Here is a 70,540-nt window from a genome sequence, read left to right on the forward strand (position 1 = left end):
ACAATATGTATGGAATTCTTTCCAAATTAGAGCTTAATTAAACTTAATGGTGTGCGTCAGGTTACACACCTGTTATTAGGTCTTGAATAAATTTTTCAAGTGAGTGTTGAAAGTACAATACAATGCAACTTTAATGGGCAAGTCCCCAAGAGGGCTTTTTAGTGTCAATTACAAAATTACAAATTATGTGGGATGCAAAATATATCAGTTTAAGCTTGAAAAATTAATTAATTAATTAAGTTAGCCTTGGTAATGCCGAAACGTCAGCTTTTTACTATAATTTTTGCTTGTTTATGCGTAAGCAATTTGCTTCTGTTAAAAAATTACAAAATTAATGATTATTTACACAAACGGAGTAGGGCATGTAGTCCCCAGTGTGGTGGTCAATCTCTATCTCTGATTTCAGGAGAATTGCATCAATTACATGTATTGGGCCGGGATAGTGGCTTCCACTGGTGCCTTTACATGCTGACATCTGATCTCACCTCACACTGAAGAATAACATTGTAAATCACCATGAGACTATGTGATATGTGTGGTATATACCTTACTGGAACTTAATTTCACGGGTCCTTAATTTCACGTTTTCCGTGATTGTAAAAAAGTCGTGAATTTAAAGACCCGCAAATGAAACTTAATACCCATAGAGAAAATTCAAATCACAGAAAAAAATGATTACCGTAACATGTAATAATGTAATAACAACAACGTATTACAGGATATGTATCGACAAATACACAAATTATTAACTGGTTTTACTGGTAAGTTCCATTTTGTATCTTTTGTTGTGAAATGACATTAATTTAATAAGTTAATTTTCAAATATGTGTTTTGCTTGTTCCAGTTTATCTAGAAATTTTAAAAAGTTGAGTGTTTTTGAAAAATAAAATGAAGTTGAGAATGCTTGAATCGTGAAATTTAATGCCCTCGCCAACATTGTGAAATTAAGTACCAATAAGGTAGATACATTACCAGTGCCTGTAACCAAAAACACATAGGTTAACAGTGGCAGATTTAGGGGAGAATCCCAAAGGGATGAAAGACCTGTTTCTTGAAAGCCATGATAGCATACCAGACCCAATAAGTTTCTTAATTAATCCAATTATTTTTTTAATTGATTGGTGCCAATTTTCAATGAAAACTACAATGTGTAGTCCCAGAAAATATCCATACTCCCCCCACAGAAAGTTTTTGGCTTTGTACCCCCCCCCCCCCCAAATCCCCCCAGGTAGCTTCATACTTGGCTTCTAACATTTTGACTTTTAAGACCCCCTTCCCCCATAGGAATTTCTGATGACCTTCCATGGGGTGGGTATGGATTTTTTTCTGGAACTGCAGAATTTAAAATGATGTATAATATTTTTTATTATTAAATTATGTAAACACTTTAAATAAAATCTTGCTTTCAAAATCAATGCAAATTGGATCCATACTAACATGTAGGAACTTCGTGCTAACAAATGGTCTAGGGCTCGGTTTGATTTTGTGACTTTCGAGAAACAGGCTAGAGGACCATTGACATAATCTCAGAGAAATAATTTATTAATAATTGTAGCTGAGCAAAGGATCTTCAATTAAAAACCTCTTTGACTGAACTGAGAAGTACAAACTAACCCAGCTTACTTTTACTGTTTTAATTAACAGCACCCTGACAGAGGTGCGAACATGGCAGCAGGAGTCACAGATTGGCCGTCAGTATACTCTGGAGCCAAATCTTACCACCCAGCAGTCATCCCTATTTTCTTTAGAATGGGGCGCATCAAGCACAACAAGCCTGGATTTGGTCTGCCAATGAGAGCCATGGGCAATTTAGAGCTTATGAAGGTATGTTATATTGTATGTGGTGAAGTTCCAGCTTTGAAGTTTCCTCGTTTCTTATAAGCAACAGATATACAGTAATGATGTTAAGTAAGCTGGAATGACCACTCTTTATTACATGCATAAGAAGGAAAATGGGGTTCTTACTTCTTAGTTTATATTTCTCCCTAATAGTTTACTAATAGTATGACTGGTGAGTTACCATGTGTAATAATTACACATGGGAACTTACTCCAATAATTTTTGTGCCTATTGGCTATAATCTCCAGGGCAAAAAACTTTCACTCGTCCGCTCGTCCGAGACGAGTAGTTTTTGATTCGGACAACTAAAACTCATGAAGCACTTGTCCGACAGGACGAGTAAAACAATTTTTTACCATGGTAATATTTTTTCATTCAGCTTTCTAATGAATAAAATGCTGAGAAGTGACATCTTGTTAAAGTGTTTGTTTCTCTGTGAAATACTTGCTGTGTACGTGCACGCTTGTTTCGGCTCAAAAGAGCGTGAAATCTGTGTCAGTCTTTAAAGGCTGGTTTCCATATGATCGCGGATCGCAGATCGCAATAAGGTCTGCGATCGTCTGCGATCATATGGAAACACTTCTGCGATCGTCTGCGATCCTGCGATCGTGATCGCAGACGATCGCAGAAGATAGAACCATGTTCTATCTAAAGGCTGGTTTCCATATAATCGCAGTCGATCGCAGACGATCGCAGATCGCAAACAATCGCAGACGATCGCAAAAAAGGCTGTTTCCATATAATTGCAACGATCGTAGAGCCGACCGTAGCCATACGTTTTGGTGAGCGGAAATGTCAAATATACACGCGCGTGTAGGCTGAAAAGCAAACAACATCGCGAACGTGGAAGAGCAGAAATTTTGCCGCAAGCAAATATACTTCTTCTTTTTGTCATGAAGCGAGTCGTCGTCAGCTCTAAAACCGTCGAAAACATCGGTTTTGGATTCGATAACGACCGTACGCAGTTCTTATGTTGCGAAATCTGGCCTCCGCTTCCCCGGCCGATAAATAAAACTTCTGCCCGATTTGGTCCCAACAGTTGGCCTTTTGTTCTTGTCTTTAAAATCTTTTCTGCCGCGATTGTAAACACATTCATAACGAGCAACTTCCTCCATAAATTCCTCCAAATGACAACGAAATGATTGTTGCTACTTAGACCGTTCCTACCATCAAACACACGAGCGTTGAATCGTGGGAGAGAACCCGAAATATTATGGGATGCGTTTCGATCGCAGATCGCAAAACTTTGATTTCCATATGATCGCACAATGGCAATTGATCGCAGGGGATCGCAGACGATCGCAGGAGATAGAACATGGTTCTATCTTCTGCGATCGTCTGCGATCACGATCGCAGGATCGCAGACGATCGCAGAAGTATGTTTCCATATGATCGCAGACGATCGCAGACCTTATTGCGATCTGCGATCTGCGATCCGCGATCATATGGAGACCAGCCTTTATGTTCTATCTTCTGCGATCGTCTGCGATCATGATCGCAGGATCGCAGACGATCGCAGAAGTATGTTTCCATATGATCGCAGACGGTCGCAGACGATCGCAGACCTTATTGCGATCTGCGATCTGCGATCCGCGATCATATGGAAACCAGCCTTAAGTAGATCACAATGACTCTGCTCGACCTTTGGAAAATTGAGCGCAAGGAAAACAATAAGAGACCATCTCCATCAAATGAGGAAAACATCTCCACAACAATGAAGAAAAAGAAGTACAAAGAATCTCATGTTCGTAAATTCAAGCAAGCCTGGAAGAAAGAATTTCCATGGGTTGAATTTGACGAAGCCAAAAATGAAATGTTTTGTAAAGTTTGCCGTAAATATTCCTCCGTTTGTCACAAAAGTAGGCGCCTTTTTCTGGGTATTGACGGTTCATCGTGGACTGGTTTTCGTCGTGAAAGCCAGATTAGACACAATATCCCGATACCACTACTTTTGTTTTGAAAGAGCGAAAAACGAGACTAGACCAGAGCAGGCACCATTGGTAAGAATGAACAGGAAGATCAACAAAGAATCTCAGGAGAGACTTGAAAAACTGTTTAACACAGTGCATTTCATAGCGAAGGAAAAACTCGCCATAACAAAATTTTCAAATTTGTGCATTCTTCAGGAGAAAAATGGCTTAAACATTGGCCAACACTACAGAAATCCTACGGCATGCAAGGCTTTCATTTCCGCGATTGCAAATCATGAGAGAAACAAATTTCTAAACGACGTGCGTGATTCCAGCTACTCTTTGTAAGAAGTAGGAAACTGATCACAAGTTGTTAGGTCTATTTCGTTGTTACGTTTATAGCTTTGATTAGTTTGATATTTCTTCTTGGTCCGTAAAACCACATACAAACGTTTACCGGTTAGGCAAGCTTAGTACATATCCTAAATTCCCAACCCATGATGTACGGAGTTATTTATCACGGTAAACTAAACACATGTCTAAGGGATAGCAATCTTAATCAGTAATCATAGTACTAACACTTTTATTGAACTTGTAAATAAAGTGACAGAATTCTAAGTACGTGTAACTATACTGGTTATTGTTTTGGTAGTAAATTTACTAATAAAACATTTGGATCATTTTTTGGACAAGTGGATTTTGTGTTTGGACAACCAAAATCTGGAAAGCAGTTGTCCGATGGACGAGTGAAATGACAGAAAAGTTTTTTGCCCTGAATCTCTTAAAATAGGTGAGACACTTCACAGATCTGATAGTCTGTACGACTGCTAATTTGAAAATAATGAGGGACCTTTCTTCACCACCTCCCCCAAACCAGGTCCAATGAGAAAAGTTCAAACACAAGATTAACTTTGTACATCAAGCATGTAATTCTGTTTACATTTCCCAACTTACATGTATCTGTCTGGTAGTGCTGCATTACCAAATTTGTCTGAAGGTCGCAGTCTTCATATTTATTCCTTGTTTGTTGTTCATTATGGCTGTCAGGACAGCTGTAAGCTACACTTGTGGTTAAACTCATCGTTAGTGGATGAGCTTGGGGGTTGGTGCCTGAAAGACCGGTGGTGCCACAGAAGAAGTGAGCTAAGCGAGGTGCAAAACCATGGCAACCCTGTGAGCGGCAACCACCCGGCACCGTCACACTGATAAGATCAGTGGAGATAAAACAGAGTATGCAAATAAAAATACTTACCACATGCACCACAAACCATACTTACCAAAGGGTGGGAGGGACTGGGAGCAACAAACTTCGACAGCACAAGCTCCGGCAAGTGAACAGATGCGAAATGAATTGGCACAAACATGTGAGCTGTAAGAACCCAGGGGCCCCTGCAAAGTAGGGTGGCCGCTCCACATGTCCCAGCCATGCGGGCACCGCTGACCAGCACTTGCCTCGATTTTAACTTTGCCTAAATTACATTTAGCCACATTTAAACTCATCCTTAGTGGATGAGCTTGGGGGTTGGTGCCTGAAAGACCGGTGGTGCCACAGGTGAAGTGAGCTAAGCGGGGTGCGAAACCATGGCAACCCTGTGAGCGGCAACGACCCAGACCTCGCACTCCAAGTGCTTGGAAGGCGAAGGACCCGCGAACAGGGAGAGGGGGGACCTGAACCCACCAATTCTTCCAAGCACCTGACCCCCCAAGCCATACAAGCGTAACGGGCAGAGACAGTAAGCCATACGTACCACTCCAGGAAAGCGGAAACGCAACTGTTGACTACGGACAGTACCCGCCAGGACAACTATGACAAGCACCATTAGGCGTCACTCAAGACTGGAAACGGTAGAGGAAAGGGATTTTGAAAAAACGACAACTTGCCGCCAGTAGGCCATGTGTCACAGCTCCAGTTGATGGCAGCACTGAACCACGGACCCCCCAAAGCAGGACTGCTGAGAGCAGAGGCGGCAGCTACAAGGAACGAAGGGTAAGCGCAAGCAGGCCCGTCGAACCCCCACCACACGCCCTTGCCGGCAGAAGGGGGTGGGGGCGTGGGGCGTAAAGAACCTGACCCGATGGCCAGGGGAACGACGCAGGCGAAGCTTAACTTGCGAGCTGCTTAGATAGCGTAGCTAACGACTCTGTTGGAGTTCTGATGTACAATTGATAGGAGTTGCTTGACCAGCGGCCCAGAGCCTGAATGAGATGTTCTGGGACCTCATTTCGAGCTGCGACCGTGGCCGCGCCGATGCGGGAACTGTGGCTGGAAAAATTGCCTTGGACTCCCGAGGATGACAATATGCGGCTATGCCAGTCGGTCAAAAGTGCCTGTGACAAGGGACGACCATCGCAAAGTAAAAATAGAGGGCCCTGTGCACTTCCCCGGATAGCTAGATACGCCGCCAATGCTTGGATCGCACACAGAGGATAGGAGCCTTGACCAATGTGTAGAAAGCACCCCTTGCGGAATGGGTCCGTCTTGGACGCATTAATCCTAACCCTCAGGCAGGTGGGAGCAACCACCGAGTCAAACGCGATATCGGGCATCCCCAGATGGGTGTCGAGAGAAAAACTGGAAAGGTTCGGAACCGTGAACTCTGCAGAACGGAGAAAGCCAAAATAGGCCAAATTGCATGCGGTGGTCTGGGATGTTCAAGTCCAATGACTTAAAGATGACCAGCATGATGCTATCTGTTATCTGTAACATCGAAGTGGAGGGGCCACCTTGGGAGCGTTTGATCCCCCGCAAAACCCGTTGGAGTCGCAGGCAGTTGAGGAGAGGATCTGCGAAGCCGTGTTCGATGTGTAAGGACCGCACTGCGGATAGGTAAAGCTTAATGGTGGTGTGCTGCACTGACCTGGCCAGGAATGTGGCAAACAAGCACAGGGTCCACTCGTCAGCTGGGCATGGAGAGCCAGATGAGTGAATCTTGCCCAACTGATGGCAGAAGTCGTGAAACTTTCTCTGTCTTGAAGCTTAGGAGTTTCAGGTAGATGAAGCCAGGCCCTTAATCAGGAACTCACGGCACTGGTCTTCTAGGCTGGAAGGGTCAATTCGTCCAGTAGGCTTTGGGGAATTGGAACTGGAGATGGCAAGGCCTGTGGAGCTAACCGTCTGAACTCCTGCCAACGAAAGCGAGAAAGGGCGTCAGTAATGTGGTTATGAATGCCGGGGACATGTTGCGAGGTAAAGGTAAAATTGAAACTGGCTGCTGATGAAAGCAGCTTACGCAAAAGCCTCATTAGCGAGGGGACCTTAGAGGTCCTGGACTGAAGGACGAAAACCACTGCCTCATTGTCAGACCGAAAGAGAACATGTTTCCTGAACCATTGGTGGCCCCAGACGCATGATGAGACAACTACAGGTAACAGCTCTTTGTACGCAATGGACTCTGGGACCTGGGATGGGCCCCAAGCACCACTGAACCACTCATTCCCAAGGTAAGCCCCATAACCGAGGGATCCAGCAGCGTCTGAGGTGACTTCCACGTTCCTAGCGGCTGAAAGCCCGGGGAAAAGCCAGAAGCTGACTCCATGCCAAGCGGAAAGGAATTCGTGCCACCAAAGGAGATCTAGATGGAATTCCGTGTTTAGCCTGATTGAGTGGTCACGTTTGCGGAAGCAGCAAAGAAGGTCAATCATGTGCCTCAAGAAGGTGCGGCCTGGCCAAACAACTTTTGCGGCATGGTGTAGATGGCCTATGAGGGACTCTAACTGCCGCCTGGTACACCATCTGCGGGACCGCCATGAATGGATCAGCTCACTTGGGGCCTCCAGCTTCTCGGCTGGTAGCCGAGTGGCCTGCTGTTCTGAGTCGAGCTCAATACCCAACACCACCATACGAGTAGTGGGACCCTCACATTTGCCTGGGTGAAGCGGCAAGCCAAGCGATCCACTGACGGATAAGGCCGTATGAAGTTAAGGGCACACTGCTGTGTCCCTGGGGGGCCGGCGGTAATAAAGTCATCCAGGTAGTGCATTAGATCTGAAACACCATGTAAATTCAGTAGGATCCATTCCACCATGTCCGCGACTGCGCTAAAGATAGACGGAGCCGAGTGAAGGCCGAAAGGTAGGGTTAAGTCCACATAATATTGCCCTCGCCACTTCAGGCCTAGTAGGTAACGATCAGCAGGGTGGATAGCAATGTTGCGATAAGCGGCCTCGACGTCAAATTTTGCCATCATGGCCCCAGGGCCATACTTAGCCACCATTTGAATTATTTGATCCACTTTAACGTAATGCATAGCAAATTTCTCCGGGTCAATGCCATCGTTAACACTACTGCCGCTCGGAGACGATAGGTCCACAATTAAGCGCCATTTCTCAGGTTGGCCCTTCTTGGGGATAACTCCAAAACTGCTTACATGCAAATTAGGGAAGGGGGGATGTGAAAAGGGGCCCGCTACCCTATGAAAGGCAACCTCATTGGCCAAGTAGTCATCTATAATTTTTGGGTGCTGGAACGCTGAAAGTTTGTTCTTTCGGGCAGAGGACAGCTTCCGAAGGGGCTGGAACCCGAGTCTAAAGCCGTTCCAGAGGCCATTGAGGACATAAGACACCTGCTGTGGCTGGGGGTGAGCTGTCAACTCCCGAGCAAACCCTGAGGCGTTCAAAGGACTTATAACCGTGATAGGCGGGAAGCACGAAGGCACTAGAAGGAAAAAATGCACATGCTTAGGAGACGCAAACCCCAACGAGAAAAACATATGTATATCCAGATAAATAACCGAGAATAAAAACTTTTATTGGCAATCACCCTATACAATGAGGTAGAGATGCCCAACAAAGGCCCTAAACGCCACAAGCACAGTTGCGAGTGTTGGCTCTATCGAAATACAAGTCGGAGACACACGTAGCTAGCGAGATGGTGAAAAATCAAGCAATAGGAAGCAAGTAACCTAAAATCAAGGTAAACTGCCATGATGGCAAACTAAAGTCCCCTGCCATCGGAGAAACGATAATAAAGCACAGCTGCGTGGAAAAAACTGGGGCAAGAAAAAAAATTGCAAAGCTAGAAGAGTACATTAGGCACGCCGGGCCTTGCTTGAGGCATGGCTAAGGGTGGGCGAGCTGCCGCGACGCTTGGCATCCCCTCGATCAGCTTTCTCGGCGCTATCATGGCATGCGTTAGCGCGATGAGAACCCGAGCACAGACTGCAGCTATGCGCGTAGCGACAGGGGTTGACTGGGGCCGTGCACCGCCCCCTGTTCCATGACTTGCACAGCTTACTGGAGAATGAGGAACCGGATGGCTCAGAAGCCTCAGCTGGTTGGGCATATGACGGTCCACGGGTCAAAGAGCCAGCTGCGTGGAAGTTAAACAGCTGCACATTCATGCACGACCAATCGGTCAACTTTGTCGTGGCCGCATGTTCACGGAACGCTCGGTCATAGTTCAGCCACGCCTTACCGCTAAAATGGTGATGAGTGCGCAAAATGAGGAGCTTGTATTGTGTAAATCTTTCCAACGGTGGGCAAAGTGGGAAGATAGCATGAGGGAAAAGATGGAAAACGCTTCCATCCAGCTGGCAATGTCCTCGATGCGAGGGTGCTGCCTTTTCGGTTGCGAGGTCAAAAGGAGTCGGCCATCAAACATAAGTTGAGGTTCGGGCTCTCGTTGTTGAAGGTTGGAAGCCAGGAGATCACTTAAATCCACGTATTTGCCGCCCACGATCTGAGCAACTAGCTTCGCTGGAACAGGAGAAAAACCTGGCCCGACCACAAACGACTGATCCAGGAGCGAAGCAGGTTGAGTGGCGAGCGCCGAAGCCTGGTGAATCACATTGCTTGGCGGAGTAAACGAGGGCGCAAGCGACATGACGGGCGCAGCGAACATTTGCACGAACGAAGGGGCAACAACACAAGAAGATGGCCTGCCTTGTAACAGCTGTCTAAGAGGAATTGCATTGCCAGATGCCAAGAAACTTGCAGCCGAAGTATCCAAGGAATTTGAGGCAGGAACGCCCCCAGCACTCGCGGTTGACACAGCACTTGGTACTGCTTGAACTTGTTCGGATGCAGGTTTTTCGGCCACCATGGCCGCTCGAACCGTTTGGGTAATCAGGGAAATCATCTCGGGCGATAAAGTGGGCGCCGCTGAAGCCGCCAAAGTCGCACTAGCTGGCGTGGAAGGCAGAGACGTTTCACATTGACTACTCGACGAGCCATCCGCCATATATGACACGTCGCCAGGGAAAAGCCGAGCCTGTAAACTATTGTGAGTGTTTCGGGACATAACGAAGACGTAAAACGAGAAAAACTGGACAAAAAAGAAGCAACAAACCTCGACAGCACAAGCTCCGGCAAGTGAACAGATGCGAAATGAATTGGCACAAACATGTGAGCTGTAAGAACCCAGGGGCCCCTGCAAAGTAGGTTGGCCGCCCCGCATGTCCCAGCCATGCGGGCACCGCTGACCAGCACTTGCCTCGATTTTAACTTTGCCTAAATTACATTTAGCCACATCTAAAACAATAACCCTTATTTGCATAATCTGTAATTGGCCTGTGGGAAGTACAGGTGAATAATGCCCTGCTCTGATCTTGCTCGTAGCCAATCAGAGCACTTCTTATGTCAGCCACTTGCCTTAGCCATACAAAAAAAAAAAAGAAAGGGATGCCCAAGATGCATTTCTTTAAGAGTCACTTTAAAAAAAATATACGGTTAGGATGTTTTTTTGTTGTTGTTGTTGTTGTTTTTTGTTCAAACCTTAAACACATCACCAATAGATGAGTGTGGAGAAGGTGCCTGTAAGGTCTGTGGGGGAGCCGCAAGCATGGGCAAAGGGTAACCATGACAACCCTGTGAGCGGCAACCACCCAGGCACCGTCACACTGAATACTCAGTGGAATATTGAATACTTACCAATACTTACCCAGAGGAAGGGGAGGGACGGGGGAAAGCTTTTTTTTGCGACTGTACACGCGGCACAACACGAGCAGAAATGGTTGTCATCAACTGGGGAGCTGTAAATTTAATGGGGCTCTGCAAAACCCTTGGGTCGCCCTGCCTAAATTAAGGGAGTAGACAGCTGGCCAGCATTGTCTTGAGTTTAACCTCGCCTAAATTACATATACCCCATTTAATTTCTCAAGTTATTATTTGAGCAGCTTATGTTCTATTGTCTTTTCTTGTTAGAACTTTAGAATACAGTTTTTGTATCAGGATTTTTTTTTCTTTCTAGATACCAAACTTTTTTCATCTCAGTCCTCCTGCTATTGAAAGGCATTGTGAAGCATTGAAGTGTGAGTACCATGTATAATGAACCTGAAACCCCATCTGAAAGGCAACACCACCACTACAACTGCTGCTTCTACTGCTGCTGCTTCTACTACTTCTATTACTATCACCACCACTACTGCTACTGCTACTGCTACTGCTACTGCTACTACTACTGCTACTGTTACTTCTACTACTACTACTACTGCTACTGCTACTACTACTACTACTACTACTGCCACTACTACTGCTACTGCTACTACTACTGCTACTGCTACTGCTACTGCTACTGCTACCGCTACTGCTACCGCTACTACTACTACTACTACTACTACTACTACTACTACTACTACTACTACTACTGCTGCTGCTACTACTGCTACTGCTACTGCTACTGCTACTGCTACTACTACTGCTACTGCTACTGCTACTGCTACTGCTACTGCTACCGCTACCGCTACTACTACTACTACTACTACTACTACTACTACTACTACTACTGCTGCTGCTGCTGCTACTACTACTGCTAAGTTTCTACTGCTACTGCCACTACTATTACTACTGCTGCTGCTTCTACTACTTCTATTACTATCACCACCACTACTGCTATTGCTACTGCTACTACTACTGCTACTGTTACTTCTACTACTACTACTACTGCTACTGCTACTACTACTACTACTACTACTGCCACTACTACTGCTACTGCTACTGCTACTACTGACATGCAAAGTCCATATGCACTTGGTATGTTTTAATTGGTTGTGTTTGTTTCTCTTACATTTTCTTTTCCTTGTTATTTTAGCTCTTTGTAATGAGTGGCCACCCTCACTTGACCTTTCATCCGTTCCACTACGAATCACAACTAGAAATTACCTGTTTGCTGGACCCTCACTATACCATCCAGGATCAAGGAAAGTAAAACTTCAGGTACTGTATTGCCAAGTAAACCACACGAAAAAAAATAGAAAGTTCATTTTCTACAGCCTTGAGGGTCAGTTGGCAGGCTTAATCTACATCTTTACTTTTTCCTTAACATAATTTAGGTTTACGTAAAGGATCTGGTTTTGGATGATCATGCCAGGAAGAAGTTGATTACCCTTGTGGGGCCTCGCTACAATGCAGACACTGATGAGCTCACCATTATAACAGACCGGTAAAGTTAGCATCATAAATTGTTTGACAGTCACAGATCTCCCTTCTTATGGGTTTTGTTCTGGTAGGGGATTGAAAGAGGGTATCCTCACTAGAAATGTGTTGTATGAAAGAAATGTGATGGTATATTTCCAGCCTGGTGAATGAATGAGAATGATGTATTATTCTAGAAAGTGACATTCAAATCCTAGCAGTATGCAGGATGTTTGTCCCATGAACTTAGTTTAATGGCCTTAGCTCCCACAAGTCCCCTGTAGCTCACTGGCAGAGCATCCAAACTAGTAATCGGAAGGTCTTAGGTTCAACTCCTGATAGGAGCACTCGGATTTCGTTTATCTGAGTATGGCTGCATCACTTTCTAGAATAATACATAATTCTCATTCATTCACCAGGCTGGAAATATACCATCACATTTCTTTCATATACCACACGTTCGACATTCAAATCCTAGCAGTATGCAGGATGTTTGTCCCATGAACCTAGTTTAATGGCCTTAGCTCCCACGAGTCTCCTGTAGCTCAGTGGTAGAGCATCCGAACTAGTAATCGGAAGGTCTTAGGTTCGACCCCTGATAGGAGCACTCGGATTTCTTTTTTCCGAGTATGCCTGCGTCACTTTCTAGAATAATACATCATTCTCATAGAAATGTGTTATAGGAGAGAAAGATTTTGAATTTGCTCTTCAGGCCTTGTTTCGTTCAAGTGAACAAAACCTCTGAAAAGGATGGTTAATGTCACTGGTTTAGAGTACCCAGACACATAAGTTTTAATGAAATTTGCTAGTTAAAAGTTAGGACCACTAGATGCCTTTAGCATTAACTTGGGGGACACGGCTCGGCGATTGGCGTGACTGGTGACTCCCATTATGTGACCATATTAAGGCCTCGCTTCTCTGAAACTATGAGGTGCAACCTAGTCCAACAACAACAAAACACAACAACGCCCTGCAGTGGCAGCACACTTAGGCCAGCAACACCCCACTTCCGAGAAGAGTATTGACAGGTCTTATGTCTTTAATTTATTCTTACCCTTAAGGGGAACACATTTTGACAACTAGCTATTTCCCCTGTGATTTTTTTTTTTTTAATTTTTTGTGCTGGAAAAGACATTCCAGTGTAATTCAAACTATGGTCTATTTAGATTTTAACTCACTAAGCTGTACCAAACTATCAGTGAATTTTGACCCTTGTGAGGTATGAAAAAACTGCTTTCACTATTGTAAAACGGTTCCACCCCTGCAAGCTGACTCACACATTCTGTGACTTTTGTTTTGGTGTTATCAAGAGACATTTAGAAGTCTAATAAATGTTACTAGTGATATCAAGATCTTGTACTGTGAATACCGTAACTGAAATAAAAGGCTCTGTCTTGAGGGAATTTGGTTTATAGGAAGGAACAGGAAGATTTCACGCAAAGGACCCCATAGAAAATATAATATTGTAACATTGTTTGTTCAGAAAGTATCTGTGGTGATTTTTTAGTAATGAATGCATGTTTTTAAACAGGGTTTCCAAACCCAAGACGACTTGTGAAAGTACAAGGCCATTGGCTGAATGCTTTTACTGTTTACGTGTGTTTTGAGATCCTGACAAAACAGAAAGCAGTGATTTTTAAAATGGCTGCTTGATCAGGGATAATTCATGTAATAAATAAGAGAAACCCTTAAGTCAGGTTTTCCACTCTGTCTGTTTGTTTCTTTGTTGTTAGTTTTTTTCGTATAATTGGTGCGTTTTTTTGTTAATCAGAATATTGCCAAATATGTTCTGTTGTTGTTGGGTTGTTTAGATGTCCCACAAGGAAACAGAACAGAGATCACGCCATGTATTTGCTTACAGTGCTTTATCACGAAGCATGGGTGAGTTATAAGTGTTTGCTTTGTGAGTTAAAAATCCACATGTGAAGTGGTCCAATTTATTATTCTTGAACAGTATAACACTTCAAAATATTATTCATTCTATTTAAATGCTGCCAACTGGGTGAAAAATGGCAATTTATTTTCAATATCCTGCATCATCCAGAGGCGGTATAGCAGTGCTACTGGTTGTCCCTTGCTACAGGGACCAGTGCTGCGTACTCACTGTCTACACAGTTGGTAGTTGGTGCCCTCTACCAAAGCTGTATGCTGAGTCTTTTTAGAAATCAGACATTTTGCCCGACCACCACTGACTGCGAAAAACGTCGTCTGTTTTCTCAGTCTAAGTATAGGATTCAATTTTACTTTTGATGTAGCCAAGAAATTAGCCATTTTGTCGTGATATGGGTGTCAAAAGTAATTTCCCATTTGCTTAAGTTCCAGTTTACAATCGTGACTTGCTCGCACGTGTTTCCAATGCTTGATGCCATGTACTTGTATTTGCCGCAAGTTTTGATTGGTTTATTTTGCAGTTTGCGTCTATTGTGATTGGTTAGAGCTTGTGTTTTGCTGCGATTCTCAATTTAAAGCTGCCCTATTGCGCTTTCTTTACAATCCCGAAAATTCTCGGTTGAGCTCCCTTCTCTGATAAGCCTCCCCTCCACTTTAAGACGTAGGAATTTATTGAGCCCCCCCCCCCCCCCCCCGATCTTTCAACCTTATTCTGACGGGGTAACCACTACTCCACCACATCTCCACTGTATGAAAGAGCATTGGCATAATGTTGGGGAAACCTACTAGGAATATGCTAGGATTGCAGGGGGTGGGCCCCGGGAGAGAGGTTCCTGCGACGAACAGACAGCCTATCCAGGGGAAAGCAGTTATGCTTCTAGACTTTTCATGCTAAAAAAAGCTGAGGCAAGGTATCTGCTGATGGATCACAAGGATTTCCACTGAATTTACCTCTTTATTCCATTTTACAGAAAACTGAACCGTGGGAGACTGAGGCAAGGAACGAAGTGGATGAAAGCGACGAGGAGGAAGAAGAAAAGCCAAGGAAGAGACGAAAAAATCCGAAACGGATCAGACTAATCGATGGAGCACTGTATAGGATGAATCAATACGGCAAATATTTTAAAATGCAAATAAAAGTAAAACATTGATAAAACTGTGATGGAATAGGAATCGACGCTGGTTGATTTCAAGTCAGTTTACATTGTTTGAGGTGTTGTGGGAGCGTCTCAGTCGTGGAGTTATGATTGCAACGATCATTGCCGACCCGAGCTGACGTTTTTCTTTGTTTGTCTTCGCGTTCCCTGATAAGGGGGGATGCTACGTGACGCTCTCGCCCAACCGGCTATTCAGTCTCATTGTGGAGGATCCCCCCCTCTGCAAAAACTGACGGTGACTGTTCAGGAAAGTCTTGGAAGTTACGTAAAGATTAACTTGAGGATTTATTCAAATGACGCAAGAGCGCGGCAAAAGAATCAGTACTGGACACCGCGAATATTGAGGAAAATAGCCTTCGTAGCTGGTGGAATGTTGGACGAAAGGCAAAAATTGGGCGAACAAGCAGCGCAGCCGCGAGGGGAATTTGGAAAAGGCGATTTGAAATCCATTTTTTCGCCGTATCGTTCCCTTGGCTTACGCCGCTTTCTTCGCCGCCAAATCTTTGTACTCGCACGCGGACAATACCGCCAGCTGCGCAGGCTACGAGGTAGGGATGAGCTGTAAACGGACAGTGACGCAATTGAAGATCGACTGTGATTGGCCCAAAAGTCAGGCGCTTCGGTGATTGGCCCGTTTTGATGTTCTACAACAAAGTGTGCGCAAATGATTGTGTCGGTGGAATTAAGACGATTTCTCCATGATCATTGGTGAGATGGTGAAACGATTGGCTCAAAGCTAGACTTAATACAGAACTGTAGAACAGTCCGTATGTTAAGTTAGGGTGCTCTCCATCTGTCAGAGCTGGCCGGCCACACCGGTTATTTTGCGGGCGTATTTCTCCAATTTGAAGGCTTGGTTATTAGCCAGTTCTTCGAATTTCTTCAAAATGGCTCTTACATTTCTCCGATAATGCAATTTCGAAGAATTCGTAGATCCCGACCTTAAAAATGGCGCACCTCATTCTGGCCGGGCAGTTCTCGCCAATGGAAAGCGCACTTAGTTCATAGGGTTAGCGCGCAGTAGGACGTTGGATCCAAAAGTTCTGGAATTGAGAGTGAGGAAAGACGCGCAATGATAGGTGTTTCACATCAGCCACCGCCGCTTCCATGTTAGAGATAAGCATGGCGACTATTTGAAACAAGGCTTCGGTACTTGCTGTATGTTCTTGCGCCACTAGCAGTGTCGCCAGTGTTTGATATAACAGAGTTTGGTGAATAAAATTCTTCCTTTGAAATAACATTGGGCAATGTCTAAGGAAAGGTTATTCTCTGATGACCATTCTCATTCTCCCATTCTAGGACAATTTAAGTTGTATTACCGGAACAGAATATTGCCTAACCGCCACATATTCACATTTACAGCAATGGAGTATATGTACTGTTTACATTTTACCAAGCTGTACAAGGAAAAAACCTTTCTACTGGCCAGTTCACACTCAAATTTATACACAGATGTAAACTTTCAGACATGACTGATTTACGAAAGAATATGAAATTCAATCACAAAGATCGTATGGTTTCATTTTAGTCTAAAACCGTGAAACCGTGATTTCAATTTTAAGTTTAAAATGTGATGAACTGAATGTAACAAATAGCCCACAAATAAATGGATGCCTGAGACCAAACATCCTTTTTTTTTTCGGAAGATCAAAAGATCTAACTAGTGACGTCTTCTTGCATAACTGGTTAGAGCGGTTTTCAATTGAGTGTCGGAAGTAATTTCGCTTTTGCTTTTCTATGCTCTGGGATTGGTTACCAAAATTCACGCCAGTTTTTCAACCAATCAGAAGCAAAAATAAAACCAATCGTGCCTCGCTCGCACGCGTTTTCCCGCGCTTGGCGCCGGTTGCATGTATTTGCTTCGAGTTCTGATTGGTTCTGACATTGTGCTGTTTACGTCTGTTGTGATTGGCCAGTGTAATTACTTTGGTTTTGGTTTTACGACACTGAGTTGAAAACCGCTCTGATTTTGGGTAGTGCAAAATAATCAGGAACGCCGTTCCTTTCCCGCCGCGCTGCCTTCCTGAGTTAGCGTCAATAGTTATCAGTAAGGCTAAGCGTTGTAATCAGTCAATCACCTGATCGTAAATGCTTGTCATGTGTGGCGCATCTCGGCCTGACTAGGTGGGAAGTATTGGAACAGGTTGTCACTACTCGCAGAGTGCACTCAGCTATACAGTTCTCGGGGTAGTTTAAACTTAATTACAAGAAACATTTGCCTCATTATCTAATACACAGAGTATTTGTCAGGGTATGCTTACTCGTGTTTTTGAACTGTTTCTTTGGTAGTCTATGATCAAGACATTGTGAGCATTTTACACAAAGCGGGAAATTCTTGGTAGAATTTAGTTCAGTACAGTTTGTGACAATGGATACTCGTCTTTGTGCATTTGCTCATCTCCAGACTGGGATACGGACCACCCGTTTTCCAATCAGTGGACAGCTGTTTCTTCCTACTTGTGTCATGTCAGCGCTGCGTAAAGTCTTTTTGTATTTAAAGCGAACAGGCAGCCCCCCAATAAAGTGAGTGCAATGGCTGCTAGACATAACGTCTAATTCCACCGCCGCCAGGCGAAAGAGTGCAATGCCAAAGGCGTGGGTCTACCATAAAGGGAGGGGCACCAGGTCGCTAACTTCGCTGGGGTGTGCGCTGCGTAAAGTTTTTTTTGTGTTTAAGGTGAATGACCGAGCCCCCAGTGAGGAAGTGCAATGCTCACCAGACATACCGACTAAGGCGACCGGACAAAATAGACACACACTCAAACAGAGCAAAGGTGACCAGCACTAAGCAAACAAAATAAGGAAACAAGGGAAACAAGGTGATTGGACACCATAGAAGGTGACCAGTTGACAGGCTCATCCCGAGAAAACGGAATCACCAAGTTCTACCAGCAAATAGAAAGACAATCATCGGCAACAGAACAAACAACACCATTCCCACCCCACTGCCGGTGAAAGTAACGACGACGGGCCATTTCCAAACCGGTCGGTTAGTTAATAATGGAATGGGTCATTTTGAAGGCATCGTTTCACAGAATTTTCAAACTTGGACATTGCGAAAATGTTACGCATTATTTAAAGAATTCTAAAGCCAAAAAAAGGACTGACGTATAACCAGGTCTTCAAATTTGCGTTTTCCCTCTGCGAACTGGTCTAAACTCCGACAAATTAAAACTGACATCTTTCTCACCCCGTATTCCATGTTTTAGACATAACATGGTTCACTATTTGAACTGTTTATCTTTATGATCAGTGACTGACTGCACTTGCTGAAATCCACACAATCTGTCACAAATCAACTTTTGGCTACAATGGCAGTTGAGGATTACGCCGCCCTTTCGATCAATCCTGCCATTTTGGCTGTGAGTATCTGGGGTCTTAGTAAACTGACGGTTTCAGGTGTTGTTTTTGCATTTATCGCTGCTTCTGTAGTTACGATTTTAATCCTAACCATTCTAGCTCTGGAGTGATATTTAATAATAATAAAAAAAATTAAAAACCACAACCTCGTTCCCAGGGTCTCTGCTCTTCCTTTTCCTTGGGAACGAGGTTGGTTGTTCAACATATTGGAACAATTATTGTAACACTGTATCCAAATATGGTCCTGGTGCTGATTGGAGCACTCAATTTTCGTCTATATACAACAGATATTCTGCGGTATAGTATGCATTGATTGTGTATTTTGCGACAGAAAATGCTACAGCCTCCCTCTGGATTTTTCTTTATCTCATCAGAAAAGGTCAGTTTAGCACGGACGAATCATGCTGAAGTTGTTGGCCTCACAGTCCTTTTGCTATTTAACTGTTACTGTCACGTTTTACAGTAATGAGTAACTAACTACGTTACTAAAACTGTGCATGTGATATTCCTATCCACCCACCCCACCCACCCCCCCAAAAGAAAAGAATAATAATCATAATAACAAAAAAACGATCCCATATTAAAGTGAACGTGCTCCTACTCTCACTCCATACTGCAAATCTTTTCCAAAGTGGAAAATTACCACACTGCGAATATTGTTTCTGTGCTATGTTTGTTAATTATTTTTTTTATTATTATTATTATTATTATTTTTATTTTTCCCTTTTTTGGGCGAGGGGAGGGGGGGGGATTTGTGCACGGAATCGGAAGACTTCCATCACGGCCACAGGTTACCCAATGTTTTCATGTGGTATTACATGACCCTCTCACCCAAATAGAAAGGCACGTGCAAAAAAAAATTTCAAAATGGAGGTTCTACCTGCGGAGCTTCATCCGCATGTTGATGCCATCGACATCGAAGAAGGTTTCTATTCGATGCTTTCCTTGGCATTATATTCACCAAACAGTGCTGTTTTTTTACGATTAATCCGTTTCTTTTTGTTGTAGACGGTACATTAGCGGTGGCATCTTCCGCCTTGACCGGCCGAACATGGAATGGTTCATTGTGGTTGTTCAAAGATCGCGCTAAGGCTCCTGATGTACAATACTGCAGTGCTGGCTGCTCTACTGAATCAGGGACTACTGATATCAAATGGATCGATTCTAGAAGACTAGTGCTTGGATCTGACTCTGGGAGTGTGGATATCTGGTGTCTTAGCGGCAGCTTTCAGAGTTTAGAAAACATGGCAGCTTTGACAGATCACGATAACACAGTTTCTTCTGTGAGCGTGGATTGCATAAAAAGTAAAATTGTCAGTGGCAGCTGGGATAGAAGGTAGGCTTACAAGTGAAAATTATTGTTTTATTAAAGAAGCTTAGAACTTAATGCCCGATCACATCTTTTGATCTGCTCTCCAGTTGTAATATAAGCTTAATAAGTCTTAAATTAACCGAGGGAAACCCTAAATTTGCAGAGAGAAAGAAAAGCCGAGATTATTTAGGACGTGCGTGAATTCCTACCATAGGTATAACGACAGATCGAAAGATAAGCTGCATTTCATGCAACTCAAGAGGTCATGAGGTTGAATTTGTATCGGTATATTTTTATAATTTTTTCTTTTTAATTTTTAAATTTTTTTCGCTGTCAAAAAGTCTGTCATGTTTTGCATTAAGCTTTGCATGCGTTTTAGTAGTTTTTTTCCTAGTCTGAAGTTATTGGTGTTGTTTTGAAAATTTGATTTCCATTGAAAAATTTTTTTTAACTACAAAAATGTATTTATGTAACATATGTTTAAATGAATATATTTATTATATTCATGGCTGTTGCCTAAGAAAAATTTCAAGGAGCCCACAAGGCCAAAAGCAAAGAAGTCAGGAGCCCAACATGTAAAATATTAGGTGCTGCTGCAAAAGGGTCTCAGAGCATTTTTTCTTGGGTGCCCCAGGCTACCGAGTTCCTGTTAGGCCGCTGCCATGATATAGACACAGATGTTGAACTGGAAAATAAACCACTCGTAAAATTCCACATCCTCACTAGTGATGACATTGATTATGTCATTTCTTGCTTTTTCATGGTTGTTTGTGCAAACAGTGAGTGATACATTTTTTTGTCTATATAATAAAAAGAAAATTACACAGTGGCTTGAAGATGTGAATTTTATTTTCTTGTGTTAAAAACAATATTTTACCACTTGAAAATAATATTTATATCTTCGTGCTACTGTGTAATATCCTCTACTTATTTAACTGATTTTAATGTAAATGAGTAATTTTACAATCCTGAAAGAACACATAATCTACAATCAATCTACAGTCACTGTAATGCTGTGTATGATAGCTTAACAGCAGCTTTTGTTTCCTTTCAGCATCAAAGTATGGGACATTGAACAAGAGAAATGTATTAACTCTTACAAAGGTATAATGTGTATGAGTTTTAGGGTCACATGAAGTAAAAGTAACTAACTTGAATATGCAGTATTTGTAACTAACTTGATTATTCCTCTCCCCTCCCCTGGACTGAAGATTTTCTAACACATGATTACCTCTGTAAGTAATAGTTCAAGTGCCATTTATGTACCTGAGTGGAGAGAGACAGTGTGTAATGAAATGTCTTAAGCCCTTGATTTTAAGAACATCTGGTGTGCTCACCCTTAGACAGTACTCCAACCTCAATTTTATCTAAATCATGTTATGACAAAAATATTGCTAAAATAATAATTAAAATAATAAAAAGTCAGTTTTAGTGAAACTCCATGCTGCCTTACATAAAGCAAGAAACATTAGACCAGGTCACAGTTCTCCCTCTTTCTATTAGGTTTCATACCAGCAGAGAAAGAAAGAAAAAACAAGAATTATGAACGAAATTAATACTGATTTTTAATTGCTTTTATTTTTCCAACTCGCCATTACCGGTAAAACTCTCACAGCCTCTGTTAAACATTTAAACTGACCTTTGGAGGTACTCCACTTTTGGAAATTACAGTTCCATTTGTACAAAATTTCCATTTCCATTTTCCTGTCTTCCTGCACCACCACATTACATTTGTCTCAGGCGTCATATTTTTTCCTTCATTGGTAAAGGAACTCTTGTTTCCAGATAAAGGAAGGGATTAGGAGACACCTGTACACAAACATGCTACTTCAGTACATTTACATGTCTTAGAGCTTAGTGGGTCAAGGTCTCTATTGTGTCAAAATAATATTAGTTTTTCAGTTAGTTAGTTAGCTAGTTAGTTATACATGAGATAAAACTGGTGTGCTTGCATCCCAACTTCTGACATACCTTGACCTGAACAGCATGTATAACAAAATCGAGTGCAGTCCTTTTTACCAATTTATTTCTCGAGAGATCAGTCAAGTGACAAGGTCATTTTAGTTTCTCATCTAAAAACTTAAAAGACTCGCCTCGAAAGTCTGGAAACTCGACTCAAGACTCGGTCCTTGAATTTTTTTTCGAATCCAGTTTTGAGGATTGAGACACAAGGGACCATCTACTTACTTTTTAGTGGTACTGTATACAACAATAATAATTATAATTAATGCAATGTTATTTCACATTATTTCAGGTCATAGTGACATAGTATGGAGTGCTGCTTATAGCAGAACTGAACAGGATCTGTTTGTCTCAGTGTCACAGGTTTGTTTCAAATGCCTTTGGCTTCTTTTTTTCTGTTATTTTTCCTTACACTTTATGTCAGTTAAGAAGGGCGGCCTAGGGAAATTTTTCTCTCTTCTTGCTCTGGTTAGAATAATTACTGATTATTTCACAAGCACATGTTGGATATCAGATAATAGATAGCCAACGAGGTATGTGGCATCAAGTTGGCTATAATCACCTCATATCCAACAAGCATTAGTGGAATAATTGCCAGATTTTGCTGATTTTACTTGCAAGAACACCCAGAAGACGATTTTGTAGCTGCTATTTCTTGGGCATGGTACAATGGCTCATATGCCTCATAATTATACAATGATCCAATATGCTGCAATATATAAGCTCCTAATATCACAGAGTTCATATGAATTTAAATTTACTGAAGACTGGGGCAAATTGACTAAACGTCCCTCAGCCCAAAGAAGCCTACAACATAGTCTGCAGGCGTGGCAACTGAGGTTTGTTTTCTAATTAAGGCCACAAATAATTCTCTAGACTCAAATTCTGCCATTTTCACAATGCAACATCTCGTTGTGGCCAGTTGGGAAAAGTGTTTTTGACATTTGGACAAATTTTGAACATTGTTTTCTCTTTCCTTGTGTAATTTCAGGATGGTCGGGTTGTTTTGTGGGATGCCAGAGCTCCCAAACTTGCCTCAAAATTATCAGGTAAGTGTATGCAAACCTAATTGTACACATCATTTTTTCCCCCTGTGGCGTAGTTACTAAAACAAGGAATGATCTAAAATGACCTAAAATGACCTAAAATGATCTAAAATTAATCTAAAATGACCTAAAATGATCTAAAATGAACTAAAATGATTTTATTTTTTTTAATTTTATAGCAAAGATTAGTGAGCTGCACAGCGGAAGACTTCTTGTATTTGTATACTTTTTGTTTATTTCCGACGCGTTTCGTCTGTATTGGAGACTTCTTCAGGGAAATTCCCGATAATTACTGTATCGCAACCGCGGCTTTGATTGATGCAAAGTGTCTAGTTTTTCCCCAGCAGCGTGGTTTTGATTGGTGCGAAGTTCCAAGTTTCGCTCAGCAACATGGTTTTGATTGGTGCGAAGTTCCAAGTTTCGCTCAGCAACATGGTTTTGATTGGTGCGAAGTTCCAAGTTTCGCTCAGCAACGTGGTTTTGATTGGTACAAAGCGAAGGTCTATGATTCGCCCAGCAACGCGGTTTTGATTGATGCAGCTATTTTTTATGGAACTGACACAGAGTTATCTTTTATTCATGCGCTACCTTTGACTTGTTAACTGCGTGTTATATGCCTTTAATTACACTGTTTACAAAAGCGTTTTATCAGTGTTTACACAAGAATTTAGCCTTGTCGTGTGGCTTTTAATGTGCGACCGGAAAAAGAACGCGAAAAAAATTGGTCAGTGTCGATATTTTGGGGTCTTTTAGACCGACCAAAAAAAGAGATTCGCTCTAGTGCAGTTTGTTTACGCAATTTTGTCATTGAATCAGCTTACGTGCAACCATCGGCACTTTTCGAGTCTTCTTCGGTCTTTCCGGCCGTTCACAGCAGCTTCCTTGTATCAGCCTTTTTGGTAAGCACTCAGTTCTGTAATCTGTAATTTTATCTTGGTTTCACTTCATTTAGATCATTTTAGAATATTTCGGATTTATTTTAGATCATTTTAGATCATTTTAGGTCATTCCTTGTTTTAGTAACTACGCCACTGTGGTCCACTTTCTCCCTAAGATATTAAAAAATATATATATTCCTGAAATATCTAAGGGGACTTAAATGTTTTGTTTGTGATGTGCATATTTGAAGTTGTGAAAAAAATAGAAGCAGAGAGGTCATAGTTAGCATAGGGTCCAATAATTATTATAATATGACACTTATTTTTTAGGTAAGGTTTCTCCTGTCTATGAATAGCGTATGGCAATTAACACATTAGTAACAAACATTGAATTTTTGAATTCTATGAACAGCATTCCTTCTATACTCAGATGTTTTCAATTTTATTTCAAACAGTTTTAGTGTAGAATGAACTGGCAAAATACACACAGAGAATTCTGCATAGACTGTGAAAACAGTAGCAGTAACTACTGTAGACAATGGACCAATGAAAATAGAGGCTCTGGGGAGGCACTGATATACAAATATGTTAAGTCTCATCAAAGGGTGTAAATTTTCTCCTAGATTCATCACAGTATGCCAGTATTCCACGCTGTATAGACTGGAGTCGATTGGACCATCACTTACTAGCCATTGGTGAGCATTAAAAATTAAATAGTCATTACTGGTCACAGAGGTCTCTTTTAAGGATGGTGCATCCTTTTGCCATTGCGCATACATTCTGCACATCTTGGGATAATACTTACGAATTCAAAGGTATTTTTGTATTGTTTATGACTTTCGGAAAAGAAGGTCATAGCAAGAGCTATTGAAATCAAAAAAGAAATTTGGGGGTAACAGTCCAATTTCAGGTAATTAAGGCAGCTTCAATTTGGAAAAAAAAGCCATACAGTGTTACGTATAAAAAAGCTTTTTAGAATTATTGTTGCTGAATTTTCTCTGAAAAATGCAGGGTTACGGTTACCCCAATTTTCTTTAAGGATTTCAATAGCCCTTGATAAGATCCTCTTTTCCCGCATAGTCATAAACAGCACAGAAATATCTCAGTGCATTAGGAGGATCTGTCCTTAAGGTTTAAGAAAGGGAAACACCTCCTTGTTATTTCCTTAACCATTCAAGCCGCTGTGTCAACATGCACATTCTTCTTACTATTCTCCATGTATTTGTTTAAGAACTAGTTGAGAGAACTTGTGTAAACATCAGGACATTTTGTCTTCAGTAAAGCCTGGTTTACACGTACGACGCAAGCATAAGCATAAGCACAAGAAACCTACATGTAATCTGGTGCAATGCAAGCATATTAGCGCCTTGTGCTTGCACTTGTGTTTATGCTTGCATCGTTCCGGTTTACACGTACGACACAACAACGCAAGCATAAACACAAGTGCAAGGAGAGGAGACTGAAAAACGGTGACAAGTTTTCAGCGTACATTTTAGTTACTCATGCGTTGCCATTAAGGACAAAAAGGAAATGGTGAACACAATCATTATGCTTCTGAGCTCCAGGCCATTCGCCACCACCCCCCTCCCCCACCCAGGCCGCCTCCTCATAAAAAACCTAAGGAGTACCCTAGCTCTCAAATAACATTAAAAAGAAGTGACAGCCAAACAGCAGTTAAAAGTACAGTAGAGTGTGATCAAAAAACGTGTTCTTTCTGGCCTTTCCATAATTATATATTTTTTCATACAAGCTTAAATACTAGTGAAAGGCTGCTCCAAAGCTGGGCATGCTAACCTGTCGATGTTTTTTTAATTTCAGGTTATGAAGATGGGTCAGTTTGCCTCTGTAACATCCAAAACACCAGACAACCTGTCCTCACTTACTGTCCACATGAAAGAGCTGTAAACAAATTAGCATTTTCCCCTCGCAGGTTGGTCAAAGCAACAATAACAACCAAGTATTTTTTTTAGGAATAAATGCAATGAATAATAATAGACACTTCCAATGAATTCAGCGAACCTTAAACCTTGAGAACAAGGATAAAAAAAAGAAGGAAAACAATGTAGATGAAATTAAGGAAGGCAATCTGATCTCACTTTTTCAGCTTGACATTGTCATCTGGACACGCGCTTACATCCGGGGGGTTGAGGTGGGTGGGGGGGGGGGGATACTTGTGTGTATTATTGATGAGGAGTCCGTTGCAAATAAACCTAAGTTGTTAGACCTGAAATTAATGTTTGGTTTTATCAGCAGAGTTGATAAGAGATAATTTGGCCACTGTAAAGAAATTTCAGTGTTGACATTTTGAACATTTTGAAAGTTAGCCCTTTCTTAAGTCCAAAACAGTCCTATTAGGCTAGAACTGGAAAAATTAAAACAGCAGCCCTGAAAATAGCATGAAGAACTCTATCCCTCTCCACATAAAACTCTAAACAAAAGGGCCAACCAATCTTTGCACCCAAACAAAGTCCACCACTAAATTTGTAACCCCAAAACAGTTTGCAATCGCTAATTTTATACCCTTAAGTGGTCTTTACACTTCCCTGTCACTAGGTTAATAAAAGAAGCTACCAAACAGGTTAAATTAACTTTACAGGGGAGCATAGCTTGAACATCTCTCTGTCAAATTACTTACAAGGTCAAAAAGGTAAAAGAATGCCCCTGAGAGCATCTCCTATAAATGATATACCTGTAAATTACTGCAAATTAACAAGAACTGTGTATAATGTATTTTCTTGTTAGTCCTGAATGGCTTGCAACAGTGTCTGATGATATGTGGGTGCATGTTCAAGATTGTCTCAATGATACGACAGTGTAAGTATAAACAGAGGAGAATATTCAGTTGCTTTAACAGGTATCCCAGAATCTCAGATTTTCTCTAATGGCTTGACATCTATAGTATTTGAATTTTATAGTGGAATTTCCGAGAAGCCAAATAGCGCATGTTATAAAGTTGATTGAACTTCAGCCTTTTTACCTCTTGTTTAAACGTGTCTTTGAACACTGCTAAGTCTGCATGCCAGTTTAAGTCAGTTTTAAAACTGAAAGAGAAACAACCTTTTCGATAAATCTTAAATAGGTAACTGATCCCTCAAGGAGAGAGGGACTAATCTTATTCAGGACAAGACTGTCCAATTCTTTTCATTTCCACCTTTTAATTCCATTTGGTTTCATGTTGCATCACAGGGAGCCCACACAAACTGTGTGACCGTTTGTATTTTGAATTTATAGAGGAAATGTATGGGAATGTCGAAAATCCTCGTATTATCGTACCGCCGACCCGGGTTGGCTCAGTTGGTAGAGCACCGGACTACCGTGCGGGAAAGTTCTGTTTCTTTCCCCCGTCACACCTAGTGACGAATTTGACTAAATCAAATATTCTCATTTAACATCAAAATAAACGTATTTTTACCTTAAATGTTGTGTGTTGTCGTTCTTGAGGTTGAAGACGGCGATTTTAGCAGTTTGTGTGGGCTCCCGGTGGTTGCATTACATTTCATATTGCATTCCATCATGCTTCATTCAGATTTTCATTTTACGTTTCACTTGTATTCCATTTCAGTTCACATATCATCGTTTCGTATGTCCAGAAATGCACGCTAATGCGATGCACTGTGTAATAGACATCAAGGTGTCCCCTACTCATAAGTCTTACCAAAACACAAATACAGTCAGCTCCCTTTATTGCGGACACCCTCTGGCCCACAAGTTACTGTCCTCAATAGCGGGGATATATTTCAGTCAAACGTCTGTAATATATTTTTGCCGAGGTTTTAGCTGCTGTCCTTATTATCAGGGTGTCCGTAATAGCGAGGTGTCCGCAAGGCGAGAGTTGACAGCAATTCTGTCAAACATGAAGTCGTGACAAAACGTTCTGTCTTATATGAAGTTCCCAAATTCGGGGCTTGGTACATTTCTTGACATAAAGTCATTTCACCCAGTTTGATTTCATTCCAGTTCATTTCCTTTCAATTTTTTCTTTCCTTTTCTTTCGAGTAACCGGTTAACACATTCCCTTTTGTTCTCTTAGTCTTAGAAGCGATGAGCACACGGAGGTTGTACGTGGTCTGTCGTGGAGTCCAGTGGATGATACTCTGTACACCAGCGGCTGGGGACAGCAGATATTCAGTCATGCCTTCGATTGCGGTGAGCCGTCAGACCTTAATGTTGAAGCTAGTAAATCACAAGCCACCTCGGTCTGCATGGAGATTTTTAACGGTGATGTTAACAGTAATGGAATGTCTCAAGACGAAGAAAATGTCGAAGAAGTAATGGAAGTTGAAGGATCCGAACAGGTTCAAAAGACTCTTACTTCTAATATTGAAACAGAGAGCCCCGTTGAAACTGCCGCCAGTTAACAAACGACAATGACTCATCATAGGAAAGAGTAAAACGAGTAAATATTAACAAATGCTTTTGCCTCCTGTTAATGCTGCGGACACAGGGTAACCACTGAGAGTCCGTAAGCGCCTGTGCGGCAAAAACGGATTTCGTCGGATCTTCTATGAAAGGGTGGTACAAGGACGGCCACGTTCACTCTCACAGAAAAATGATACGATTATTTCTTTATTGGTCGTTCTCTTGTAATGGCAGCAGTGTATGGCGGATGTGAAAGCTAAGCTCAATCCGCCGTTGTCATTTCCAAGGGATATTTATCTGTGCACGTATTGTAAATGTCTTTTGTAACTCTATCTGAATCCAACAGGCACGTTCTTGAAAAAATTATCTGTTAATGACTTTTCTCTGATTCCGTACTTTCAAAGGCCCTAACCCCTAGACTCCCTAAATCTGTGATTTTCCCGCCCAAGTTTAGTCGAGTGTTGTAAATAACAAGCCAATGTGACTTGAGTACCTCTGTTAAAGGGGAAGTATCATGAAAATTTTATGTCATTTCAAAACCCAAAAATGTTTGTCTGACAACAGAAAACAAAAAATAATTGTCTAGTTTTGTTATAAATTATCACCCCAGTGTAATAAAACTGTCGATTAGTGCCCCTGGCCAGAGAAAGAGTAGGTCGGAATGGATTAAAACTTGAAAAATGTTAGGCTAATGTTTTTCAAGTTTTCGCATTTTTGTTTCAAAACTGCGCTAAAACAGAGTACGAGTTGTTTCTGTCAAGAATTAGGTTGATTTCTCTACTCTCGTTGTTCTAGAATTACTTTGTAGCAAAGTGAAGGTCTTATTTCATCATTTTTAACAAAAGAGGTCAAAAACCTCATGATACTTCCCCTTTAATGAAGACGCTAAGTAAACTGACTGACCTTAAATTATTGCTTTGCTTATGATCTACGCAGAGAATCTCATATCCCATATCTCCCTTCCCCCCCCCCCCCCCCCCCTTCCCAGTTATGGTACAGATTGGGGATGGTGACACTGATGAACTTTAAAAGCGAAAAAAGATGTGGTTTAAGAAAATACTTTCTTGCGACCTGTTATTGCCAGATTAAAGCCACTTTATGTTGACTCGGAAACAATAGTTGATGCGTTCATTTTGTTAACTAACATATCTCGTTTATCAGGCCACCTACATGTCTTATCATCACCATTTATTTGCCTTATTAGTCTATATTAAATAAAAAGAAATTATTTAAGTTACAATAATGGCGAGGAGACCTCAAGAAACCACCAGGCTTATAAGAAAGGCCACCTCGGCTGTCATTAATAAATAGAGAATATAGTGCTGCGTAAGTGCGGCTTGGTCAATTCATGATTTTATAGATAAAAACTGCAACATTTTTTCCTTAAAGGTGAAAAAACTAGACAAAGAAGTAATTGATATTAGGAGAGAGTTCCAGATTTTGGGACCTTGGTAAAGGACTGTAAATTGCTTACGATTTGTGCGACAAGAATGCGATCGATAGCAGTTGGCTGTTCTGGTACCATAGTTATGCACTTGGCTACTTGTTTAAAACAAATTCAGAAACATTGGAGGTAATAATTGATTTTGATAATAAAACATAAGTTTGGCTATTTGAAATGATTTAACTTGGAGAATGTTTAAGATACCCTTTAGCAAATAGGGAAGCAGAGTGTGCTCCAGTTGATAGCAAACTGTTTTGGAGTGCTTCTGTTTATGACTCAACATAAGTGTTAAGTTCTTCTTACACTTTGAAATCTGAATTGTCACAGCTTCTCTAACACTTCAGCCCTTTCTTCGATAACACAAAATACGTTCCCACCGAAACGGCTTTTAAACGAAATGTCACGGTTTTCTTCTTCTTCTTTTTCTTTTTTAGATATTTAGTTAAGTGGACAATGTTTTTTTTCGTTTTTAATACCAAAACGTGAGAAGAGACATACCTTGAGCAACAAAACGATCTTTTGAGGCATCTGAGGCAAGACCACATGAAATGAGAAACCCTTCAAATGACACGTGTGGAGAAATACATTATTTACAAGTACGGATTGACTCTCGTGGAGTATTTAGCGTTAGTTTTCATGCCATTTGGAACAGCAACTGTGGGGAGGTTCAGTGACGAAAGAAAAAATGGAAAAACCGAGTAGATTGAATGGATACTAGACTGTCTTCTTTATCTTGGGGATTGTAAAGCGAACGAAACACGTGAGCACGCGTGGAAATGGCCTCGCGTACCGCAACAATCAAGAAATATTGCTAGATCTTGCTGATTTCGCTTTACAAAAACAACCAGAAGGCAATTTATGGTCGCTATTTCTCGCACATGGTATAATGGCTCATATACCATAGCCGCTGAGCCAACCAAATCCCTTGAATTGCATTATACAATGATTCAGTTAATCAACAAGAATATACTTAATTATCCTCTTCCGAAAGAGGCTATTTAGGGATAATGAAACAGGAAAAAACAAATATGTCAAATACAACAAGATCGTTAAGAATCCCATGCAGCTGGCCATTTACAAGTGCGGCCGAGGAGTTGAACTCGGGGCTACCGAGGAACAACTCAAGATATAACTCAAGGTAGTGCGGGTCAGAGTTGGACTTGAACCCGGGGCCTCCGGGCTACAAATCCCACGTCCTAACCACTTGGCCACGCCGCCTCCCTAGCCTGCTTCATTCATATCTTCGTTTTTCGTTTCACTTGTATTTCATTTCAGTTGACATATCATCGTTTCATATGTATAGAAATGCACACTGATGAGATGCACTGTGTGATAGACATCACAAGGTGTCCCCTACTCATAAGTCTTACCAAAACACAAATACAGTGAACTCTTTTTATTGCGGCCACCCGCTGGCCCACAAGTTACTGTCCTTAATAGCGAGAGTCCTTAATAGCTGGGATATATTTCCGTCAAACGTTTGTAATTTATTTTTGCTGGGGATTTAGCTGCTGTCCGTAATAGCGAGGTGTCCGCAAGGCGAGAGTTGACTGTAATTCTGTCAAACACGAAGTCGTGACAAAAAGTTCTGTCTTATATGAAGTACTCAAATTCGATGCTTGGTACATTTCATTTCATTTCATTTCATTTCACTCAGTTTGATTTCATTCCAGTACGTTTCATTTAAATATATTCCGTCCTAACCACTTGGCCACGCCCCCTCCCTAGCCTGCTTCATTCATATCTTCATTTTACGTTTCACCGGGAGCCATAATCTGATTATGGCTCCTGGTTTCACTCGTATTTCATTTCTGTTCACATATCATCGTTTCATATGTCTAGAAATGCACACTGATGAGATGCACTGATGACTGCCTAGTGTAAAGGATAGAATGCTCTGAGCATTGTGCCCAGGTGGACAACTTCCTCCTGAGGTCAGTGAAGAGAGCTCGCCTGACATGTTTCCCTACTGATTTGTTCCGGAAGGTGGGACAACGTTTAAATGAAACTATTTTAGCCATGTTTGACCTGATTTTTGCAAAGGTGGGTAGTTTGTCGCTGTGGTTAGTGGCAGGTTTGGGATTAAGTCAACTCTACTTTAGTCTACATTAACACTACTTTTGTTAAATCATAACAAAATTTTGAACATTGTATTTCCAAGTTGATTTATTATTCAAAACCATTAACCCACGATAGCCCGTGAGTGGTAAGTATTTCCGAGTTATGTCCCCCAGAAACAAGCACAAAACTGTCGCAACGTTTCTTTCACCGTTTGCCTGACTTCTTTGATCTTCCAGCAGTAAAGAACCGGGTTGAGGGAGGAATTAAGGTAAACCAAAGAAATTGTTAAGAATTCGGCCATATTAAGAAAGGTGCTTGATCCGCGAACAGCAATTACAGCGGTAACTGCAGCGAAAGGAATATAACATATCGCCAACGTCAGGTGAACCCATAATGCATTGGAAACTGTCTTCTTGTACCGCGCCATATTTGGTGCGGTATTTCCATTTTGCAGAACATCTCGTACTTGCGTTTGTTGACGCCTGATTGTGAGAAAGATTCTTGTGTACGAGTAGCTTGAAATTATGACCTCTAACAGTATCATAACCGAGCACACAAGGAAGAATAAATTTACGCTCTTAACGTAAAGAATTGTGACGCCAATGCTTTTGAGCCAAAACATGACAACGGCCATGCGAACTCGCCTTAAAGTCACGACTTGTCTGTATCTGAGTCTCAAAAGCAGAGCGAGCAGTCTGTCCACACTTATAGCGGTCACTATTGCCAAAGATACTCCGCTAAAAACGGCCATTGAAAAAGCTAGCGAGTATTCCGCCACTCGACACAGATTCCAGTTGCCGTTTGCAGCCGAGAGAAGGAAGGTTATTGCTAATGGCTGGGAGAAGGCGCCCACACATAGGTCGGTGATCGTCAACGATCGAAGCAGTAGCTTTGATGGCGGGTGAAGAGATGAATCTTTGACAAGGGCGACTAGGATTAGGCTGTTACCAGAAACAGCTGTCATTGTTAAAACGATGTATAAAAATACGACAACTTTGTAAAAGACACGGAAAGTGTCTTCCCAATGTCCACTGCAAAAGGATTGTTCGTCAAAGTCGGTGGAGTCGTTTCCAAGATTCATGTCACAAGTTTTGAAATGATATATGAGAGTATCGTTTGTATGTAGTGGTTTGAATTCGGTTTTTGATATAACATAGGACAGATAAGCGATTTTAATTCATTTATGTGTTTGCTTTGGCCTTCCCGTAATATTAACAAAAGCGCTCATAAGTACGGAAGCCAGTTTTAATTACTTTTCATCTGTCGAATTAATGCCAAATAAAGACAAAACTCTCCATTGCAGATGTCCCTTCTATGCACGCATGTTTACTCATATTTATTATTTCAACCGATTTGCTGGCAGATATCTCCTACTTTCGCTAAATTTGTTTGAACAAATCAAGTAAGAATTGTGCAAAGCTGCAGTTTATATTAAACAGCCGGGGCGAAAAGGTAAAAATAGAGGCCTGCACAAAGACACCTCTCTATCGTGCACTAATTGCTGCAATATATAGTTAGGATAACAATTCATTTTTTGGCGAGTTAAGCTAAATACTAAAACTTAGTGATTTGTTGAGTCTCTGTTTGATGCTAGTAATTGCGGATAGGTGTCGACTTAAATTTTTAGCAAAGGAAGTATGGCCTTTCCCACAACTGCTCCTTGTATAGATCTGACTCGTCCCCAGTCGCACGGTCAAGAGGAGATTAGGACGGCAACGACGGCAACGCGCTTCTCCTCTCGACCATGAGAGACGACTGGGGACGAGCCAGTGAACAGATTAGATAGCTTTGCAATCATATGCAGGCCTAAATGCACGAGCTGGCCAGTGTGAACCACAACCTCTCGTGAGAGCAGTCAGTAGAACAAAACCAATGGATAAAGGGATATCCCAAAGCGGCACCTCGGTGTATGGGCGGGATAACTAAAGAATTAAAAAAAGAAAAATTTTGGTACCATCTGGCCAAAGGCTATTCCCCGGTTTCTTGAACCCCCGTTGTTTCTGTTGTTGTTGTTGTTGTTGTTGTTGTTGTCATTTTTTTTTTTTGTCGTTTCACCGTCACAAATTTTCGGCAAGACTGGCTTAAAAGTTTAGCGGTCGCGCTTACACACGCAAAAAAATGAGATGAATCGGGCTTCATTTACCAAACAGACCCTGAATATGAGCAAAAGGCTCTTAGACGATGTTTTCGAAACCTGGCACTAACACGATAGAAGACAATTAAAACGCCTCTTGCTGGTTGCAGTGTTAGGGCAACTACTCTGATCTTGAAAGAGAAATTGTTCAGTCACTGACACAGGCATACTCGGAAAAAAGAAAATCTAAGTTCTCCCAACAAGAGTCGAACCTAAGACCTTCCGATTACTAGTTCGGATGCTCTACCACTGAGCTACAGGAGACTCATGAGAGCTGAGGCCATTAAACTAGGTTCATGTGACAAACATCCTGAATACTGCTAGTATTTGAATGTCGATGAGTGGTTTATGATCTGATCTTTCAGATGTTTCTGATATTTCAGATCTAACTGAAATACTAGAAATTGAAAACTCCTATATCGAGATATATACCATAATTAATAAAAAGAAAGATTAGAATTCCGACCGAAGTTTAGTTGGACTTAGTCTTCCTTGTTACACTTCGTTATTGTCTAGTTTTCCTCTTCACACATTACGGTATCATTGTTATTGTTGTGTGTAATGCTGAAAAAAAAATATTATTATTATTTTGTGTACAGTCTAGCTTGCCGCGATTAGCTCTTTGCTATTTGCAAGCCAGCCTAGTTATGACTTGAGGTTCAGTTGTGAATAAATAAAACTTGAACTAAAACTTTAACTGATCTTTCTTACACCACAACGCATGCACAGAAGTTAATAACAAACACCATTCACGAGCAAGATCAAGTAAACCAGTTGTTATGAGCAATAGGAAGAGAACATCGTCTCGCTATGACTGAGTGAATTAATCACAAAGCGGTCACTCCATTTTTCTTGTTTTTACTCTTAATATTTTGTTCCAAAGGTGACAACAATATTAAAAGGATATGACACTGTTTTCAGTCATCAGATAACTATACAACTGAACAATTACAAATCAGAATTTTGACAAAATGCGTTTTTAAAAAAATAACAAGAAGCCTTAGAGCTGATATCACTCCTGCACATTACTATATTTCAAGAATTTATGATGCAGCGTTGGTGCGATGTCTAACAATACAGAACTAATCGCAAGCTGGAGTAAAGATCCCTTGGGAGCACAGATTCATTGGCCACGTAAGATAAAGACGAATACTTGAAAGCTTTGCATAACTTGATACAATGTACAGTTCTAGAGCGAGTCTTCGTTTAAGTGGCTGCCAAAATTAACCATGTGTACGAAATTTTTGATCTGTATACTATAACTGTTGTGAAATATGTGTAATAAGCAACATAAGCTTTGCATAATCGTTCAACCAATCAAAAGCAATCAAACCCCAAACCAATCGTGACATGGCCTGCGCGTGTTTTCCCGCGCTTTCTTCAAGTTCTGATTGGTTCAATGTAATACTTCCTCGTGTTGTGATTGGACAGATGTGGTTCGGTTTTAAGATTTCTGTTCTCTGTAAATAGTTTCATCATTGGCTTGCATCACTCTTGAAATTTTATTGATCTAACAAGAGATAGGTCGCTCACTGACTGCACTGAGACGAGGAGAGAAGTGAAGGTTGGACGTGAATGCTATTTATTCTTAGCACTGTGATGTCTTGTCTGTGGCCTAGAAAGGAAATCAAATTATCTTACTGCTGATATCAAAAGTCACTCCTTATAAAACATTATCATGACGGTTTATAACTAATCAAATATTTTCCCTTGTCTACGATTGATCAAAATATGCCACATGATGCAATATCTCAAATAACTCTCATTTGAATAAACTAGGAATTATATACCTCTTACTAACCGACTTCGAGGTAAAGCACGCAGACCTTAAATCAACGGGAAAAAACAAGGATCCGTAACTTACAGTACGGACTGAGAAAGCGAGGTTAGTAAGATATTTATTATATCTCTGAGGTTAATCAGGCACGCAGGAAAGGAAAATAGTTAAAGTCAAGGGAAATGTAGCGGGCCTTGAAAGTGAACTATTTCGCTGGTCGAATCATTGGAAAAGGCAAGAAGCTTTTCCAGATGAATGCGTTGCATCCATTATAGCTAGCCATGCAGATAGTTTTTTTCTTTCCCAAATCTACGTGCTGCTAAAGATTCTGGCTGTCTTACCTATTGGAGGCACCGAGGCCGAAAGGTCATTCTCCTGTCTCCGCAGACTCCACACCTGGCTGAGATCGACAATGACCACTGATTTGTCCGTCATCACCATGCATGCTAACACGATGGTTGCTGTGGAGACAGACAGCATTTGCCGAGCATTTATGGAACTCCTTCCAAGAAGGATGACGGAACCATCACTTTTTGGGCAGTATATATCGTAGAGGACATTAGTGGGTAATGTATTCATGATTGCATATTTTTTAGGAATCAACGTACACACGATTAACTCTCATTGTTCTTGATAAAGACTAGCAACAATTCGCGAATGCAACAAGGTACCAAAAGCTATTTACCATTTCGACAAGAAATTAGTCGTCCCGGTTTAGAAATCCGCAAATGAATTTACAAATCTAAAATAATAAAATTGGCATTTGCGTTCGCCTAAAATTCGAAAATGTGGCTATTCATCGGAAATCAATCATGCTGATGCACAGACCTCAAACACCTCAACCAGGCTTTGGTTTTTTACATTCAGTTACAAAAATTCCCCCCCCCCCCCCCCCCCCATTTCAAAATCCTGGATCCGCGCCTGTTCTGGTACCATAATTATGTACTTGGCTACTTGTTAAAAACAAATTCAGAAACATTGGGGGTAATAATTGATTTTGATAATAAAACATAAATTTGGCTATTTGAAATGAATTAACTTGGAAAATGTCTAAGATACCCAATTTAGCAAATAGGGGAGCAGAGTGTGCTCCAGTCGATAGCAAACTGTTTTGGAGTACTTCTGTTTATGACTCAACATAAGTTTTAAGTTCTTCTAACACTTTGAAATCTGAATTGTCACGGCCTCCCTAACTTGATAACCTGAGTATCAGGCCTTCCTAAGGGGAGGGGGGAAGGGGAGGGGGTGGTCTCTCTTCCCGCTTCCCCCCCCCCCCCCGCCCCGAAAAGCCTGATACTCAGGCTACTAACTTGAACCCTTCAGCCCCTTCCTCGATAACACAAAATACGATCCCGCCCGAAACGGCTTGGAAACGAAATGTCACGGTTTTCTTTTACTTCTTCTTTTTCTTTTTTAGATTTTTAATTGAGTGGACAATTTTTTTTTTCGTTTTTAATCTAAATGCCAAAACGTCAGAAGAGACATACCTCGAGTCATAAACGATTTCTTGAGCCGATCTGAGGCAAGACCACATGAAATAAGAGACCCTTCAAATGACACGTGTGGAGAAATACATTAGTTACAAGTGCAGATTGACTCACGAGGAGTATTTAGCGTTAGTTTTCATGCCACTTGGAACAGCAATTGTGGGGAGGTTCAGTGAAAAAAAAAATGGAAAGACCGAGTAGATTAAATGGATACTAGACTGTCTTCTTTATCTTGGGGATCGTAAAACGAACGAAACACGCGAGCACGCGTGGAAATGGCCTCGCGTACCGCAACAATCAAGAAATATTGCTAGATCTTGCTGATTTCGCTTTACAAGAACAACCAGAAGGCAATTTATGGTCGCTATTTCTCGCACATGGTATAATGGCTCATATACCATAGCCGCTAAGCCAATCAAATCCCTTGAATTGCATTATACAATGATTCAGTTAATTAACAATAATATACTTAATTATCCTCTTCCAAAAGAGGCTATTCAGGGATAATGAAACAGAAAGAAACAAATATATCAAATACAACAACATCGTTAACAATCCCATGCAGCTAGCCATTTACAAGGGCAGCCGAGGAGTTGAACTCGGGGCTACCGAGGAACAACTCAAGATATAACTCAAGGTAGTGCGGGTCAGAGTTGGACTTGAACCCAGGGCCTCCGGGTTACAAATCCGACGTCCTAAATATAACCACTTGGCCACACCGCATCCCTAGCCTGCTTCATTCATATCTTCATTTTACGTTTCACTTGTATTTCATTTCAGTTGACAAAGCATCGTTTCATATGTCTAGAAATGCACACTGATGAGATGCATTGTGTAATAGACATCACGAGGTGTCCCCTACCCACAGGTCTTACCAAAACACAAATACAGTCAACTCCTTTTATTGCGGACACCCTCTGGCCCACAAGTTACTGTCCTTAACAGCGAGAGTCTTTAATAGCGGGGATATGTTTCAGTCAAACGTCCTAACCACTTGGCCACGCCGCCTCCCTAGCCTGCTTCATTCATATCTTCGTTTTACGTTTCACCGGGAGCCACAATCTGATTATGGCTCCTGGTTTCACTTGTATTTCATTTCTTTTCACATATCATCGTTTCACATGTCTAGAAATGCACACTGGTGAGATGCACTGATGACTGCCTAGTGTAAAGGATAGAATGCTCTGAGCATTGTGCCCAGGTGGACAACTTCCTCCTGAGGTCAGTGGAGAGAGCTCGCCTGACATGCTTCCCTACTGATATGTCCCGAAAGTGGAACAACGTTTAACCGAGTTATGTCCGAATAAAACAAGCACAAAACTGTCGCAACGTTTCTTTCGCCGCTTGCCTGACTTCTTTGATCTTCCAGCAGTAAAGAACCGGGTTTAGGGAGGAATTAAGGTAAACCAAAGAAATTGTTAAGAATTCGGCCATATCAAGAAAGGTGCTTGATCCGCGAACAGCAATTACAGCGGTAACTGCAGCGAAAGGAATATAACATATCGCCAACGTCAGGTGAACCCACAATGCATTGGAAACTGTCTTCTTGTACCGCGCCATATTTGGTGCGGTATTTCCATTTTGCAGAACATCTCGTACCTGTGTTTGTTGACGCCTGATTGTGAGAAAGATTCTTGTGAACGAGTAACTTGAAATTATGACCTCTAACAGTATCATAACCGAGCACACAAGGAAGAATAAATTTGCGCTCTCAACGTAAAGAATTGTGACGCCAATGCTTTTGAGCCAAAACATGACAACGGCCATGCGAACTCGCCTTAAAGTCACGACTTGTCTGTATCTGAGTCTCAAAAGCAGAGCGAGTAGTCTGTCCACACTTATAGCGGTCACTATTGCCAAAGATACTCCGCTAAAAACGGCCATTGAAAACGCTAGCGAGTATTCCGCCACTCGACACAGATTCCAGTTGCCGTTTGCAGCCGAGAGAAGGAAGGTTATTGCTAATGGCTGGGAGAAGGCGCCCACACATAGGTCGGTGATCGTCAACGATCGAAGCAGTAGCTTTGATGGCGGGTGAAGAGATGAATCTTTGACAAGGGCGACTAGGATTAGGCTGTTACCAGAAACAGCTGTCATTGTTAAAACGATGTATAAAAATACGACAACTTTGTAAAAGACACGGAAAGTGTCTTCCCAATGTCCACTGCAAAAGGATTGTTCGTCAAAGTCGGTGGAGTCGTTTCCAAGATTCATGTCACAAGTTTTGAAATGATATATGAGAGTATCGTTTGTATGTAGTGGTTTGAATTCGGTTTTTGATATAACATAGGACAGATAAGCGATTTTAATTCATTTATGTGTTTGCTTTGGCCTTCCCGTAATATTAACAAAAGCGCTCATAAGTACGGAAGCCAGTTTTAATTACTTTTCATCTGTCGAATTAATGCCAAATAAAGACAAAACTCTCCATTGCAGATGTCCCTTCTATGCACGCATGTTTACTCATATTTATTATTTCAACCGATTTGCTGGCAGATATCTCCTACTTTCGCTAAATTTGTTTGAACAAATCAAGTAAGAATTGTGCAAAGCTGCAGTTTATATTAAACAGCCGGGGCGAAAAGGTAAAAATAGAGGCCTGCACAAAGACACCTCTCTATCGTGCACTAATTGCTGCAATATATAGTTAGGATAACAATTCATTTTTTGGCGAGTTAAGCTAAATACTAAAACTTAGTGATTTGTTGAGTCTCTGTTTGATGCTAGTAATTGCGGATAGGTGTCGACTTAAATTTTTAGCAAAGGAAGTATAGCCTTTCCCACAACTGCTCCTTGTATAGATCTGACTCGTCCCCAGTCGCACGGTCAAGAGGAGATTAGGACGGCAACGCGCTTCTCCTCTCGACCATGAGAGACGACTGGGGACGGGTCAGTGAACAGATTAGATAGCTTTGCAAATCATATGCATGCAGGCCTAAATACACACGCTGGCCAGTGTGAACCACAACCTCTAGTGAGAGCAGTCAGTAGAACAAAATCAATGGATAAAGGGATATCCCAAAGCGGCACCTCGGTGTATGGGCGGGATAACTAAAGAAAAAGAGAAAAATTTTGGTACCATCTGGCCAAAGGCTATTCCCCGGTTTCTTGAACCCCCGTTGTTTCTGTTGTTGTTGTTTTTGTCATTTTTTTTTTTTTTTTTTTTGTCGTTTCACCGTCACAAACTTTCGGCAAGACTGGCATGAAAGTTTAGCGGTCGCGCTTACACGCACACACACAAAAAAGAATGAGATCTGCCAATGTTTCTCAAATAAACTTGGATGATGAATCGGGCTTCATTTACCAAACAGACCCTGAATATGAGCAAAAGCCTCTTAGACGATGTTTTCAAAACCTGGCACTAACACGACAGAAGATAATAAAAACGCCTGTTGCTGGTTGCAGTGTTGGGGCAACTAATCTGATCTTGAAAGAGGAATTGTTCAGTCACTGACACAGGTATACTCGGAAAAAAGAAAATCTGAGTTCTCCGAACAGGAGTCGAACCTAAGACCTTCCGATTACTAGTTCGGATGCTCTACCACTGAGCTGAAGGAGACTCATGAGAGATAAGGCCATTAAACTAGGTTCATATGACAAACATCCTGAATACTGCTAGTATTTGAATGTCGATAAGTGGTATATGATCTGATCTTCCAGACGTTTCTGATATTTCAGATCTAACTCAAATACTAGAAATTTAAAACTCCTACATCGAGATACCCTGCGAGCAGAGGCCCTTCGATCTTCCTAGATAAGTCGGGAAGATCGAAGGGCCTCTGCTCGCAGGGTAATATCGAGATAGATACCATAATTAATAAAAAGAAAGATTAGAATTCCGACCGAAGTTTAGTTAGACTTAGTCTTCCTTGTTACACTTCGTTATTGTCTAGTTTTCCTCTTCACACATTACGGTATCATTGTTATTGTTGTGTGTAATGTAAACAAAAATAATTATTATCATTTTGTGTACAGTCTGGCTTGTCGCGATTAGGTCTTCGCTATTTGCAAGCCAGCCTAGTTATAACTTAAGGTTCTGTTGTGAATAAATAAAACATGAACTAAAACTTTAACTGATCTTTCTTACACCCCAACGCATGCACAGAAGTTAATAAAACAAACACCATTCACGAGCACGATCAAGTAAACCAGTTGTTATGAGCAAGAGGAAGAGAACGTCATCTCGCTATGACTGAGTGAATTAATCACAAAGCGGTCACTCCATTTTTCTTGTTTTTACTCTTAATATTTTGTTCCATAGGTGACAACAATATTAAAAGGATATGACACTGTTTTCAGTCATCAAATAACTATACAACTGAACAATTACAAATCAGAATTTTGACAAAGTGCGTTTTTAAAAAATAACAAGAAGCCTTAGAGCTGACATCACTCCTGCACATTACTATATTTCAAGAATTTATGATGCAGCGTTGGTGCGATGTCTTGGAATACGAACTAATCGCAAGCTGGAGTAAAGATCCCTGAGAGCACAGATTCATTGGCCACGTAGAGTAAAGACGAATACTTGAAAGTTTTGCATAACTTGATACAATGCAGTTCTAGAGCGGGTCTTCATTTAAGTGGCTAACAAAATTAACTACGTGTACGAAATTTTTTGTCTGTCTACAACAACTGCTGTGAAATATGTGTAATAAGCAACATTAGCTTTGTATAATCGTTCAACCAATCAAAAGCAATCAAACCCAAAACCGATCGTGACATGGCCTGCGCGTGTTTTCCCGCGCTTTCTTCAAGTTCTGATTGGTTCAATGTAATACTTCTTCGTGTTGTGATTGGACAGATGTGGATTGGTTTTAAGACCTCTGTGGATAGCTTCATCATTCTCTTGCATCACCCTTGAAATTTTATTGATCTAACAAGAGATAGATCGCTCACTGAGACGAGGAGAGAAGTGAAGGTTGGACGTGAATGCTATTTATTCTCAGCACTGTGATGTCTTGTCTGTGGCCTAAAAAGGAAGTCAAATTATCTTACTGCTGATATCAAAAGTCACTCCTTATAAAACATTATCATGACTGTATATAACTAATCAAATGTTTGCACTTGTCTACGACTGGTCAAAATATGTCACATGATGCAATATCTGAAATAACTCTCATACGAATAAACTAGGGTTAAACGAGGTTAGTAAGATATTTATTATATCTCTGAGGTTAATCAGCCACGCAGGAAAGGAAACTAGTTAAAGTCAAGGGAAATTTAGCGGGCCGTACAGTGAAATACGACCCGCTAAATTGACCAATCACACCACGTGTACTAACTGAGAGATATAATAATATCATAATAGGTAATATTCCCTAAGGGACACCCCTCAGTTTTCAAAACTTGAGTTGCTTCAATGCCACAAGATATATTATGGAATATCTCCAGATGGAAGAGCATTTTCCTTATCAAAAGTGGTACTGGAAAACTCTAAAAGCTCAACCTATTATACATGCTTCAGACAACATCCTAAGCATACTTTACACAAAAACATTTCAACGATAAAAACACCTTTATTGGCGTTGAAAACATGCACGAACATTACCTGTTCTGAGAGGCAAACAGTTTTCTTGAACCTGTTCACTTCTTAGAACAGATAATGTTCGCCAATAAAATTATATCTGTGCATATAATTGTACCAAATTATTATTGTTTACATAACCACAACATACAGCAGCCACTGAAGATCAATGAGCCTATCCACCACCGTTATGATTGTAGTACAATTTGACACACCCACCACTTACTCCATCTAAATCAACAGTTGAGGTCTCTGGGGTGCTACTTTTCCTGTGACATCAACCTTCAGTTTTGGCTAGGATATCCACATAGAAATGGCGTTCACTCAAGGTATGACAAACACCAGCAGTGGGTTGGGTGGGTAATGTGATTTACATATAGGCGTTCATGTTTAATTTCATTTTTCCCATTTATTTGTGAGTTGCCATGAGATTAAGCACCTATAGTGTATGGTGACCATAACTACTGTCATAAAAAAAATTGATTCTCATTCACTGTCCCACTTGAGCTTACCTTGAGTTCTCTTGTATCCCTTTCTTCTCTTCTTTTTAAAAACTATCACCTTTGGAGACTTGGTTTTTTCCACTACAGTAGCTTCAATCTTCACTATGTCTCTCCTGTAAGTTAAAGGGGGATAATAATAAATTTGTTAGAGAATGATCTTTGCCAGTGAATCAGAATACTGAAGCAACAACATGTAACTGAAACTGATTAAAACAAACATAGACAGAATGAAAGAACTTGATTTCAGCATCCTGAATATGTTGTTTGAAAATAAAGAGATTCTGTTTCAGAGAGCCACTGAATCTTTCGCTATGCACAGTGTACTTACGCAAGTAATGGAGTTCCAATGACAGTGAAATTTTCTCCACCAATCATTAGAACCTGCCAGATAAGGACAAAAAAACATCTTTAAAAATTTAAAGTTGACTAAACTTTATTAATACACATTAACATTACAAGACAGTAAAAAAAATCCTTAAGCTTTCCTTTTAGTTTTCCCTGTGGACAAACGCCACCAAGGGAACACCCAAATGAGATGTAAATCCAGGAGGCTGCCAGTTATACAAAGGTCATACATTGTTTTTACTGTTAACATTTTGGTAAACACAAATCCATAGATGCTGAACACACCAAATCTAAACTTGCCTTTTCAATGCGTATCCTGTTTCCAGTTTCTGCATCAATTCTGTTGATGATTATTGTATCATTTACAGTGATCTTAAATTGGCTTCCTCCTACACAACAAAAGAATCATTTGAAAAAAAATTGATTTAAAGAGAAAAATGTTAAATTTGGGACTGGATCATGTAGTAGGTTCACTGGAAATATCTGAAGGCAGTTTGCTACGGGCATGAGAATCTAATAACCAAAAGAAAATAACAAAAGAAAAAGTTCATCGTATGATAAAAGTTTTACATTTGTTTCATTCAGATGACATTAATTAATAAATTGGTGCTACCCACCTATGTGAACGACAGCAAATATCTGACCACTGTTTTCACTCTTTAGCATTTCATCTTGAACATCTTTAATGGTCCCTAGGGTTAAACAAAATATTCACGAAGGCTTTAAATGAAAGAGAATGAAACATTATGACAGTGCTCTTAACTAAAATATATTACATTTCTTTGAGGAAGAGCCTTCATTCAAATAACCCCCCCCCCCCTCCTTTTTGAAATGACATTTTTAAGTAATGTTGTTGCTCAAACACAGCTGTAAGTTTTTCGTCAAATAACATCTCTCTTGAATAACTCCCCTTTCTTGAAGCTATTATTAAATGACGAAATATGTAGTATTCACATGTAAACATCAGACCCCAGTTGTTTAAGGAGTGAGTAACTTTATCCAGGGATAAAATGTATTAGTTGGAGTTCATTTTGTCTGCTGGAAAGTGATTTATCCACTGAATAAAGTTATCCTCTTTTCGATGAATCAAGCCTTATATTTCATTTGAAGTGACTGTAAGAGACGGTTGTCATACTTTTAACAAGAAATTAAAAAGTGAAGAGGCTAAGACAAGTTTTCAAGTCATGTGCTACTGATCTACAGTTGGTGTAGCCTAATTTGCAAATTTGTTCACAGACTGCCTTGGTGTACTTCTGCTTGCAGTTTGCACATACAACTTTGTCTAAAGTTCAACCAAAGAACAAAAATGTGTCTTTTACAGTTAGGAATCCGTTCCTTCATTTCTCAGTTTGTCAAGGTACCTGAATATGGCGGACAATTTTGCTCGTCATCTTCCTCTCCACCAGCTTCTGTGAGAGAACTTGAAGATGCACCACTAAGACTACGAACATCCACATTTCCCAAAAGACTCAAAGGACTTGTTACAGAGAACTGAGCTGCTGCTACTGTCACTGTTGAGTAGGTTTTGAAACTGTTAAAAGAAAAAAAAAACAACAATGCTGAACTGAGTTCAACAAGGTGTCTGTGAATTAACTTTTGTTGCTGCTTAGCACTTTCATCCACTGACAAACCTTAACATCTCTCTCCTTCTGCCTCCTCCCCCCATCCCCCCCCCCCTTCCAGGCTCCAGTGGAAACATGGCCTGAATTATTTTTTCAGACTTTATTTCACTTCACTTCAGTCTATTTGCAACTGCACAAGTTTCATTCATAACTGGAAATTATCTTTAACTCTTTCACCTTCAGTTCAAATATATGATGTTTCATGTGTGTCATACATTTCACATGTCACATTTCATATTTCACATTTTGGTATCTCGTTTAGTAATTCTTTACTCCGAACTTCAAATATATCAATCAATCAATCAATCAATAATCTTTATTTATACACGATAAGTATTAAAGCGACGCTTCGCTTGTGGGGTCTTGTCTAAATAATTAAATAAGATAACTAATGAATTAGAAAATAAATAGGATATACACCAGCTAAAATCATATAGCTACTTACTACATACAAGTCTAAAACGATAAAAGCTTAAAATTCTAAAGTACAAGGTGGTACTCTAGTATCGACTAATTATCAACACTAATTATACCTAAAATCTTCCTCCCTTCTGGTCAATGTTTGAGGGGAGATACAGTTGAAATCTAGGTGTAGCAGAGTCTTTGACCGTCTTGCCATAATCAAATATTTCTTAACATTGTCTATATCTTCATTGAGTTGAGTAACCAACGTGTTCCAAACTATTGCTCCCCTACGAGCTACAGAGTTCCCCATGTAGTTGGTGTTAAAACGAGGGACATCAATTTTCAGTTTCTTCCTAAGTTGATATCGCTTGATGTTATCATTGCTCTTAATAATAGCTGGCATAGCGTCTCGAGTCAGGTTATTGTGGATTTTATACATAAGCTTAGCTAAGCTAATTTTATACATAAAGGCTAAAGAAGACCAATATGAATTTGTATAATTATTTCACTTTCAAATGTGATTCTGTTTGGCCAGACCTAAACTGTAACAAGACAACACAACACAGGTCACCAAATACCTATTTTTTACAACTTGGTTACAGCTTAATGGACTGTTTTGAACTCCTTGAAACTTCTGTGTTTTCACACCACCAACACAAAAACCTGAAAATAAGGCACATAGTGAGACAATCACATGAACATGCAGACAGTGTTGGTATATCTGCACAGAACAAACAGTCGCACGGAAGAAAAAAATGTCGTTTATCCGATACAATATACTTGCTCCGATGAACATATAATAACAGCATTGCACTCAGTGACTCAATAACAGGGGTGCTCGTTCCCTTTACTCGATTACATTGAGGCTACAGGACCTATAAAAACTTTGATTTTATGCAGCTATATTGACCCGAGAAAAGCGCATTCTACCCGACATTTGTCATTCCTTGATCTTCTAAGGAATATTTCTGTTATGTAAATAAACAGAACCCTTATTATTTACTGGTCGTACCGTCTAAAGTCGTTTTTCTCACGTTCCTAGACACTGCTGTTCTTAGTAAGTTTGCACACCGCACAACGTTTCGCGCCGCCATCTTGGATCCTTATATTTTCTGCGATAATCCGCTGGTCAACAAGTTCGGTGTTTCTCCCGGTCGAGCTCAGCCTGGCCTCCCCCCCCCCCACAAACGAGTCCCCTAAAAACGACTGCGTGGGAGGGTAGGTTCGGCAGAGTCTAGGCTCGATTTCCAATCAATCAACCAATCTTTATTCCTCCTAAAGATTAGAACTCCTAAAGATTATCCTACGATAAAAAGACATATCTTAAGTTACATTTTTTTGTTAGAAGTAAACATACAGTATATAGATAATAGAAAGATTAATTAAAAGTTATATCTAAAAAAAAGTCTACTTACAAAACCATTTTTAAATATATCAGTCTTAATCTCCGGGCAATGTGCGGTTTTGTTTCTAAGTTGATACTTAGTTTCTTTCTTCTTCGGGATAATGTGATTAGCGGGCAATCGGGATCCACTGAACGAACGTTGAAAAGTTTCCTATCTGCCTTTACTAAAAGTTCTCGAATATCCATTCTTTTAGATATATACATACATTTCCTTTTGAAGCATCTATCCAGGACGTTTTGTATGACCGTAAGATCTGAGTCTACAGCGCCATAAACAGACAGACCATAAGTGAAATTCGGTAAAACTAAGGCGCTAAATAGGAGGTCTACTTCAACTTGACTAAAACCTTCCTTCCGTAACGATCTTAATGCAATGCAACGAGAAAGCCCTGCCTATGAAGCCGGGAACAGCCTGCTGCTCAAGCCTTAAAACCACCGACAGTAAAAAAGAAAGGAAATAAAACTACTCTTTTACAAAACAAAGAGCGAGCACCTTTTTTTGTCTTCCTGCAGGGGAGGTGACAGAAAGAAGCTTGTAATTAACAAGGGAAAAACCCTGGGAACGTTTTTAAATTTTCGTTCTTCCCAAAAACTATAGCATACTGGAACTGCCTCCCAGAGGCCATTGTTTCGTCTACCCCTTTGGAAATATTTAAACATAGGTTATTAGCTTTCCTTAAGTATTAGTATATAGTTTATATAGTTTTCTTTATTTGACTTTTTTTATCATCATGATTTTATATATTGATATATCTGTATTTTATTCATTTGCTAATTTTATTTATTTTTACGGTTGGTGTGATATCTGAATTGATTTTACCGACCAAATAACATGTAAATGTAAAATTACGCGACGGAATCGTGACGCTCAAAATCATTCACATCGCTTGGGATTCCTGTGGGTTTCTTGGGATATCTGTGGGTCACCAGTGCTCATCAAACCCCATGGCAGCGCAGCGAAAGGTTTTAAAAAAACAGAAAGTGAATGCAATAATAAACTAGTAGTTCTGTTCAAGTGTGGAACCAGGCTTAGGCAAGCCCTGAAACAAGCGAAAAAAAATTTAAGGCCTAAGATACGATAACTGACCTCAGGTCACTGTGTGGAAGATGATTGCGTAAAATTATGATTATTTCTTTTGTCGAAGGGACTCTTTTTTTGGTCAATATAAAATTATGATGATTGGCTTGCGTGAGCCAGCCATGGCATGGCAAAGGTCACCCTTTTGGGGGGAAAATGATCGCGCGCGCTCATCACATGATACAATTGAATTGTATAAATAGCCAATTGCATAACTGTAAGGCAACCCCGAGAAAACAACATTAAGTCCTGGTTTCCTGTTCGTCTGAATCCTTCAAACTTTGGCGTGCCTTTACAAACAAAACTACGTCGTTTATCCGCAGAACATTGCGATAATTTGGCAAAAAAACAAATTGCGTTTTGTGAATTGTGGATTGTAAGATGCAGTGGGTACAGCTCTTCTTAATCACAGCCAGTTATGTTGTTTTAAGTGATGGATTCAGCATCCCCTTCAAGCGATTCGGCGGCTCTGTCAGCCCTGATGTTGGAAGAAATGTGGTAAGGCTGTTTATCTTGGTGATTTCAGTTTACACGAATGGTTCTTGGTGTGCAATCAATACTTTCAATCGAATAATATTATCTTCAGAAGGCAATTTTGACGCCGATGGTATCTTGCCATATGAATTATCGATCTTATTGAATCAGGCCATCACCTGATGGTGTGGTTATATACCCGCAAGGTCTCAAATAAATGCCTGGCAGTCAGAAATTTTCATTCAATTTCTACATAAGTCACGCAAAAACACTCTTGAGAGAATTCGATGTTTCCTTAGAAATGACAAGCGATTCTAGAAATATTTTCGTTTTGTAGTGAACGAGTTAAAATCGCTGGGTTTTCGACACTGTTACGCTGTGGTTATATGCCCGGCAGCCATTAACTGTTAGGAAGCAGAAAAGGTTAGGTGACCAACGACGATACGTACAGAGTACATATCGGATAGAATCCTTATAGAATTCAGGTGAATCCATCTGATTGCCACACATGATTTGTGTGCATTGCAAAATACTTTGTACATTGCATAATGCCAACTTTGTATCACGCTATTTTTAATTGTCATCGGTTGAGTGCAGTGATACACGGTTATTACAGGGTTTGTTCATTGAGTTGATATTCTGTCTGAAAGTTACAGAGAGAAAGGGTAAATGAGCAACGGAAAACTAAAATATCAAGTTCTTCGGCTGGCTATTCTTGGAAAACGTTTGGGACAGAAGAATTGGCAAATCTCCAGACCGCGGAAACGCATCGTTGAAAAAATGTCGTAGTGAAAGGGGGGATCCGTCTTCGATTCGAGATTGCGGCTAAACACAGGCTTACGTTCGGTTAAACTGCATTCTAGAATCGAAGAGGGATCTGTACAGATGAAAACAGGAGTGGCTGAATAAAGGTTGCGCCCAGAGTAGTTGACCCGACCAATTTGAAAGGCCGGAAGCGACTTTTTTGTAAAGAAAATACATGTAAAGTAACTCACCTAGATATGCCTACTGAAATAACCTGCGATCAGGCGTTCTTTTTTTCGGGGAAGCAGGAAAGTGACTTTAACTCTTCCCCGAAAAAGTGACTTCAACGCTTCCCCGGAAAAGAGAACGCCTGATCGCAGGTTAGTACTGAGATAGCCAGCAAGATTTGGCTTCCCACACCGTAAATACCCCCGGGGTAGGTGGGGGAGGGGGGGGGGAAATCCTCTTAAAAATCTCTGTACGTATGTGTGGAGTCAAAGGCTAAGGTTTTTGTGTAAAATGAAACAAACAGCAACGAATAATCATACTAGGTGAATTGGCCATATTTTTTACATGGAAGCGGATGAAATTTCACAGCTTACTCTCGTTAGATCACGGGGTCACTCGTTCAAGACGAAGAGTATCTGATTTCACTTAAAAATCAACTAACATCGGTTACGTATTAAAATAACATTAGCGTTTCGGTCTCAAATAGGGTATAGACCATTTTGGCCTGAAAGTCTGAAAACGGCTATGGATTGTACAAACCGGGTTTGAAAAAGTGGAATGAATTTTATAGTTCAGGTCTGAAAAAGGTATCGAAAAATTAAATATTTTGGTCTGAAATAGGAAAGACTGTGATCACGCGGTTTTTAAGATCTTTGTGGTTCGAAGGAAAAAATACTTGCTTCCGAGCAAACATGGATTGTGCCTTGTCAGAAAAAAAGCTTAAAGAATCGATCAACGCCGGCTACAAAATCATGAGGTCAGTAATTTTGCCAGGGAAATCGTAGCCTGTCAACAGGCTCCCAAGTGGGGTATAGGGCGAAAAGAAAAATCGGCGAGCCGGGACGCCCTGACCCCACTTGGGAGCCTGTTCACAGGCTAGGGAATCGGAAACAGTATAACACTAGGTGTCGCTAACGCAACATTTCCCGCAGTTTTTCCCTTTACTAGAAGATTACGACTCATGGCAATTGCGTCAACAGGCGGTTGCGCATGTTAAAATAGGCCACCTTTTCCTGCAAATTATGTCGCCGCAACTAAATGGCGATTATTCCGTTTTCAATAAAAAGTTTCCTGCTTAGACCAATATAATTTTAAAAATAGCATATTTATACGCGAATTTGCCGTGGAGATCCCTAATGAGATGAAATTAAATCAACAGAAAATCATTTAAGTCGATTTTCAAAAAAAAAAAAAAAAACGGATTAGCCATGACAATGTTTTTAAGCCAATTCAATCTAAAACGCAATGGAAGAACTTGAAAATGTTGGCCTGACTATTTCAAGTTGATATTTATCTCCGAAAGCATTTTTTAATATTTTCCTTGCACTAGAGTGGTCGTATTGAATACAATGTGGCTATAACGTTTCGGTTTCCATCGAAGAGAAAGTCAGTGCCCTTTGGACTTTTTAAAATGTTGCCAAAAACAAATCACACTCTCTTGAACTAACTCGTGAGCAATCTGTCAGCTTGACTTCACTTTCTTCTTCGACTTTAGACCCAGATAATAGCAAGCAGAGGATATCCTTGTGAAGAACATTACGTGACAACACAAGATGGCTTCATTCTTGGCTTGCAGAGGATCCCGCGAGGGAGAAATGAAAAGAAGAGTGTTGTTTCCAAAGAAGTTGTGTTCCTACAGCACGGCATTCTAGCAGACGCGACCAACTGGGTTATGGATTCTGCAACCGAGAGCTTGGCTTACATATTAGCGGACAGCGGTTTTGACGTATGGCTCGGAAACATCCGGGGAAACGACTACTCGAGGCGTCACGTGAAGTACAATCCCAGCCAATCAGTGTTTTGGAATTGGAGGTCAGTTTGTGAGTTTTGCCCTTGTAACAAGCGGATTGCTTTAATTTACCCAAAGTGGCCAATGAATAAATTTGAAAGAAACAACAATTGAAAGAAAGACTATAATTGCTTTCGTCCTTTAGAACGAGAACTTTTGATACCTGTTTCGGCAAAAAAAATTCCGTGAAATAAAAGTTTGCGTCTTTCTTCATTCAGTTCTTTTAAATTTCGAAACGTCAAGAAAACGGAAGGTATTTATCAGAAGAACCGCGACGAACAATTCTCCAAATTCACGAAAATTAAGCTTTGCAAAATATATCCTTTCTTTAAAGATCGAGAACTTATTTGTCTTTCAGTAAGATATGTTCACCCCTTTCCCTTCATTTTCACAGCTGGCAGGAAATGGCAGACATTGATCTTCCCGCCATGCTAAACTACGTGCTAAATGTCACGGGCCAAGAGCAGTTGTTTTACGTTGGTCATTCACAGGGGACATTGATCGCGTTTACAGGATTTTCAGATAACCCGGAACTGGGAAAGAAAGTCAAGGCCTTCTTCGCCTTAGCTCCGGTCTACACTCTGAACAATAGCACGGAGATTGCAAAGGCAGCGGCGAAGATTTTGTATCCACTTGTCAAGGTATTTAACAGTAAATGTACCACGAATCAGGTGTTGATGAGAATGAAGATGACAATGATGACGATGATGATGATGTTGATGATTGATTTATTGTCTAGTGACACACTTGGTAACTTGCCAGAAAATACGTTTACTGAGATTGAAAATAAACGAAATACGTGGAAACTGTAATATGACCGGAAAGGCAAGGCTGCATTCGATTTCGGGGTTGGTGATGGCGAGCAACTTTAAACCCGATACTTAGAGTAAACAAATGAGTTGAAAGAGTTTAATGTAAACACCGGATTAAATATGGAGAGCTTCAACATAAGCTGTTAATCCATGTTATAAAATGGAAGTCCCTAGACACCCTGTCTAGAAGCAAGACGAGAAATGACACGGAGAAACTTAGTTTGTACGGACAAAAGGAAGCTGCAAATGCTACGCCATCAGTTAATACTAAGCGGTCAGACTATAGCCAAGAACGATAACAAATTGAAACAAACTTCAGCCCGGTATTTCAAACGCAAACTGGATTGTTTTAAATCAGCCCTAAAGAACACCTATGTAAAGTGATGTTAAACAGGCCATTTCCGAGTTGCCTTGAACCTCGCTATGAAAGCGAGGTTAAGTGCAAAGTTTTTATCGTGAAAATTAGCATATGCAAACAAAATTAATTTCCAAATGAAAAGCTTTGCACTTAGCCTCGCTTTCATAATGAGGCTCGAAGCAACTCGGAAATGGCCTACTCTCCAAAATGTTTGTAATCAGTCTTAGTTATTCTTAGCGTCAGTCTGAGAAATCTATTTAAGAGTGTAATAATTAAACTGTACAAGGAGTTCTCCTTATTTTTCCTCCAGAAACTTTTCCCCGACCTGACGTTTGATTTACTCCCTGGTGACTTGTTACGAGCGCTTATCAAGCTCGGGTTCTGCGACAGTCCAATCGCGGAGAGAGTCTGTTACGACTTCATGGAGTTGGTGATTGGAATGGACAGCAAAAATATTGACGAGGTAAACCGTAAGTTGGTGCAAGCAAACTTTCTTTTAGATATAGTACGTTGTTACAAGTGCTTTTCTTGGGGGGGGGAGGGGGGCTGGGTAGTCACTCATTACTAAAGAGCACTGATATTTTTTTCTTGTTTTTTTTATTTTCTTTTAGTCAAGAGTACCTGTCTATGTAGCACACTTTGCGGAAGGAACAGCATTTAAGGATCTGGTACATTTTGGACAGGTCTGTTTTTCACTACGCTCATCGTGATGAAAAGAAAATGAAACCCTTAATCATTTTCAACTCAGATGCAGAAAAATTAAAAGCGTTTCAACAGCTGATAAGAGAAAATGATCACTTTTAATTATTTTCAAATCAGCTTAAACCATTCACTCCTAGCTGTTTTCGAAAAATAAAAAAATAAATGCAATAAATGCCATTTTCTGTTTGCCACGAAAGCAGATTACAGCCAAATTAACAAAACGCGCTTTACAGTACAGAAAAAGAGCGTTTCTTCCAACTCAGCTTCGTTCCCAGGGTCTCTCCTCTTCCCGTTCCCTGGAGCGCGCGAGAGGGATGGCAATAGGAGAGACCCTGGGAACCAGGTTGCTTCCAATTTAGGACCATTTGTGCAAAATCTGAATTGGGCATGCGTACAATTCAATTTTGAACGAAAAGAAAAGCTACCAAACCGTATCATATCGTATCAAATCATACTTAGTCCCGTTGCTTTCATTTTGATTTCTTTTTTCACGTTTTGCCGAAGTCTTAACCATAGTAGCAGTCGTTTCTTGTGATGGAAAAGGTTTGCCCGAAAAGCTGAGGAAAAAGTAGATTTTTAACGAGAAGTAGTGGTCCGTGAGAAGGCTACCTTTTTCTTGCATTTCTCTATGGAAAATTCCAAGAAGTTTTTACTTGTCCAGGGATTGTTTGAAAGATGTTATCTCATTGCATCGGCTGATTATCAAAAACACCTTTTTTCTTTAAAACTGATGACGATAGAAATGGCACAGGAAGCCTGGTCCTTCGGGTTTGTTGTGGTTTACGAAAGACTAGAGACTTTTCAGCGAAGAAAAAGGCATGGTCACAAAGTTAAAAAGACCGTAGGAAGCAGAGATTGGAAAGATTGTATTGAATGGTGCTCTGTCATTGGCTCGAGAAAATTAAAGCGGATTGTGAATATTCTTCACATTCATTACATAGTTTGGTATCAGGAATTGGTTTGAGGCCTTTGTTGTAAGCTGCGTTATTCCGTTTGTCTTTTGAACAAGTATCTATTCTTGCAAGTGAGTCTGAGTTTGCTACGTGACTAGGCATAGAGTGTTCAATTGAAGATGCTTTACTTTTAGATTCGGGAGATCATGATTTGCATTGATTGTGCTTTCTCTGGCTTTTGTAACAGATCATTGTCGACAAGAAATGCCAAAAATTTGATTATGGTGCAGCAGGAAACGAGAAGCACTACAATCAGGTAACAACGACCAAATTATTATTTCTAGCTCCTTTTCTCGATGTCTTTACTCCCCTTTCCCTCTGTCGTAGTCAAGACCCCTGCCGTTTGTTTAGTTAACGTTATTTACTACGGCCAGCTATCTCGAACTCCCTCTTTCTATAGCAAATTAACGAAAGTTAACTGATTTAAAGAAAATCAGAAGTCAGTCGAGTTCCTTCTTCCTCTCCCCAGGCCACTGCTCCTCCATGTCACGTGCGTGACATGCCCACTCCAGCTCTACTGTTTGTCGGAGAAAAAGATGGTCTTGGTGATGTGGGTGACAATGAGGCTCTGAAGCCCAAAATCACGAATCTAATACATTATGAAGTGATCCCTGGTTGGAACCACTTAGACTTTCTATACGGAGTAGACGCACACAAACTCCTTTACCCCAAAATTGTGTCATTTATGAAGAAAGGGTTTGTTTGAGACCCTAAAGGTTTTTATTAAATTTAGAAACATCGTTAACAAGGGGACATTGATAGGCCAAAAAGTTTCAAGTGGGGAAACGTCTCAGTGTTCGGGAAACGAAAAGTCTCTGAAAAGAGTCCTAAACTCCTTTTATTTTTTTTGCTTTTCGGAAACACAAAGTATTTTTCGCGAGAAAGACCTCTAGACTACGAGAAATTTCTTATTTATTTCAAAGATGGTACAGCATACCACTGAGGGAGGTGATTTTAGCCTGCGCGCACTCCAGTGTTCCCCCCGTTCTTCCATCGCTGAGAAAAAACAAGAGCATTCTCGTCTTGAAAGTTTTAAGAAGCGATATTAAAACGGTGTTTTTACCACAATTAATGTTCCCTTGTTTACGGTGGCTTAAGGATTGTGGGTCAGTACAATTTTGGCAATTTATAAAGAAAGTTTGAAGCTTGTGGCGTTCTGATTGGTTAGAAAATATGACGACTGTTATGGTAAACCATGTAATGATAGCCCACTTTACTGCTGAATGCTTAGTGACCTGGCCTTTGAGTGGAAACGAGACTGGAGTTTCTTTTCATGTGCTGATGAAACTACGTTAGCATAAGAACAGTATGATTTTCATATGAAAAGTAGTATGTCTAGTGAGGTTCGTGTCGAATCAAAGTCGACTGCAGCCTCGCTTACACTCAATGGGTGGGGAGGACTGGTTACCAAACAAACCAAACATGCAATGCGTTGTTAATGGGGCTGAGAGACCTTCAAGTGTCAGTGAAAATCTTTTTGAAGTACAGATCATTGTCTAGGCCAAGCAGTCTGAGTTCAACAATCTTACAACAGTAAAATGAGCTATCCATGCACTGCTTTGTTAAGGCCGATAAAACAAAAGAGCTTTACTAATAGTGGATAACAAGAGACTATGAGGTAAGAGAGCGAATCCCCCATACATGCCCCTCTTCCTATGAAAAATTTTTTCAATCTATTTTTGTTTGCGTTGCTATTCAAAGTAATGTCGACATCTTGTTGGTCAGTTAGAGTGACGTCATTTAATTTTAAACTCAATGGAGGATTATAATTTCCCAAAATAGCATGACGCGTACTGAAAAAAGATTGAAATAAAATTATCATGGGGCACAGGGATTCGCTCTCTTACCTCATAGTCTCTTGTGGATAATATTTTTAAAAACTGTGAGCTGTTTATAATTGAGAATGTTCTCAGTTTTTGAGTCATGGAATCGTAGCCATTTATTTTATCTAGTGTGACTTCATAGTAGCCTAGTAATTTTATCAATTCTTTTAAAGTATTTTAAATTTATATTGTTACGTTAGGGTATGGCTTTATAGCTTTTATAAAAAATAGTACTAATTTATCTATAGTGTCGCCAATTAGTTCACGTAGCTAAATAACCCAGACAATTAAATAAAGTCGTTCATTTATTTACTTTTGAAGTGGACTTGTACTATCCTGTGTGGCGGGCGCTTTGCGCATGCGCCCGATTTCCCCCACCCCCCACCCTCCGCCTTTGTTCCCCTTTCAGTAGGGGTATCGAATGGCCTTAGCGAGCATGCGAGCACTGAGGGTGTTTTTGTTTGTTTGTTTTTTTTTGCGACCAAGAGCAGTGATCAAATTTGTCTTACGAGTAGCTAGCACTTTAGAAAATGCAACTGGCAAGTAGCGAGCACGGGAGGTTCAACTGTAGCTGAATGCCACGGGCTGTTCATTAAGCTCTCCGAGTGCTGATAATTCGAACCATGGATTTTGCACTTGCATCGTTAAGCCACAGTGAATGCCTTTAAGAGCATGGTAATGGAAAGGAGTTTATTCTTGTAAACATCCAAGTTCGTGCTGCCAGAAAAATTTTGAATCAACCTGTTGATGTTATGATTCTATTTTTAGCCACTTATTTCACGATGCAGAGACACGTTTTATCGCTTCTGTCCCAATTAAATAAGACCAGTCAATTTGCAGATTTGAAGCCGTAGATGACCGTAGATGTTAGCGGTAGAAATATCTAGAATTCTTCGAAATAACTCAGAAATGTATGTATCTTTGCTTTATGGCCTCTTCACTTGTACTACTCGCTTTAGAGTCGGTTTCCCTGAATTGTGAGACGAAATTTGAGCATGATCGGAGCATCCACACGATCCGCAGGGTGTGCTGTCGGTGATGGCATTAGAAAGATCTTTTCAGCACTTAAATGGGACTGTGTACCATCAGCCGCCAAAGAATGGCATAAAAACATCCGAGGCGGACCAAAAAGATCATTTACAGTTGATCGATTCACATACTCACATACGACCGAAAACCGTGCAGAGGTCACGCCCTAGCTCGAGGGTCATTTCAGATGGCGAAACCTTCCACTTCTTTCTGTCCTGTCTGGGTTCCCGCGTCTTTTGTTCTAGTCATCTTGGTCACTTGTACGGCACTTTTCTGGAAGCCGGAAGGTAGTGTTTAATAATTTTAAGTGTTTTGTCTCTCCCAGGCAGTTGCATCATGACAAAAGTATTAAACCGTATTAGTGTCACATTAAGAAGGTACTCCCAACATTGATGAATTACGTTCGATTCTACCTCAGTTAATTGGGCTCCAAAGTATTCGATCAAAATTTGTATCACCTAAATGTGGTAATGAAGAAAGGTTTCACTCTCCTGTTGCGAATGTTTATCTGCTTATTTGTTACTCATGATCAGTGAGCTGAAGTGTTTGTGTCCGAAAAGGCGATGATGAAAGTCTTATCGTGAATGTATAAAAAAAATTAACAAAGCTTTCACCGGGGAACTAACTTGAGTAACGACAAATAACTTTCGTGTTCAGTTTGAAATTTTGCTGAGCTGTGATAACCGAAATTACTCGGTCCTATCCTCCTTTTTAGCAAGTGCCTAACAACCTTAAAATAATCGCTCTGGAAAAATTACAAAGAACCTGGCTAAATGATTCTAGGGTACTTAGAAAATCAATGTTATGGGGCTGAGAGACTTGTTTCACTTTTAAACACAGTGATCGGATGCACTTCCGAACATCTAAAGTGGCCATTCAACAGCCATGAAGTTTTATTAAAAGGAGCCTGTAGCCGGTCCAGAGAAGTTGATCAATTTTTACAGTGGAAATTTCAGATAAGTTTCCAAAGTGTTTTTCAATCTGTTTGGCCATTTTTTTAATTTAAAATACTAACATATAAGTCATCAAAAATGTTGAAATTTTCATTTGTTTTCATTCTCGACTTTTGATCATACATTATAGTAGTATCTTGATTGCTTTTTTTTTTTTGAAAGGGTATAAAAATTATCACAGTGATCAACATCACGTACAGTACAGTCATACAGATGGTTTTTGGCTGACTGAAACTGCGAGCTGAATTTCGTATCTACGGACATGCTACTTTCCCTTTTTAAAAAATGTGACTCGTTTTTAGCAACAGTAATCAAATAATAATGCTACAAATCTGGTTCATAAGTTGTCGTTTTTTAAGAAGGTAAAGAACAGAATATTTAGAGCTTATGCAATCCATGTGGCGTTAAAACAAAGAGAGACAGTTTGTTAAGCAGTCAGCTTTTGTTAATTAAATACCACCTCACTGATGATTACTCCAACCTAATTACTTCTCTTTGGAGTTTTACAATACATTCGAATAGACAGATCATATTGAAACGATTTTTATGAGACTGAGGGGCATTATAACTATGGAAAGCCTAGTTGTCCTTTGCCAAACGCTGGCTAACGGGAAGTATTGAATACGTTCATCAAGAAACATAAGAAATGTAATATATTTATTCATTGCGCATTTGCTACATATTGACATTCCAATCCTAGCAGTATGCAGGATGTTTGTCCCTTGAACCTAGTTTTATGGCCTTAGCTCCCACAAATCTCCTGTCGCTCAGTGGTAGAGCATCCGAACTAGTAATCGAAAGGTGTTAGGTTCGACTCCTGATAGGAGCACTCGGATTTCCTTTTTTCGCGTATGCCTGTGTCACTCACTGAATAACACATCTTCTCAACAAATATCTGTATTGACAAAAAATAAGAAAAATGAACAGAGGAAAACTGAAGACAAACTGGATAGTGATGTTTGACATGTTAAGTGAAGCACTATCATCGGGTACATGCTCCAGCTGGTCGGAAAGAAGAACTGCAACAAGAACGCTCATTTGTTCACTTACTGAAACACCTGCTGATAGGACCTTGATTGCAGTTCTATTTGTAGGTATTCTCAATCCCTTTCTGTAGTGTTCTTGATTATTTCACAAGATCATCTTTGATATGCCGTTTATAATTCTGCTCTAGAGGAAAAGTTGATCTTAGAATATCAATGAACTTTTCTACCTGTCAGAGTTAATTGCTTACCGTAATTAACCTTAATCCAAGATTAATTACCGCGGTGGTTAAACATGCCGCACGTACACAGTCGGTGCCTTATATCGTATGAGAGGATCGATTGCATTCATAACTTTCGATACTGGACACGTGAGAACTTTGTTCTTTGTTGCTTTCAAGGCAATTCGTATTCTTATTAAAGACTGGGCCATCGCACTGGTCTTCCCTCTGTTTCCTCCCACAGTGCCATGCGTGCTACAAAATGCGTTGCCCGCTCATTGGTCTATTACCGCGAAAGGTGGCGAATATATAGTGGAAGACAGGAGGGAAATCCCTGCGGAAAACACCGTCCGCACTCATCTCAGCTCTTTATCGGATTTTGTTCCTTCCTATTGGCTTTTTGTTCATTTTTTTTTTTCAGTCTAAAAAACCTTCAATGAAAGGCCACTGTGCAGTAAATACTTTTGATCTTAACTGAATATGTTTTCAGAATCCTCTACCACGCGTACTTTCGACGATTATCTTTTCAAGGTCAAGTCCGTTAGGGCAGGCAACCTTAAAACAAACAAGATGCCCCTCTAATGGCATTACACGGAATGCTTAATGTAGCCCCAATTATTCCCCATTGTATGTTTCGCAGATATTTAAAAAATATCCTCCCTTGGCCATTGAAATAATTGTCTGAATGGTTTTATTCAGATATATTGCGTGATACTTATCGTTGTGTTACTAGAAATCATACCAGAAATAACTATGCAATAACGTCATGACCCCGCTGAACTGGTCTGGCCTCCTCTAGCTCTAATCCTTCGCGTTGATCATTCGATCTGTTTTTTAAAGTGGATTTTCTTTGCTGTGAACTCTCCCAATTTCCGCCGTTTCAACTGTCGAGTACTACCTAGAGGTTATTATTTCGATTTACTGCTTGAAAAAGGTTGGTTTTCTCTCTGAAAACGGCAGATCCGGAGTCTTAAATTCAGACATGTGGCCGCCATTGAACGAAAACAACTTTTCCAAATGATGATTTGCTTTGACGTCACACAAGTAGAGATGAGTGGGTCCCCTCCCTCGTGATATACGCGCAGATAATGGAGTTTGATTGGGCCGCTTTTGTTCAAGACAATCAAAACAATAGATCCCTTCTGGGAGAGGGAAGAATTTAATCTAGTTTTAATGAATAAATCAAATGATGATTTGACGTCACACAGAAGTGATGAGTGGGTCCCCTCTCTCGTGATATATGCCTGAAAAATAGATTTTGATTGGGCCGCTTCTGTTGAAGACAATCAGAACAATATATCCTTACTAGGGGAGGACAGAGTTTAATGCATAAATTAATGTGCACATTTATGACACCGATGAAGAAAAAGATACCCGACCGAAACCTAGACACGTCATGCCCTGCGGGCATTCCGTGTAATTACCCGAGCCCAAACGATAACAATTAAAATCAATAGTAAATTAATTAATGGTCAATTAAATTAAATTTTGGCTGCATTTCAACGTAACAACGTGCCAAAATGTACTTCTGGGCATACTAAAAGTTTGTGGGGTTTTGGTAGAATTTAGAAGTATCAGGGAAACGCAACTCTTCAATTTCGCCAAGACTGTTCACAGTCCCCTATTTTTCGTGGGATTTTCGAGACACGTATGCTTCGTATAAACTACTGAGGGGAGATAACCCACTCGGTAGATTAGACACTCTCCCCAGTTTGCGCTCGCCGTCTCGAAAATCCCACGGAAAAATAGGGGACTGTGAACAGTATAATGCGCTAACCACTACACAACCGCGTTCCCCCATTCTTTGCTTCATTCCCACTTTCCAGATTTATACAAACGTCATTATGCAACAATGACAAAGAGGAATAAGCTTAAGAGAGAGAAAAAAATCAATCAAACTGAAACGAAATATAGAATGACAGTACACTCTGTTTTTTTTTTTATAAGAACCTTTCTTATAAGAACGTTGAGGCTGAGATTAACCAAAATTTTAAGAACGCATTAAGAACTTTCCTCAGGCTGAGACTCGATTAAGAACGTTTTTATTTTGCTAATCTGTATATAAAATTAAGGTAACAAATGTAAATTAGCCAAAATACCTAAGGGCATGTTTTGTAGAACATTAACAATGGTGACACACATCTCGGTTTGTCATAATCAGCAGTTCTTGATACCATATCTCAGCACGTCCGCATTGATTTACTGATATACATGTAGTGTATACCATGTAATTTAAGAACATCTTAAGAACGTTTTCAGCCTCAAATCGCAAAAAAATATAAGAACGTTCAGCCTCAGTCCCAAAATTAGACGTTCTTATAAAAAAAACAGAGTGTATTAAACAAGGAACCTTTAGGAAAAATTAGTGTGTATCTGCAAACGTAATTATCTTACAACAATCCATAGAGCGATTTTCAATTGAGTGTCATGAAACCAAAAGCAAAGTAATTACTCTAACCAATCATGAGAGAGAGATGTAAACAGCGCCATGAATCAATCAGGACTTGAAACAAATACGTGTAACCGGCGCCAAGCGAGCGCGGGAAAACGCGTGCGAGCGAGGCACGATTGGTCTTAGTTTTGGTTCTCATTGGTTGCGAAAGTGGCGCGAGTTTTGCTACTCAGTCACAGAGCGAAAAAAGTAAAACCAATGAAATTACCAGATTACTTTCCACCGTCAATTGAAAAGCGCACTAACTAGAAATCTGTTTGAAAGACACTCTTCCATAGACCTCAGTGTAAACTAAATATCTTTTGATTTTGTTGTCATATACATAACAGTGGATGTCCTGTTTAACCGGAAGTTGCGTCATTGTTCGTTATTTGGGCGTGGGATCTGTTTTGCAATAGCGTCAAAGGTGCACCCCTGAAATTACATACGTTACGTGCTCATCGACGATAAACACTGAAATCGCCCACTTAAGACCAAGCAAGACCGGATGTTTACTGTGAAAGAAATTCTTAAATATCGAGTTAAGCTGAACCGGCATGTCATTCGCCATGCCACGGGTTCCTGTTTTTCAGGTAGCAACTTCCTCAATAATTTCGCAGTTTTTTTAAATATGCGCCACATATCTTTGAAGAACAAATGAATTGTGTCTTCGGCACTCAATTATTTGACGATTTGACCACCAAACTACTCAATTTAAAACAGCATTGTGGGACAAAGATATACTAATGCCACACAAAATCTGGTTCTGGTTAAGTTTGTCCCAGTAACATTTCTGGAAGCAGAGTTTACTTCCATTCAGGAGCGAATCAGTCGCAACGCAGAACTTATCAGTTAGTCAACCACGACAATTGACCCGATGCCGTATATTTTAAGTAAGCGGTCAAATGAACATCCGGTGTTCAACAGCTTATTATCGTTCTTTGCCGAACGATTAATAGTTCAGTTAGTTGGTTGTCTATTGGTGAAGTAGATAGTTAATTGGTTAATTGGATACTTGTTGGTAATCAGTCCTTTCGTTGGTTGGTTCCTCGTTCATTTGTCCGTGGGCTAGTTGTCTAGTTAACTAGTTGTAAGTTAGTTATTGGTCAGTTTTATGGTTAGTTAATTAAGTCAGTCAGTGAGTCAGTGAGTCAGTGAGTCAGTGAGTCAGTGAGTCAGTTAGTGAGTTAGTTAGTTAGTTAGTTAGTTAGTTAGTTAGTTAGTTAGTTAGTTAGTTAGTTAGTTAGTTAGTTCGTTCGTTCGTTCGTTCGTTCGTTCGTTCGTTCGTTCGTTCGTTCGTTCGTTCGTTCGTTCAGTTGTGTACCTTGCTTTTATGACTTATGTTGGTAATGGATCACACCTCAAGTGTCTCATCTGGGGGTCCTTTCATCCGAGGGAGTAGGCCATAACACGCCTGGAATGGACGGAGCAAGGGTTTCGGTCCACTGCCTCACCAGAAAATCAGAAATAAAAGAGATGACTTCAGTCTTTAGAAAGCTCACAGTAATAGATGTAAAGAATCATTCTTTCACAAAAGCTAGGACGATTGAAAAAGTATTCGTTTAATTTTCACTTGGTTGAAGATAAAGGCGAACACTCCATGCCGCGAAGTCCATTCATATTTTCGTGAATCTTCTTTTGGACGGCTTGTCCCGAAAGCGTATTTTTAGAAGCAATTGATATTTTGATTTATTGATCCACTAATTGGTCGAGTCGCACATCAGTAATCATTTATTACATTAGCAAGACATAACATTTCAGTCAGTTCACTTTTCAGGAAAACAGTTCAGCACTTTACTAATGCCAACGGCGAGGGCCACACTTAAGTGGTCTTAAGTGTGGAAGCATAAAAGGAAATGTGTATATTTCCTTGCTTACGTGATGTAGAACAATCATCGAACTTTCTTCACACGTGTCTCTTTTGTATTTAATTGTCCATTGAAGCTGAGGTTATCAGGCGTGTCATCAGACTATAGACAACCGTAATTCATAACAGGAGACTTTAAAAACAAATTTGACTGTGAAACGAAAACATCAATTCAGTCTGTCTGAGCAAAGAAGCCGGTGAGGCCTCGTTCTGTCAACATGGCAAAGAGCTGGCGGATTCCATTTTTCTCCGTATTCTCTATAACTGTTGTGTTGGTCGTAGCATGTATTGTCATTGCACTGCAAAAAGGCAAGTATTTTGACTTTTTTTTACCTTCAATCGTAGTCGTTAAGAGAACAGTGAAGTCGATAAAGCCAAGAAACTAATTATTGAAGACATAGACTCTATAGACTCTATAGTTTTGCTCTGTCCAGAGAACAGGCTATTCTCTGATTCGGGGGAAAAAACGAAAAGAAAAGAGAGCCCTAGTTTATACGTCAGCCTCACGCTATCCGTGAGAGCAAGACAAGAGTGTTAAATAAGCTTATTCAAACGTTTTATTTCCAATACATGATTACAGAAGAATCAGAAAAACACAATAACTTGTGGTCACGCGAAGAAGTAGGGCAAGTGTTTTTAGCACTGATCGCTGTCCGTTGACATAAGGTGCAAAAATACTTTAATATTCTAATTTTTGACTGGTGTTTTCGCGGGTCATTTTTTAAATGCTTCTATCAAATTTCGGCTAGAGTGAGATCAGGACACTGTCTTTCGGTCAAAAGTACCATAATCCGCAAAGTTTACTGTACACTTTCAGACCCTAGCACAAAGCACCTAGTTAGCTCTCTTACCGGGATTACAAAATTTCATCAAACACCTTTTGAAAACCTTGTATGGGATAAATCATGGTTCCAGCCTCAAATGGCTTTGGACGTTTTCACTAGTTTTCGCTTAAATATTGTGTTAATCAAAATTGTCGCCAGCGAGTTATAAACTGCTTTAAACCGGCAAACACAGAGAAGCAATTAGCAGCAGTTGTCTCGGTGGCTATACGATGGCATAGTTGAAAACGAGAACAAGCCGAAATGGATAAGCGCGTTCTATCCGTTTAGAACATCGTTTACCATTTAGAGTAGACGCGATTGCTCCATCAGTTATTACATACTGCAAATGGTAACATGTGGAACCAGACGAAGTACAATGATTGCCAATAAAAGCAACTCTCCGGCGCGCAACTCGAGACGACAGTGGTGTTTATCAATTCGGAAATCTTAAAAGAGCGGTTAAACATTTTATTAGGTGATATATAAACTGTTTTCTGAAGTCTCCCCTGTAAGTTACCGGACACGTCTCAGCATTCTCGTGCATTAACTAATTTTCACCTGACTAGGGAGATAAGACAACTTTCTATCCAACAGTCAGCACATATTCCACCATTACAGAAGTAATAAGCTTTGACAGCCAGAGCTAGCGAAATCTTGTGTAACTATTTTGGAGTTATTTTTGTTATCGTTTATCCGTTTTGCCACATGAGCGCTTACGTACCTCCAGGCTGTGAGGTGACTCCGCCCACCTTCCAATATCTTAGCACGCAATGTACTGTACGGATCAATGGTCACTAAAGCGCCCCCGTAAAACCTTTGACTGTTTAAGACACTTTCAGTCTGAACCTTTTAACATAACCTGGGGAGATTATTCCCGTTTGCAAAAAAAAAAAACTAGCACTGAATCTTTTTTTCTTAACTCAAAGCGAGTTCAATAACATGATCTTTTAGACCTGCAAAATGCGCGCGTGTTATCAATTTATGATGATGATAATTCTCCAACAAATTTGATTGTTGTTTGAAGAGCACTAATTCAAAATACAGGAAGGGCACTGCTTAGTAACATTCATTTGAATGGTTACAATTTAAGATTTCATCCGCAAACCCAAATTTAGCAAGCATCACCTCATTAAAAACAGCACCATATTAAGGTTCTACTTGGTAGCTTTCTATTCGAATGGTCAGCCTTTGGCAATTCATTCAGTCATCTACTACAGCTAGCATAAATTTAGTACTGCTTACTGCTCTCGTTTAAATGAACATTTAGCCTCGTCTACAAAAGAAGAACGGTTTAAATTGTTCCATTACTGAAGTGAAAACGAGTCAACCTCCTTTCCATTGGGACCGAGACTTTTGTAACTCTTAAAAATAGGGGAACTATTTATTTGCTATCTCTTCCGAACACTTATTGTCGACGGCAAACAGGCTAACCTACTTCATATTTTCCGTGACTATAGCTATAAGGAAAATAAATATTGCATTTTGATCCGGTTTTAAGATAACTGAATTGTTTGGCCTGCCTGCGCAGCTTGGGGGTTAGTTTTTTTGATCGTGTGCCGCTTGTTTTGAGAAGTGGATAATTGATTGGTTCTGTCAGTCACAGCCCACCATTCAAACAATGACGATACGCTGTCTATGGGCTAAACGACATACTCGATCAGTTCATGAGTTGATGGATCACTTGTTCAATTAATAGGAAGTTTTAACAACTGATGGTCAAAACCTAGGAGCGTCGCCAAACATTCCTACAGATCGATCAGGCAAGGTACAATAAAAGAAACTACAAGTTTGTGCTGTAAATCGATTATCCCTTACTGAATTAACAATTGTGTTAGCTTTCTATTAGAAAAGGTCTTGTGAAAGACATGTTTTACGGCACACTCATTCCGGGCGGTTATCTGCAGCGCGACAGGAAGACGGAATTTTTTTTATCATTTTTTTATCATTTTTTATCATTTTTTTCAAATTCGGCCTTGAACTGGAGTAGGGAAATCAACTAATTGCGATTCAGTACCTCTTTTAACTTCCTTTTTGTTCTGCCAAAACCGAGAAGAACGTCTGGCACGTAAAGTGAAGACAATGAGCTTCGATGTTCACAGCATCAGTAACACAGGAATCTTATGCAATGAATTTCTACAGGAAGCGGTTGTACTCACGCAAATGTTTCTCTGATTTGAGACACGAACGAAAGGAAACAAACAAGTATTTTATATATATAAATAGATTTTAACAATGAACAACTTTAGGAAGTATAATTATAATGCCTCACGCCTTCCGGCAAACTCTCACAGGAGGGATGAAAGCTGCACGTAATCGCAAACAGAAGAAAAAAACAACAACCGGTTAATGGGAATATTTGGACACAGGAAAATAATTTTCAAAACAAATTAACTTTTTAAATTTTAAATGATTTGAAGCCAGCAGTCACACAATAAGTCGGTAAAGTAATCGTCCGGGTAAGTGAAGTCCAGAAAAGGAACTATGTATTGTTGGCGAGGTTAAAATGCTTATTATCTTTTTGAAGCTCTTTTTACGATAGGCCAGTCTCGCTCCTGGCCAGCTTCATCAGGCGATATGCCTTAAGTTAATGGTTAGTAATATAAAAACACAACTTTTTTGTCTTTTTTAAAGCCCTTTTATCTCAGTATGAGACCATTAGTATAGCGGTCGAAACGTCGCGATCCTCACTGACCAATGTGACGCGATCGTGAGACCAACTATTAGTTTATATTTTTAAGCTAACCCATTTCTCGTCGCAATATCAATGGTTGTGTCACAGGGTGATGGCAATACTGAGAGAATAACGAAAATATAGTAGCAGTATAGTAGTATATGCCGAACCAATGGAAAGTGTTTTTCGCGAGCTCTGATTGGCTCCTCAAACTCCGGATCGATTGTATTTGCTATTTCACCTGCTGGCGTTGTCCCGGATTTGCGTGCGAAGTTTTCACCGATTATTTGTCAGAAATAAAGTGACTAATTGAGGCAGGCTATCCCCTGGTTTTGTCTGTACTAAAACTGTTATTCAGCTCAGTGTCGGTGAAGTAGTGGTGGATAATGTCGACCATAAAATAATTGTTCATATAACCTCGAACATAAGCAGTATATGTGCCACAAACAAATTTCCATGAAAGCGCGTAACGAACCGTTACGCGAAGTCAATTAAAATTCGGAACATGGCTTAATCATAAGCTTTGTGTTTTTTGCAGGTAAATCCAGCACAGAGACAGTTGAATTCTCCAAAGGACAACTGAAAACAGAGGACGATTTCACTGCAGTCACTGTGAACTCGACCAAAGGACCGAAGGCTAACAACCCAAAAAACAAAGACCATCACCGGAGATTTTGTCGTAAATGCTGTCAAACTCCACCGTAAGTTTAGCCAAATGATGGGCACATTCTCTAACCTCGCTAGAACTTTGATTTCAAATGTATGATTTCAAATATCGCAATTTGATTGGACTGAAATTGAAACGCATCCAAAATCGATCCCAAAACAAAATGCAACAGCGGGATGCGGTTTTCAAGGGCGCTAGAATGTTTCACCTGATCTTCTATCCCTGACTGATAAATTATAGGCTACTGACACTACTCCTGGTCTGCACCAAACCGGTCCTAAAACAAATGCAATACTTGTTCCATTATAAAGCTGGAAAATAAGACATAAGTCCAGCAGTCCCTCAACCTCGTTCCCAGGACTTTTCCCATGTAAATTGGCCCTGGGAACGAGGTTGGCAGGCTCTATCAATTTGTGTTTGTGTTTGTTCTTTACAAAAAGTTTTCATTATGACATTTCATAACAGTTTCTATGTTATTATTCAGTAGTATATGTGAAGTTTTCGTTTTATACAAGGAGAAAAAAATTCTGCACAATAAGTCCCTTATGTCATTTTGAAACAGGTGTTGGTACAATAACCACAAGGAATGTAGCAAGTGCCTTAACCAGAAGAACATGAAACAAACTATAGCAACGCTCTTAAGAAGATCCCACACAAAGGCGGTACACCATCACCAGAGAGGACAACAAAAATTGACAAAGCAAAAGGCTGGGAGAAAACTATAAACCATTGACATTAATTAAAACGAGTAATACCAGACGAAATTTGCGCACGCTCGTCACTTTCGACTGCCGTTTGTTTCAGCTCAAGGACTGATAAAACAACCAATTGTTGTTATACTGAGCAGAGATGTTTTTCAAATATGCAATTAACTTATCCAGATAAATTTATTCCCGCTGTATTTGTACTGTTACAAATGTAAATATCATTTAAAGAAATAGTTTATTAAACATTGTTACGTAACTGTCACTGAGTTTGTTGAATTCCACCCCCGCCTCCATTTAAGTGCAAGCGTCATGACGCAAACCCTTCTTCCTTTTTCCATTTGCCTTCATTCACGTTTGCTAATAGTGTGTCGTTTGCCGGGTCGAATGAGAAAGTGAGAAATGGAGAGCCTGGGGTCCGTTCCTCTGGACAGTTTTCTGTCGATTGGAAGTTCTTTTCAGAACAAACTAGCCCGATATGTCTCTTACTTTTGCAAAAATCTCAAAGTTTTCGGGTGAAAAATCGAATTCCGGTTAAGTGTCTGTCCATGATACAACCAGGCAGGACCAGGCAGGAGGTGATAATACTCAAATCACCGATTTGGCTCAAACTTGGCAGAAACATTGAGTGTCATAAACATATTCATGTGCTAAAACATCAACTCAAAATATTCCATTTTACCAGAGTTATGGGTAAAACCTGAAAAATGGCCATTTTGGCACAAATTTATGCATATTAATTAGTCAAACTCAATTGAGTGGTTAGACAAATATAATTGTGATCTGGAAATAAAACCCACTGAATTGTCTTGCCCACTGACCAGGCTTGTAGCACAGTGCTTAATTTCAATCGGTACCTTCGATTTTGTCATGTGCCTGAACCTGAAGTAAGAGGCTGTTTTAGACATTTTCACGAGAACCTCAAATTCGGCTTTTTTGTACCCAAATATCTCTAATGGCCAACAACCTAACTATGTAATTTAACTATAAGATTGAAGAGGCATATCATAACCTTCAAAATACGGAATAAAATTTTTGGGCAAATGAATAGTTTGTTTGTATGAAGCAAATATGTATTACCACCTGAACGACTTTTGTCGATTTCATCAAAATTCATGTTGCAAAAAAATATATATATATTTTCTGACTGAACATGAAGAGACACGTAATGTATAGTTAAGTATTTTCTGACAATAACAATGACAAAATTTGGCGATATAAGTGGGTAAGGATTCAAGTTTGACCAAGCTATTAACAGCTAGGTTTCCCCTCTTTTCATACAAATATTTGCCTCCAAGAAAGCCTATCTAAAGAGGTAATCTCTTTCAAACAATTGCCACTAACGCATAGTAAGAACTAAAAATGCTAGTGGCTGATACATACATGTCTTCTCAGTGCACCAGACTCCATCCTAGCTACCATTTTGTATCAAGCCATCGTCAAATTCAATGAGCCGGCTCGATCGTATCGTCTATATGCCTCGATTTTTTCAACACGGATCCACCATTACCATCAACTGATTAAAATTATCAGAATATACCATTTTTGTTTCCAAAATAAACAGAAATCAAGGTAAATAACTACATAACTGACATCTAAGCTTGACAGGAGTGGATTCGCTGTTTATATCCGCCATCTTGGTTGCCAAGTTATGAGCCTGCTTCGCGGTCAGCGGCTATGGCACAAGTTTGTCGCTGTTGAGAGCGCCACGAGCTAAAGCATTGTCTTTTTAATACAATTTATAAAACTTTATCACATTTCCTCCGCTAACGAAAACAGGATAAGCCTAGAAGGGTTAGAGGACGTAACAAGAAAACTGAAAGCTATTTCAGCTTGTTGATATTCAACATAAAAGGTGGCCCAACACAGTTTTGTACCTACGCCCCAATATACCATCAGTCTCAAATCATTCAAAACCGAATGCTCAAGACTAACAAGAAAAAGGATGATAAAAAATAAAACCACGGAGATCGTGACTTTGGCAGTTAGTTGCCTTGTTTGTGCTCGCAACGTTGCTGGTTTTGAACCAGAGGCAAAGACAGAAGACAATGAATAGTCCGGCCCTTAAGCAGCAGAAACATTGACGCCCCGGACGTCACAATGGCAATGTTTCCCTTTTCACGCTACGACATCACCAGTTCAACCATTCCATTCGTCCAGCCTATCGTCTGTCCGTTTGGTCGTTTTGTCGTTCGTTCAATAAGTCCGTCAGACAGAGTGGCAGACTGACCGACCGACCGACTGACTAACCGATCATTCATTCGTTCGTTTGTTCATTAGTCATTCATTCAATAGATCTCCTTGACAGACTTACTAATTTTGCAGTGCTACCATAATCTTTTTCTTCCCTGGGCGTTTCCGCTTTGAATATATCCATCTGATGCTGACGGCAACGTCTACAAAGTCCTAACGAATTATGCGAAGAATAAAACAAACAACCAATTTACTTATAATAAA

The 70,540-nt window shown here is 40.3% G+C and overlaps 7 protein-coding genes and 2 pseudogenes across 8 annotated transcripts in view; 4 read left to right on the top strand and 5 right to left on the bottom strand.

Annotated features, from left to right (window-relative positions):
- LOC146470047 (small ribosomal subunit protein mS35-like) overlaps window positions 1-16,383 on the top strand; it is a 21,023-nt gene extending 4,640 nt beyond the window's left edge. Inside the window, exons 3-8 of the mRNA XM_085122154.1 lie at window positions 1,645-1,824; window positions 10,936-10,996; window positions 11,776-11,900; window positions 12,017-12,126; window positions 13,910-13,979; window positions 14,960-16,383. Coding sequence (XP_084978280.1) covers window positions 1,645-1,824; window positions 10,936-10,996; window positions 11,776-11,900; window positions 12,017-12,126; window positions 13,910-13,979; window positions 14,960-15,139 — 726 coding nt within the window. The 3' untranslated portion in view covers window positions 15,140-16,383. The remainder of the gene's footprint in view (window positions 1-1,644; window positions 1,825-10,935; window positions 10,997-11,775; window positions 11,901-12,016; window positions 12,127-13,909; window positions 13,980-14,959) is intronic.
- Window positions 4,988-7,589, bottom strand: LOC146470048 (uncharacterized; annotated as a pseudogene).
- Window positions 7,636-9,927, bottom strand: LOC146470049 (uncharacterized; annotated as a pseudogene).
- A 2,965-nt stretch (window positions 16,384-19,348) lies between the features above and the next one.
- LOC146470050 (methylosome protein WDR77-like) lies at window positions 19,349-28,440 on the top strand. Its single transcript, XM_085122155.1, has 9 exons — window positions 19,349-19,430; window positions 19,514-19,841; window positions 20,872-20,921; window positions 22,072-22,142; window positions 22,771-22,828; window positions 24,327-24,398; window positions 25,522-25,633; window positions 26,446-26,517; window positions 27,734-28,440. Exons 1-9 carry the CDS (start codon window positions 19,373-19,375, stop codon window positions 28,059-28,061), a joined length of 1,149 nt encoding a protein of 382 aa, XP_084978281.1. The 5' UTR covers window positions 19,349-19,372; the 3' UTR covers window positions 28,062-28,440.
- A 2,954-nt stretch (window positions 28,441-31,394) lies between these two features.
- Window positions 31,395-33,652, bottom strand: LOC146470051 (adenosine receptor A3-like). The gene has a single exon (XM_085122012.1). It carries the CDS (start codon window positions 32,646-32,648, stop codon window positions 31,728-31,730), a length of 921 nt encoding a protein of 306 aa, XP_084978138.1. The 5' UTR covers window positions 32,649-33,652; the 3' UTR covers window positions 31,395-31,727.
- Window positions 33,653-35,079: 1,427 nt separating this feature from the next.
- On the bottom strand, window positions 35,080-46,500 carry LOC146470052 (uncharacterized). 2 transcript variants are annotated; one of them, XM_085122156.1, is made up of 8 exons: window positions 46,380-46,500; window positions 45,946-46,030; window positions 44,702-44,871; window positions 43,958-44,032; window positions 43,641-43,729; window positions 43,324-43,376; window positions 43,005-43,108; window positions 35,080-35,316 (listed from the first exon to the last, which is right to left on the bottom strand). In XM_085122156.1, exons 1-8 carry the CDS (start codon window positions 46,459-46,461, stop codon window positions 35,231-35,233), a joined length of 744 nt encoding a protein of 247 aa, XP_084978282.1. In that variant the 5' UTR covers window positions 46,462-46,500; the 3' UTR covers window positions 35,080-35,230. The 2 variants fall into 2 exon arrangements, with proteins under 2 accessions (XP_084978282.1, XP_084978284.1); XM_085122158.1 differs by lacking the exon at window positions 35,080-35,316 and adding an exon at window positions 41,186-41,937.
- On the bottom strand, window positions 38,259-39,327 carry LOC146470053 (adenosine receptor A3-like). Its single transcript, XM_085121894.1, has one exon. It carries the CDS (start codon window positions 39,177-39,179, stop codon window positions 38,259-38,261), a length of 921 nt encoding a protein of 306 aa, XP_084978020.1. The 5' UTR covers window positions 39,180-39,327.
- A 1,575-nt stretch (window positions 46,501-48,075) lies between the features above and the next one.
- LOC146470054 (lysosomal acid lipase/cholesteryl ester hydrolase-like) lies at window positions 48,076-56,053 on the top strand. Its single transcript, XM_085122159.1, has 7 exons — window positions 48,076-48,348; window positions 50,792-51,108; window positions 51,480-51,726; window positions 52,566-52,718; window positions 52,867-52,938; window positions 54,098-54,166; window positions 54,380-56,053. The coding sequence occupies exons 1-7, from the start codon at window positions 48,232-48,234 to the stop codon at window positions 54,614-54,616; spliced, it is 1,212 nt and encodes a 403-aa protein (XP_084978285.1). The 5' UTR covers window positions 48,076-48,231; the 3' UTR covers window positions 54,617-56,053.
- Window positions 56,054-63,179: 7,126 nt separating this feature from the next.
- Window positions 63,180-68,348, top strand: LOC146470055 (uncharacterized). The gene is made up of 3 exons (XM_085122160.1): window positions 63,180-63,526; window positions 67,251-67,413; window positions 67,942-68,348. Exons 1-3 carry the CDS (start codon window positions 63,436-63,438, stop codon window positions 68,102-68,104), a joined length of 417 nt encoding a protein of 138 aa, XP_084978286.1. The 5' UTR covers window positions 63,180-63,435; the 3' UTR covers window positions 68,105-68,348.
- Window positions 68,349-70,540: the final 2,192 nt, after the last annotated feature.

This window comes from Pavona decussata, unplaced genomic scaffold (assembly GCF_977016875.1).
Source record: "Pavona decussata unplaced genomic scaffold, jaPavDecu1.1 SCAFFOLD_114, whole genome shotgun sequence".
NCBI classification, from domain to species: Eukaryota; Metazoa; Cnidaria; class Anthozoa; order Scleractinia; family Agariciidae; genus Pavona; species Pavona decussata.

Coding starts and splice junctions, on each gene's coding strand:
- LOC146470054 (XM_085122159.1), top strand. CDS start 48,232: ATGCAGTGGGTACAGCTCTTCTTAATCACAGCCAGTTATGTTGTTTTA. Junction 51,109..51,479: donor TCAGTGTTTTGGAATTGGAG/GTCAGTTTGTGA, acceptor TCATTTTCACAG/CTGGCAGGAAATGGCAGACA. Junction 54,167..54,379: donor ACGAGAAGCACTACAATCAG/GTAACAACGACC, acceptor TCCTCTCCCCAG/GCCACTGCTCCTCCATGTCA.
- LOC146470055 (XM_085122160.1), top strand. CDS start 63,436: ATGGCAAAGAGCTGGCGGATTCCATTTTTCTCCGTATTCTCTATAACT. Junction 63,527..67,250: donor TGTCATTGCACTGCAAAAAG/GCAAGTATTTTG, acceptor TGTTTTTTGCAG/GTAAATCCAGCACAGAGACA. Junction 67,414..67,941: donor AAATGCTGTCAAACTCCACC/GTAAGTTTAGCC, acceptor ATTTTGAAACAG/GTGTTGGTACAATAACCACA.
- LOC146470050 (XM_085122155.1), top strand. CDS start 19,373: ATGGAGGTTCTACCTGCGGAGCTTCATCCGCATGTTGATGCCATCGAC. Junction 19,842..20,871: donor AGTGGCAGCTGGGATAGAAG/GTAGGCTTACAA, acceptor GTTTCCTTTCAG/CATCAAAGTATGGGACATTG. Junction 24,399..25,521: donor CCATCACTTACTAGCCATTG/GTGAGCATTAAA, acceptor TTTTAATTTCAG/GTTATGAAGATGGGTCAGTT.
- LOC146470051 (XM_085122012.1), bottom strand. CDS start 32,648: ATGAATCTTGGAAACGACTCCACCGACTTTGACGAACAATCCTTTTGC.
- LOC146470052 (XM_085122156.1), bottom strand. CDS start 46,461: ATGGCGGCGCGAAACGTTGTGCGGTGTGCAAACTTACTAAGAACAGCA. Junction 44,872..45,945: donor AACCAAGTTGTAAAAAATAG/GTATTTGGTGAC, acceptor TTCTTTTAACAG/TTTCAAAACCTACTCAACAG. Junction 44,033..44,701: donor AAATTGTCCGCCATATTCAG/GTACCTTGACAA, acceptor GTTTAACCCTAG/GGACCATTAAAGATGTTCAA.
- LOC146470053 (XM_085121894.1), bottom strand. CDS start 39,179: ATGAATCTTGGAAACGACTCCACCGACTTTGACGAACAATCCTTTTGC.